The sequence below is a fragment of the Gossypium hirsutum genome, chromosome A07, assembly GCF_007990345.1.
Source record: "Gossypium hirsutum isolate 1008001.06 chromosome A07, Gossypium_hirsutum_v2.1, whole genome shotgun sequence".
Lineage (NCBI taxonomy): Eukaryota > Viridiplantae > Streptophyta > Magnoliopsida > Malvales > Malvaceae > Gossypium > Gossypium hirsutum.
The window spans coordinates 7,992,377-8,053,324 of record NC_053430.1 but is presented as its reverse complement, the minus strand read 5'-3'; the positions used below and the strand labels follow the sequence as shown (position 1 = coordinate 8,053,324).

At 33.1% G+C, this 60,948-nt stretch overlaps 1 protein-coding gene and 1 non-coding gene across 2 annotated transcripts; one reads left to right on the top strand and one right to left on the bottom strand.

Annotated features, from left to right (window-relative positions):
* Positions 1–250: 250 nt before the first annotated feature.
* LOC107926661 (uncharacterized) lies at positions 251–1,007 on the top strand. Its single transcript, XM_016857553.2, has 2 exons — positions 251–469; positions 555–1,007. The coding sequence occupies exons 1-2, from the start codon at positions 319–321 to the stop codon at positions 773–775; spliced, it is 372 nt and encodes a 123-aa protein (XP_016713042.1). The 5' UTR covers positions 251–318; the 3' UTR covers positions 776–1,007.
* Positions 1,008–29,852: 28,845 nt separating this feature from the next.
* Positions 29,853–29,959, bottom strand: LOC121204423 (small nucleolar RNA R71). The gene has a single exon (XR_005899348.1). It is a non-coding gene; the product is annotated as a small nucleolar RNA R71 (small nucleolar RNA).
* Positions 29,960–60,948: the final 30,989 nt, after the last annotated feature.

Here is a 60,948-nt window from a genome sequence, read left to right as displayed (position 1 = left end):
TATGCTAGATTTGTTTTTGGCATTATTGTTAGAATTAGATCAATCGACCGTATCAATTAAGTTAAGAACCATTTGCTATGCTGATAAAAAAAAAAGTTAAATTGATTTTCAAGTGAACTGTTCTAAATCGATTGAGTCAGGAATAAATTATTGAAGCAAATTTTATAAATTTTTAATAAATTTTAAATTTTTATATAATATAAATAATTTTATTTAATTAAATCCAAACTGAACTGAAAACCGATAAATTGATAGGGTGTATAAGATAATACTACTTTATTTAATAAAACCCTAAATTGAAAGAAGCTCTGCTTGGAGATGTCCTTTTTTGGTTGCAGATTAAACTATCCTCTGCTAAACCTCATACTTTCCAAGCAGCCCTCGTCCTACCCACTCGCCGCTTTGACTCGCTCTCAAATCAGGTTCTACTCTACCAACGGCGACGACAACGACGACGTTAGTAACAAAGGTAAACCAATGTTCCAACTTAGTCTCTGGTTAATTCACGAGGTACTTTAGGAATAGTAACGTTTTGCAAAATTGGATTCTTGCAGAGCTGAAAAGGCGAATACAGAAGTTCCTTGATGGCGATGAAGATGCTATGCCTTCAATCTTTGAAGGGATTCTGAAGAGGAAGTTGTCAGGGAAACATGAGGAAAGTGATGATGAATTGATGAAAGAGATTCGCGGTGAATGGAAACAGCCTCTAGATGATGCTGACGATCTAGAATTCGATTCTGATTTGACCGACTCTTCTGGTACTGATGGAGACTAATTGTAGGTCAGAAAGGTGCATTATCTGGATGATCATATCTTATGAAACAATATATGAAGATATTAATCGTTTATACTTGAAATGATCAAGAGAGTAGGGCAATTTTATTCTATTTTCCTAGAATTCTGCTGTTTATTTCTTTAGTGGTTGTTAGCAAAAGTAACGCAGAATGTTTGTTAGTAAATTTATTGTGATCAATTTTTAATTTAATTGATTCAATTGATTAATTTTATTAATAGTGCATTGAAGATGTATTCAATTGATTGGTTTGATTAATGGTGTATTGAAGATGTTCAGTGATATATTCTTAATACTGTGGTGAAGATAGAAAAGCCCTTGGGAAAGCTGTCCCACTACTCTATCCTTGAGTTCAATAGGGTCGGGGATGTCTGAAAATATGCTGATTTTCCTAAAAATGCTTTCTTTAGATTATATTTTGTTTTTTTAAATGAATAAATTAATCTACGTATATTAAAGTAAAGAGTAAATTAATCTTTTTATTAAAAATTGTAATTATTTCTATTATTAAAAATTATTTCTCATATGTTAAAATGAGGTGCACATGTAACTACTTAATTATTTTGTCAACTGCACCAGTTTTTATTAATAGAATGAATAAAAATTTTAGTTTGGTCTCTAATCTAATGTAAAGAGATTAAGAGCTAATCTAGCATTGCTTTTAAAAAGTATTTTTGGGATAAAAAATACTTTTGAAGAGAAGTTAAAATTTTTTGTTTATGTTAAAAGCATTTTTGGGGTTTAAAAAGTATTTTTCTCTAAAAAAGTATATTATTTAGTAATATTTTAACTTCAAAAGTGTTTCTTAGAAAGAATTTTAATATAATCTTAATTTACTTATAAAAAAGACATGCATTTTGACATCTTGTACAGAATTTTTCATAATACTCTTTCGGTTGGTATTCTATTCATCAACTAAGACCTTTAAATTGTTCCATGATTCAAGGATGAAGCCAGCCAATCCATGTAAAAGTTGAAACTCTTACATTATGAGGTTGTTTCTCGGGTGGCGTGGATTTTGGTATTCCCCTAAAAACAAAGTGAGACTAGCATTGTGGGCTGACCTTCTCTTTCAACAAATCATTCCCCAATTGAAAAGGCCCAAGCAGGGTTTAGGAAATTGTAGTCCAAAATAGTGCTGTGTCTTGTCTGGAAGAGAAAGGAGCTCCTCCTGACAACTGTAACACGGCTATCCCTACATGTCTCTTTCCTTTCACATCCATTCCCATGCAAAAGAAAAGACGTGTCTCTGCTGTCAGAATCTGCGAGGCTGCTTTTGCAGCACCACCTCAATGGTCATGCTTCAAGGTTTTTTTATAAAAATAACTAAAAAAATTAATTAATTATTAAAATAATTTATTTTTTAATTAAATATTAAAATATCTGAAATTTAAGGTAAAAGTTGGTGGAGCTAAATTATATGGCGCTACTAACTTGTCACGTCAACAGAGAATATAAAAAAATTAATTTTTTAGTAGAGCCATGTAAAATGGCGTCACCTGTATAAATATAATAAAAATACTATAATTTTTAAAAAATAGAGAATTTCAAAATAATTTTCTATTTTTTGGTACAGTCAATTTAAATGGCGTCACCATACCTTACACCACGCCACCTTCTTTCTTTCTTTTTTTATTTTTTACTTTTTTTAACTTTTGTCTTTTTCTCTAATTTTTGTCTTATTTTATTTTATTTTGTTTATTTTGTTTATTTATTTTATTTTTTTGTTATTAATTTTAAAAAATTTGAAATATATATTTGAAATGTTTTATAATATATATTTTTAAAAATTTTAAATATTATTTTTAAATATTAATTTTAAAATTTTAAATATATATTTTTGAATTTATTTTTTAAAATTTTAAATATATATTTTTGAATTTATTTTTTAAAATTTTAAATATATATTTTTGAATTTATTTTTTAAAATTTTAAATATATATTTTTGAATTTATTTTTTAAATATTAAATATATATTTTAAATAGTATAAAATATTTAAATATTTTAAAGATATGACCTTTCAAATATATTATTAGTTTTTTAATATTTTAAATATTATTTAATTTGTTTTATAATATTTTAAATTATAATTTTTAAATTATTTTTAAAGATATTCGGCTTTTTAATAAAAATAACCTAAAAAATTTAATTAATTATCAAAATGACCGATTTTTTTTAATTTGATTCCACCAACTTTTATTGTAGATTTCAGGTCATTTTCGTGTTTAATTAAAAAAATAAATTATTTTGATAATGAATTAAATTTTTTGTGTTATTTTTATAAAAAAGCTAATACATTGTTAAAAAATAAAAAAAATATAAAACTTACAAAAAGAAAAAAAAATTAAAGAAAAAGACAAAAGTTAAAAAAAGTTTAAAAAGAAAGAAAGAAAGAAGGTGGCGTGGTGTCAGGTCTGGTGGCGCCATTTAAATTGGCTCCACCAAAAAATAAAAAATTATTTTGAAGTCTCCTATTTTTTTAAAAATTACAATATTTTCTTTGTATTTATACAGGCGGCGCCATTCTATATGGCTCCACCAAAAAATTAACTTTTTTATGCTCCCTGTTGACGTGGTAAGTTGGTGGCGCTATATAATTTGGCTCCACCAACTTTTACTGTAGATTTAGGGTTATTTTCATGTTTAATTAAAAAAGTGGGTCATTTTGATACTTAATTAAATTATTTAGGTTATTTTGATAAAAAAAGACAATGCTTCAACGTTCAATGTTCAATATTCACCCCTCTCGCTTTTCTATTATTTGCTTTATTTTTTATTTGAGCAAATTCGATTTAAAAAATCGAAAAAAATTAAATTTTAAATTAATTAAAATGATTTATTTGAATAAACTCTATTTTAAATTTTAAATTTAAATTGAGATAAATTTTACAATTTAAATAACTCAAATAATTTAAATAATAAATTGATATAAATGCTCGATTGATCTCTATTATTTTAAAAAAGAATAAATTAGTCTCTCAATAAAAATTACAAAATAATTTTAAATAAATTTTAAATTTTAAATTTTAAAATATTTATAAAAAATTTATAAAATTTATATTTTAATTAATAATTTAAGTTTATCAAAATAAAATTTTTTTATTTTACTTTAACTTTTTAAAATATATATAATTTTAAATTTTATATGCGTTAACATTATATCATAATAAAAATTTAATTTAATATATCACTTAATTTCACTAAATTCGATGATAATTTCAAGACAAATTAGAATTATAAAATAAAATTAGTAAACTTATTTAACTCAGAAAGTTTTTCGTAAAACTCACCCTAACCCAATTACCCCCACCTGATACGATCAAAGAAAATAGACAACTAAGAACCACACACAAGAAAAACACCAACCCGATCATCACTTGTCTACATCATATTACAAATACACCAACCCGATCATTCCCACTTAATCTAGATGGTATTTTCTATATTCATTTTTACTTGTTATGTTTTATGTTTGAGTTGGTAGTTGTTTTTGTCAATGTTTAAATTAATATTCTTTTTTTAGTGGTTTACGAGATAATTTTTCCCGTGTTGTTAAAAGCGCGCTAACGTGGACGTACTGACATTGAGTATTTTATCTCATGTCAGTAAAAGCGAATTGAAGTGGGCGTGTTTTACCCTGTATTTTGCTCCTAGCGGTCACCTCCAACGGCCATTTTAAAATTTGACCATCGAGCTCATCAGTCTAGAAAAAAATTATAAAAACCATAATTATTTTTTTCACACAAAATTTTTTCCAAATTATAATTCTTCTAAATTTCTTTCTAAATTTTTCAAAAAAGCTTTTAAAGGTTAGTATATTAAAAAAACTGAAATTAATTCTTACCATTTTCATTTAGTCGACGAAGATATATTTATTTGGTCAACAGAGATATGTTTATCATCGAGACGAATAAAATGTCAGGCCATTGCTAACACAATCAAATTTCTTAGAAATTATAAAAAAAACCTAATTTAGACAAAATTAAATTTAGAGAGCTATATTAGTTTTCGGGTATTGTAACCTAGGCCTGTGACTTATGGGTCACATTCGTGGCAGGCTATCAAGTTGGTACCACCAGGTTGTCAGGCAACACCGACCTAACAGTCTGGCGTGAATGTGACCCGTCGATCACGGCCCTTGTTTCCAATACCCAAAAATTAATATATTATTTTATTCATGTAATATCCCGAATTAAGGCCTAATCGGAATAGTGGTTTTGTGACCACAAGTCCGAGATAGAAATAATTATTTTATAATTATTTTGAGGTTTATGATATGATTGCATAATTTTGTGAAAATTTCGTGAAGAAATTTTTTGCATAACGAGTTTAATTTAAAGTTAGGGACTAAATCGAATAAGTTGCAAAACTTGCATTCTAGAAGTTTTTAGTTTGAAATTGCTTTGAAATATTAATTAGGAGGTCTTAAATGGTACTTTGACCAATTTTAAGTTTATGGACAAAATTAGGACATGGAAGGAATTTTTTTGAAAGTTTAGTAAGGAGGGGCATTTTGGTCATTTGGATATTAAATGAAATAAAGAGGGAAAAATAACACAAAATTGGTTATCATCTTCCTTAGTTGCTGCTGAATGCTCCCTCTCTCCATAGCTAGGGTTTCTTCAACTTTCAAGCTTCATAGTAAGTGATTCCAAGCCCCGTTTTTAATGATTTTTACGTTTTTGAAATCCCGGTAACTCGATATAGCTTATGATAGTAATATTTTGAGTTAGAGTTCATATTTGGAAAAATACCCATAGGTGAAATTTGTGAATTTTGATGTTTTATGATAGAATATGAGGTTTTAAATTATGTTAGACAACTTGTGCTACTCTGTTTTGAGTGAAAACGAGTAAAAGAGCTTAATCGGCAAAAATACCTAATAGTCATAAGTACATGTTAGAGTGTGAATTTGATGTTACCATAGAAGGGAAAAATGATGAATTGATTCAAAAGATTTTGCATGAAGCACATAATGGTTGTTTGGTGGTATCAGAGTAGGTTTAGTCGGTTCTCGGACTAATGTGTTGTATGTATGGGTTTTGCTATACATGCCATATATATATATTGTGATAGTGTGACGACTTCTGACTTGTTAAATGATTTTTTTATAGTAAATGGATCCCGATCCAGTTGTGGCAGATGAAGTAGAGAGTAATGCGCCAGCTCCGGCTGAAGGGGTAGCGCCGACTGAAAATCCACCTCCTACTGTTGGTCAAGGAGGAGGAGAAGGGGCTCAGAAAGCCTTTCTCCAGATGATGAGTGCCTGGTATGCTGAGTTCGTTCGTACGAACCCGAATGCACAACCTCCCCCATCTCCCCCGATTCCTCAACCTGTACCCCCGATGCCTCAAGGTGTAGATCTGATGAAATTTCACAGAACTCCAGTTGACAGAATCTGTAAACAAGGGGCCGAAGAATTCAGGGCAAATATTGATGATGACGCCGAGAAAGCAGAGTTTTGGCTCGAGAATTCTATTCGAGTATTTGATGAATTGTCTTGTACACCTGAGGAATGCTTGAAATGTGCCATATCATTGTTGAGGGATTCGGCTTATCATTGGTGGAAAACATTGATTTCAGTAGTACCGAAAGAGAAAGTAACTTAGGAGTTCTTTCAAGAAGAATTTCGGAATAAATATATCAGTGAAAGATTTATTGATCAGAAACGTAAAGAGTTTCTTAAATTAAAGTAGGGGAACATGACAGTTACTGAATACGAAAGAGAATTTGTTCGATTGAGTAAGTATGCCAGAGAATATGTTCCTACAGAGGCCAAGATGTGCCAACGATTTGAAGATGGGCTCAACGAAGATATCAAGGTATTTGTTGGGATCCTTGAACTAAAAGAAATGGTGGTACTTGTCAATCGAGCTTGCAAGGCTGAAGAACTACTTAAGGAAAAGAAAAAGGTAGAATCTGAGACACGAAATTTGAAGAAAAGACCAATGAGTAATGCACCCTCACAGCAACCCGGAAAGTCAAGAAATATGAATCCTCATCCCCGAGTTTAAGCTGGGCAATCATATGGGAATTTTAAGAAGCAAAATGTGGGTCCTAAGTCCCAGGCTACTTCGGCGGCCAGTGTAGGGAACTCGAGATTTGTTAAACCTGAGTGCCAGCGGTGCGGTAGAAATCATTTTGGTCCGTGCAGAGCAAATGAATGTTGTCGATGTGGTTCTCCAGATCATTTTATTAGAGATTGCCTAGAGAGAGCTGAGAAAGAAATATTTCAGTATACAAAAGCAAGTGGTGCGGATTCGAGGGGAAGATATCCAAGAAAAGCTGGGAGTGAAGCAAGCAGTAAGAATGTAGCCAGAGATGCAGCAGTTAGACCTGAAGGAAGGGCTCTGGCTAGAACTTATGCTATTAAAGCGCGTGAAGATGCTTCCTCACCCGTTGTGATTACCAGTATATTTTCTCTTTATGATGTTAATGTTATTGCTTTGATTGATCCCGATTCTACTCATTCATATGTATGCATGAAACTGGTGTCCAACATGAATATACTTGTTGAGAACACAGAATTTATGATTAGAGTGTCGAATCCGTTAGGCAAATGTGTGATAGTTGATAAAGTATGCAAGAAATGTCCTTTAATGATACGGGGTCATTACTTTCCGGCCGACTTGATGTTGTTGCTGTTTGATGAGTTTGATGTTATTTTAGGTATGGATTGGTTGACGTTGCATGATGCTATAATAAATTGTAAAGAAAAAGTTATAGAATTAAAGTGTGAAAATGGTGAAACTCTGTGGGTTGAATCAGATAAATCAGAGGCATTGTCTAGTGTGATTTCTTCAATGTCGGCTCAAAGATATTTGAGAAAGGGTTATGAAGCTTATTTGGCGTATGTAATTAATACAAAAGAAGTTGAAAAGAAAGTTGAATTAGTGCCGGTTGTGTGTGAATTTGTAGATGTATTTCCAGAAGAATTGCCGGGTTTGCCTCCAGTCAGGGAAGTAGAATTTGGTATTGATTTGATACCGGGAACAACTCCGATCTCGATTGCTCTATATAGAATGGCACCAACAGAGTTAAAAGAGTTAAAGTCACAGTTGCAAGAGTTGACTGATAAAGGCTTTGTGAGGCCGAGTTTTTCACCTTGGGTTGCTCCTGTGTTATTTGTGAAAAAGAAGGATGGTTCTATGAGGTTGTGTGTTGATTATTGGCAGTTAAACAAGGTGACAATCAAAAACAAGTATCCGTTGCCAAGAATTGATGATTTGTTTGATCAACTAAAAGGAGCGACATGGTTTTCAAAGATTGACTTGAGATCTGGGTATTATCAGCTGCGAGTAAAAGAGTCGGATGTGCCTAAAACTGCTTTTAGAACAAGGTACGGTCATTATGAATTTTTAGTTATGCCATTCGGGTTGACAAATGCTCCTGCTGTGTTTATGGATTTAATGAATCGCATATTTCGGCCATACTTGGACAAATTTGTTGTGGTGTTTATAGATGATATTTTAATTTATTCAAAAGATGAGACAGAGCATGCTGAGCATTTGAGGATAGTTTTGCAAACTTTGAGAAATAAGCAGCTATATGCTAAATTTAGTAAAAGTGAATTTTGGCTCCGGGAAGTTGGATTTTTGGGTCATATTGTTTCAGGTGATGGTATACGGGTTGATCCTAGTAAAATTTCAGCCATTGTTGATTGGAAACCACCAAAAAATGTAACCGAATTAGAAGTTTCTTGGGGCTAGCTGGGTATTATCGGCGGTTTGTAAATGGATTTTCTATAATTGCTGCTCCTATGACTAGACTACTCCGAAAGAATGTTAAATTTGAATGGATGGAAGAATGTGAACAGAGTTTTGAAGAATTGAAAAAGTTATTAACTGAAGCACCAGTGTTGGTACAACCCGAATCAGGTAAAGAATTTGTGGTGTATAGTGATGCTTCTCGAAATGGCTTAGGATGTGTACTTATGCAAGAAGGAAAAGTGGTGGTTTATGCTTCGAGGCAGTTGAAATCTCACAAAAGAAATTATCCGACTCATGATTTGGAATTGACTGCTATAGTGTTTGCTTTGAAGATTTGGCGACATTATTTGTATGGTGAAAAGTGTCAAGTATATACCGACCACAAAAGTCTTAAGTACTTGATGTCACAAAAAGACTTGATTTTGAGACAGCGAAGATGGTTGGAGTTATTGAAAGATTACGAGCTTGTTATTGATTACCATCCGAGAAAAGCGAATGTGGTTGCTGATGCTTTAAGCAAAAAATTGCTATTTGCTTTGAGAACTATGAACACTCGGTTAAAGATATCAAATGATGGTTCGATTCTAGCAGAGTTAAAAGCAAGACCGATGTTTTTACAAGAGATTTCTGAAGCTCAGAAAAATGATCAAGATTTGCAAGCCAAGAGAAAGCAATGTGAAGCTGATACGGGATCAGATTTCAGAATCGGTTCTGATGGTTACTTGATGTTTAAAAATTGGATTTGTGTACCTAAAAATGATGAGTAAGTTATGAAATTGAAGCCCAATATGTCTATTTTCACATAAAACAAACGAAACAGGTATATGAATTATATTTTATGAGATATTTGAATTTTTGTGAAACAGGGCCAGAGTGATTTCTAGATCCCCTGTTCTGACTTTAAAAATTAATCATAAATTGTACAAAAATAATTAGAAGTCATTCTTTATATGTACAGATTCCTTATTGAGTCTAGTTTTAAGAGAAACTAACTTCATAGTCATTGAAATTCTGTACAGAGAGATATCTGATTCGTAATATACAGAGGTCAGAGCAGTCGAACCCTGAAACAGGAGAGACTTTAACTAATAAACTGTACTAAAAAATTCTAGAAAAAAATTAGTAAATAGATATATGAGTCTAGTTTCAGGAAAAATTTACAGAATTGGATTTCTAGTTTCAGAACTCGAGATATGAATTTTTAAGCGACTGTGACGCAGATTGCTAGCTTGACTAGAAATTTTAAAAATAAATTTTTTGAGTTGTTTAAGTAATGAATTAAGTCTTTTAACACCTCGTGTTCGACTCCGGCAACGGTCTCGGGTACAGGGCGTTACAATTCATCTTAAAAATATATATATTATTAAAAGTAATAGGGTGTCGCCTAACACATCGACTGCTCCAATAAAAAATTAATTCTTTTTCGTTTTTATGCGTATATTGTTAAAAAACTCGTATTTTGGGTTTTAAATGTGAGTGTTGTCGATTGGTCAGGCTGCACTCAAAAAAAATATTTTTTAAAGAGAAAAGTGGTGCCGCCGATTGGTCAGGCAGCACCAGGTATTTACTGTAGTCTTTGCTTAGTTTTGTGAGTATTAACCCTCTTATCCTATTCTAGTATTTATTTATTTATTTTATATTATCAAAGTAAAAAAACTCTCTTTTTTAGAATACAAAGTGTTTTTGCACTCAACACTCGTGGGTAGTTGGTATAGGTTATTTACTATTTAGGGTTGCGACTTTTTTTAGGTTAAAATAAGCCATAAGTCATTGACTTTTTTGTATAATTGGAATTTAGTTTTTATATTCTTATTTTAGGAATTTAGGTAATCTATTTTTTAAATTTTAAAATTCAAGTCCAATTGTTACATTACAACACCATTTTTTTAATTACATTGCTACTAAGTAAGTTCTTTTATTTTAAAATGTCACAAGAATAAATTTAGCAAAAGCAATTTAACATTGTTAACAATTTGAGCTGGATTTTGAAATATGAAAAATATGACTAAACTAATGAAAATAAAATTATAGAAACTAGATTCTAAACTTATGAAAAGTATAAGGACCTAAGGTAAATTTTACCTTTTTTAATAAGAAAATGATAGTATTCGTTGGAAATGGTTGAATTAAAGTTGCAAGGTGAGTTTGATTTTCAATAATTATAGCAATTTCCAATTTATTGGTAATTTAGCTCCAAGGTTTGCATTTACGTGCGGTTTGCATCATCTGTATTCTTTATCCATATGTTATATACGTTTGAAGCTCATTAAAAAATATTTATAATTTATTAAAAGTTATGATAATAAAATAAATTTACAATCTTTTGTTAAAAATATTGTAATAATTTTAAAATAAAGTTATAATTTGAATAGGAAAAAAATTGTGAAATATAATTTAAATTATAATTATTAGTTAAAAAAAGTCTGAAGTAAAAAATAAATTGTGCTAATTTTATTGATGTAAAAATAAAATTATTACTTAATTATAACTTAATTAATTTTAGAATTCATTATGTTAACTAGTTTTTTTTTTAATAAGGTTACCTTACATAAATTAAACCTATATTGTATGTTGTATAAGTTAAAAATGCTTTAATTATGATTTAAATTTTTTTATTATAATATTTGAATTAATAATTTAATATATTTTAATTATATTCAATAATTCTGATAAAAAATATTATTTTATGTTAATTACTACAATTCAAAATATAATAATTAAAAAAGTTAATTAAATATTGAACATATAAAATCATGTGCACCACATGTGACTTTAGAAGTTAACAACATATAAAAAAATGAGTTTAGAAAAACTTTTGAACCGACAAGAATATCATTATTTTTCATCATATTAGTAAAAATAATTATAGAATTTAATTTAGAATTATTAGTTTAAAAGTTGAGCGTAAAATAGAATTTGTAGTAATTATACATTTATAATTACACATTTAAAAATAATTATAATTTAATTTACAATTATTAGTTAAAAAGAGTTTGATGTAAGCAAAAGTGATAATTATAATTATAATTTAATTTAAAATTGTTAGTTAAAATAATTATAATTTAATTTTGACATTATTATAAAAATAATTTTTTTTAAAACGTTGTGTTTATTTTATTTATGTAAAATATAGTTATTAGTTGAATAAAACTCTAAGCATCTTAGCTATCACTTAATTAATATTAGAGTTATATACCAATTAAAATTTAACTTTAGTTAAAAATGGAGACTGTAACAATAATAAGTTAGAATTATAAAATAAAATAAAAAACAATTGAGATTAAAGCAATGGTTTGTCGAAGAAGTAATATCAAATCATATTCGAACAACAACAGTATCAAAGAGAGAATATTATTTTAATTGATGATGAAGTAATATTATATTATGATGCTATTTTTTAAATTTTTTTGTAAGTTGTTTATACTATGTAAAACAAGTAATCTTAAATCCGTTTTTATTTATTTATCCATTATTTGTTTGGTGTAGATGGAAAATAGTTTGGCTTGTTTTGGGAAGAAGGTCAAATTTCAGTTATTATTTTAAATCATTATTATTAAATGTGATCATTAATTTAGTATAAATATCTTTCATATTTACTTTCTTATATAATTTCAAATTTGCATATTATTTTAATAGTTTTATGTATTAATTCATTTTTTTCATTATTTTTACAACATTATTTTATTCTCTCAATTTTTTTTAAAACCAATTGACTTTTAGTATAAATTAAACTAATCCTTATTTAATTAGTAGATATATATTGTTGGTGCAAAGTCCAACAACCAAGGAGATAGTGATGGCTTTCCAGAGGGTAGTTTGTCTAAAGAGGTGAGGAGTTGGACAAGAACAAGTGGACAAGCTAACTAAGAGCGAGAGTAGAGAGATTTGCTCAATGTAACTTTAGGGTTTCAAAAGGACGATACTTTTTTCATCATTCGCATGGTATTTATATGAGAGACCCTCTTGTCCACTTATATGAGGTGACGGGATAAATATTTAGTCCCACCAAATGCGTAAATGATATTCATGGATGTGAAGGATGTATACCACGAGGCCCATTCTGTTGTGTACTCGGTATGAGGTAGTTATACTTAAATAGACTACTTATTGTATTGAGAACGTGTTCACACTTGATGAATGTTTACATCTAAAAACGGATGGTCTTGGTAACAAAAGGGTGTCGCTCCCTAAGTATGAGCGGGTGGCTAGCCTAGATACTTGGCGTCGAAAGGGAACACCTTCTGTCTTGCTGACATATGTCCAAGTAGTGGAGGGGTATAACATATATATATATTTGAAAATATAAAAATATATTATTTAATAAATTAAAAATATGTAAATTCATGTGCAATGCACGTGACATTAGAAACTAGTTTATGTTGGAAAATTGGTTTAGAAAACAATGTTTTTAAGCATAGAGGAAGTTTAAAATTTTTCTTAAAGTCGAGCCATGTGATGTTTATACTAATAAACCCTTAATCGAATTATTACATGTGCTCTGTGCGAGGCGGTTTAAGTCGTTTTCTGGCTTTCTATCAAATAATCTTATCCGTTATCATCAATAGATTTGTGCAAAAAAATTCTAAAATAAAAAAAAATCAAAGTGAACCGAACTGAAAAACCTTTTTTTTTTCAGTTTATTCATTTTTTATGTTCAGTTTAATTGGTTTATTCGCTCGGTTTTCAATTTTGACATTTTGAAACTGAATAAGCCATAACCCACAAGGCCAAAAGCCCATAATCCATTTTCATACCTAAACTTAAATTTGAACCTTAAACCCAAATACTCATTAAAACTTAATACTCTTAGTAGCCTAAACCCATTAAAATTAAAACCCAAATTGAAAATTTAAAAATTTTATGATATTCATTTATATGTTTGCCATGTAAGAAAATAAATATTTTTTGAGTTCATTAAAATTGTTTGATTTAATTTTTAATATTTTTATAATAAATTTGAAAAAAAATAAAAATAAAAGTATTAGGGTATACTAAATTGAAGAAAGAAGATAATTATATGAGAAAATGAAAGAAAATAAAATTATAAGTACCTCAATTAGAAATCTTTTTTTTTTCAACTAAAAAAAAATCTAAAAATCGAATCGAACCGAACCGAAAAATTTTAGTTCGATTTATTTAGTTTTTGTCCCTAGGTTGGTTCGATTTATTCGGTTTATATGGATAATTCGATTTATTCAACTTTTGGTATAAAAAATCAAACCAACTGAATGCACACCCTAATCCTTGAACCGCAAATTACTTTGAATGTAGAATCAAACAAAATGAACCAAACACACAAAATGGAAGCTTTTATTAACTTTTAGTAGGTAAGTTAATTCTCTCCATGGAAATCGAAAAACTTTAAACTTTTCAAAAAAAATAGAATTTATTTTTGTAAATAAATTGCCACTATTTATTGAAAGAATAACGACGCTCTATCAATGTTGTTATTAGGTCATCCTGCATAGCCTATTAATATGAAAACAATATAAGAGTTCTACTTAAACAATGGGTAATTAAATAATAAAATTTTAATTAAAAGTAAAATATTCTAACATAAGAGGAATACCAATGTGGTGACAACCCTAAGGAACACTAGGGCTTGCCGCACCTCATTATATGAGATGGGCACTCAGGCTCATGTCTTGTATTGAGTATAACTAGATGTGTTATCTGGAATTTTATCCAACACTTATAATTTATCTAACTCAATAACTATTTTTCTATTTCTAGAATATTAATTAATTAATCCAATTAAATTATTTTTTCAATTCAATTCTAATTCCCTTAAAATCATGACAACTTTATCGTATTAAAATCTATGAGAAAATATATTTAATTTCTTTGTTCAATAAAACTGCGACGACTAAAATTTAATTCTCACTTTAAACTTTAATTATTTAATTACAATTGATTAAATAATAATTGATTAAATAATAATTTGAAGAAATTAATTTAATTTCTAAGTCATATTTTGTACTTAGCGAGAAAATTTATTTACTGTGAATAGTGATACATGTGATCTATTTCCCTTGACTGTCGTTTTCATTTATTCCATAGTATCGGTTCTACACACAATTTAATTTAGGTTATTATAAGCTAGTGAAAGGACCCATTGGACATATATAATTAGGGCTCTAATAATATGTAATTAAATTTTATCTATTAGCCTATTAATTACAACATTATTTAATCATGGAGTCATTACACTAAAGCACGATGATTGAACTCTCCCTTATTATATATATCATTATGAAAGCAACTTGATGAGTCATTGTCCAATGATATTGTCGTAAGTGTGTTATTCTTATTGGATATATTTAATCTTTTTGAGTCAATTCTGCTCACCCAAAATGATCTTATTTTATCCAATGGTAATCATTACATATTTCTTTACGAAAAAGTCAATTATTAATAAATAATATCTGTAACACCCCAAAACCGGCTCAGACGTTGTGGCCGAATCTGGCAATGTCACATGAGAGTGTTTTTTGAAAACTGTTTTGATACATAAAATCTGTTAATTTAGGTCGAGAAAAACGTGAAATAATTGAACTGTTTGGAGGAAGCTTTCGAAACCAATATAAATATATATTTAAAACCCCTTTTTATTTACGAAACCTCTTAGTTTATTTTAGGAAAACCATATTTTAGCATTGCAGATTATGTTCCAAATCACAGTTCAAAAACCCAAATTAAATCCAAGAGTCTAAGTTCCAAATTATATTAAAACTCCCAAAAATAATGAGTAAAGCAAAAACATTAAGTTCATAAACCAAAATGTATGTAATCGTGGTCACTGTCGAGTCCTCCGCTACACCGATATGCCTAATGCTGGGGATTACTTGAGCAGATAGAACAGAAGGGTTGAGTTTTCGCAAACTCAGTGTGTACATCCCACAGCTCAGCATGCATACAAACAAATCACAGAATACAGCCATAATTCTGGCTTGAGCCCTTAACAGTGCGGTATGAGCTTTGGCCCATTCAAAACAGATTCATATATATCATGCATACAGATCAGAATAACAGAAACATGCCCACCAACCCTACACACCAACTCCATCCAACCCAACATACCATGTAGGGATAAAATTGACCCATCCATCCCTACACACCAAATATGGGGATAAAATCGACCCATCTAACCCTACACACCATAAAGTACCATAATGCGGCACATGTCATAATTATGCAGATTAGCAGCCAAATAACAAGCTTAAGAAGCCTTTCAGATACTTCCTTCACTTCATCAAACCCACCCAATGCAATGCATCATACAACATGGCATGCTATAATACAGGTTAACAGTCACACATTTATATCTAGAACAGAACAGATAAACATGCTAAGTATAACACACTAGTGCATACATCACAAAATCAGATCACAATAATAAGGGTCTAAGATATCCTTACCGACCCTATGATAGGCCACAGTCGACTTGAGCGACCCGTGCAACCTTAAAGTATATTACAGAAAAATGGGCCCACACGCCTATGTAGCCTGCTCGTGTGGGCCCACACGGCCCAAATTAGCCTGGGCCGTATGGATCACATGACCTGGCCCAAAATTCCACACGCCCATGTGTGCCCACACACCCGTGTGTCCCACACGGCCTATTTAGCTGTGCCCGTGTCGCGTACTTATTACCTGGCTCGTCGACCACACGCCCTCGTATTGCCACACGGCCTACCACACGGGCGACCACACGCCAATGTAACATCGACAGAGAGCTTTTCGACTTTCATGGAAACCCCTTTTCTGTGCAATTGGAGCACACACCAGGTTTGAATTTGTCACGAAATCCCTCCCAAGCACTCCAGAACCTAAATTGACCAATATTTCACTTGGCAAATCGTTTAACAGTTGAACAAGAATGATTTCGAAACCAACTCAATTGTCAAACGATTAGATCTTACCCCCAATGCCTCAAAAGATTAGACTAAGACTCCATGAAAGACGAGTCCCTCTGTTCAGAATTCACCGCTGCCAAGGAAACAATATAATCCCTATTAGAACCTTAAAACACATCTTACAATACTCAAAATCTCACTTATCGATACCGCACAAAGAATCACCATAGTAGACGGGGAGAATGTATTATTTCAGTAAAAGTAGAAGCAGAATTGGAAAGAAAGGAGATGGGGAAATTTTGGCAGGGAGAGGGGAGGTAAAATTTAGTAGGAGCAAGAAAAGAAAACTGAAAAGATATCAGCCAAAAATCTGATAACCCCCAACCTATTCCCTTTAATTCTCTCTACCAACTCCCCACAACTTAGACTTCCGATAAAACACAAACTCTTAGTCGAAATTTGCAGGAAAAATAATGTCTCCGATCAAACTCGAACCCCAAGACCTCCTTCACACCAACACTCTACTTATCCATCAGACCCGTAGACCTATTATTGCATATTTTAGTAAGCAAATACTTATAAACCTAATAACCAAAGGCAAGGCCTTATTCAAATAAAAACCAAAATTTTTCCCAAGCTAAGACTTGAACTTGGGACCACTCAGACACTTCCCAGAACACATAACCACTAAAGTAGGTACACAATTGTGTCATTGATCAACCGTAATTTATACATATTTTTATCTCATGCTTAACACATTTATGGATGGTTTCTCCTTAGAATTGGTGAATTCGATGCTCCTAATCCTTTAATTTCATGTTTTATACTTAGATGAGCATAGGAGAGTAAAAAAAGCGAAAAACGGGCCGAAAACGGAAAAAATAGACCTACGTGAGAAATCAACAGGGCCTGGACTTCCTCATATGGGCGTGTCACATAGCCGTATCTGTAATACCCCCTACTCGTATTCATTGCCAGAATAGGGTTCGAGGTATTACCGGAGTTTACGATTTTTTTTATATTCAATATAACCCCTTTATAAATATCTAACCTTCCCTACAATATTAAATCGAGACCAATCCACTTCAACCAAACCAATTCAACATATTTTTAAGATAAATTCATGCATATTTATAAGATAACATCATCACATACCCAAAACCAGGTTTGTTAACCATACTAATGGCTAACTTTATATTCATTTCACGTTAACATTTACTTTATTAGCTTATACATGCCATTGATTTCCAAAATAAAGTTTCTTTATATACCGAAATCCTGAGGTTGATAGTGTGATGTGTCTCCGACCAAATCCGACCTCCGAGCTCTTAACACTACAAAATAGGGAAAAAGGAAACGGGGTAAGCATTTCGTGCTTAGTAAGCTCATGTAACAAGAATTATACTTACCTAATATTTTCAATACAATACAATAAACATTCATATATCCATTCAATGCATTATTACCCTAATATGCACAAACTCAACATTCAAGTTAGTTCAATAATTTCCATGTACCAATAATATATACCATGATTGATGAGCTCATCAATATCATAATTTACATTCCCTTGTTATTTTTCCATATTTATCCCGTTGAATTTATCGAAATTTTTCAGAGGTACACTTTTAATGTACAATTCTGGGTCCGTCAATTCATATTCATGTGCGCACATTTCCATTTCAGAGAGCACACTCCCGCGAACCTCAACCTTGCAGCGGGATTACCAGTCCAGGCTAAATCCCCTGCAACGACAATTACTCTAATGAGCTTGGATCTGAATTATCAGTCCAGGCTAAATTCAGACCCTAATTCGGATTACCCGTCCGTGCTAAATCCATTTTACACATTCTTCGGGAGGGCTATATTAAGATAGGATCACCCGTCTGGGCTAGATCCTTTTTACCGTCAATTCATTTTCAAAGATCCATCGAATTTTCCTTTCATTCAACCGGGATTTCTTCCCATTTTATCAAATATATCAATGTTTCATTAATTTTCATACAATAAACATTCAAATCATATTCACATCAATAACATACAATCTCAAGCATTTAAGAATATAATTCAAGTTACACGAACTTACCTTAATACTTGTTTGTAAACAAAAAAAATCTACTAATCCTGAACTTTTTCCTTTCCTCGATCTAGCTTCGTATTTCTGGATCTAAATAAATAAATTTAATTATCAATTTAATACATTTCATGTTCATATGCAACATTCTCTATAATTCAACTATTATTATTTATAGTTTATTCAAAGCTGTCTATTTGAGTTATAGTCACTAAATTATTTATAACTTGAGCTACGGAACTCCAAATTAAGATACGTTAATTTCCCTGAAACTAGACTCATATATCTTCTTATCATAAAATTTTAAGAATTTTTGGTTTATCCAATAAGTACATTTTATTCTTTAAAGTCACCCCTATTTTGCTGTCTGACAGTTCTGACCCTTCTTCACTAAAAAATAATTATCTCTTCATACAGGATTAAAATGATGTTCTTATTTGTTTCTCTTAAAAATGGACTTATTCAGGATTTTATACATATAAATTTAAGCCCCTAATTATTTTTATTCAATTTTTTATGATTTTTCAAAGTCTGAAAAGGGGAACCTGAATTCATTCTGACATTGTCTCACAAAATTCATTATATCTCAAAATTTACAAATCCATTGCTTACACTATTTCTTTTATGAGAAACTAGGCTCAATAAGATTTAATTCCATATTTTGTTAATCTTCTAATTAGATTTATAAAATTTATGGTGATTTTTCAAAGTTAGTCTATTGCTGTTTTTGTGCAAGCTGTTTATTACCATTTTTCCCTTAAGCTTTTAATAAATGATAATTTCGCCCCTACTCAATTAGCCTCTCAATTGAGCTGATTTTTCTCAATTAACATTTTATTCTATCACCTTAAACTAGTTTACAGCCTTTAGGAATCAGAATTTCAGCAATAGACTTTAATTCCAAGCATTTTCACAATTAGGTCCTAAAAATCAATTTCTATTGAAATTACCTAATAAAATCATCTCATAAACAAATTAAAGCTTTAATTTCATTATATTTCATCATAAACTTACATAACTCAACCATGGTGACTTTCAATTTTATCCATGAAGTCAAAAACTAATGAATTTAATAGTAGGACCTAGTTGTAAAAGTCTTAGAAACACAAAAATTACAAGAAAAAGGAAAGAATTAACTCACTTGGTGCAAAAATTATGGAATATCAGCTTAGAGAACCCTCCTATGGCATTTTTAGCTGTTGGAATTGAAGAGAAATGAAGAGAAATCTAGATATTTCCTATTTAGTCCTAGTTTTATTTAGTTAATTTTGCAATATTCTAATTTTTCCCTTAATTTATCAATTTTCCTGCTGATTTCATGCCCTTTCCGTCCAGCCCAAATAAATTTTGGGTCTAATTTCCTTTTAAATCCTTTCTCATTAGACTCTTAAGCTATTTAATTTTCTAGCAACTTTTACACCTATTACAATTTAGTCCTTTTCATTTAATTGACTACACAAACATTAAAATTTCCTAATGAAATTTTAATACCACATTAATAACATTTCATAAATATTTATAAAATTATTTTTGACTCGATTTTAAGAGATAGAGGTCCTGATACATTGTTTTTACCCAATTTCTTCAATAGTTTCTTTTTCTAACTAACCACTAAATCAGTAAAAAAAATTTCTATCAATATTTTCATACGATTTTCCTATCATATAAATTTTCATGCAAAAATATTGAAATAAATTTCTCTTTAAATTGGATTTGTGGTTACGAAACCACTATTCCGTAACCTTGAATTTAGGTCATTACAACTCTCCCCCCTTTAGGATTTTCATCATCGAAAATCTTACCAGTAAGGAGGTTTGGGTATTGTTTCCTCATTGCCTCCTCCGGTTCCCATGCCGCTTCCTCAATCCCGTACTTTTGCCACAATACTTTTACCAAATTTATCTTTTTATTTCTAAGCTCTTTTCTCTCCCGTGCCAATATCTTGACCGGTTCTTCACTGTAAGTCATATCCGGTTGAATCTTTACTTCTGTTGGAGAAATAACATGTGAAGGATTTGATTGATATCATCGTAACATAGATACATGAAAAACATTATGGATTCTATCAAGTTCCGGTGGTAATGCCAATCGATAAGCGACCGGTCTAATTTTTTCTATGATTTCATATGGCCCGATAAATCTTGGACTCAGTTTACCCTTTCGACCGAATCAAAGAACTTTCTTCCAAGGAGACACTTTTAGGAATACCTTGTCATCGACTTGAAATTCAATCTCTTTTCGTTTAAGGTCGGCATATGATTTTTGACGATCGGAAGCTGCTTTTAGACTATCCCGAATAACCTTTACTTTTTCTTCTGTTTCCCGGATCAAATCAACCCCATGTATCTTCCTTTCACTGAGTTCTGTCCAATATAACGGTGTTCTACATTTTCTACCATACAAAGCTTTATACGGAGTCATTTTAATACTGGACTGATAACTATTATTGTAAGAAAATTCACTCAAAGGTAGATACCTCTCCCAATTACCTTCAAACTCTAGTATACAACATCGTAGCATATCTTCCAATACTTGAATTACACGCTCAGATTGACCATCTGTCTGAGGATGAAATGCAGTGCTGAAATATAACTGAGTACATAAGGCTTCTTGCAATTTGTCCCAAAAATGAGACGTAAATCGGGAATCTCTATCTGATATAATAGAGACAGGCACTCCATGTAGCCTGACAATCTCAGATATGTATAGTTCAGCTAATTTATCTAAAGAATAATCCATATGTATCGGAATAAAGTGCGTTGACTTTGTCAATCGGTCAACAATCACCCAAATAGCATCTTTTTTCCTCGGAGACAAAGGTAACCCCGATACAAAATCCATAGTGATTCTTTCCCATTTCCATTCTGGTATAGTAATTGGCTGAAGTAACTCCGAAGGTACCTGATGTTCAACTTTAACTTGCTGACATATTAAACACCTTGATACAAATTCAGAGATATCACGTTTCATTCCCGACCACCAGTACATCTTTTTCTGATCATTATACATTTTATTACTCCCCGAATGTACAGACATAGTACCACTGTGAGCCTCGCGTAGAATCTTCTGTATGAGCTCTGAATTCTGAGGTATACATACCCTACCTCTGAATAATAAACAACCATCAAAACCAATCTGAAATTCAGAATCATTACCTGACTCACACTGTGCCCGTTTAACTTGTAACTTCTCATCATTCTTCTGAACTTCATCTATTTGCTGTAAAAATGTCGGTTTAGCTCTTAATTCTGCTAGGATTGAACCATCATCAGTCAATGATAACCGGGTATTCATAGCTCGTAAAGCAAACAGAGATTTCCGGCTCAAAGCATCAGCTACAACATTAGCCTTACCTGGATGGTAATAAAAAATCAAATCATAGTCCTTTATCAGTTCAAGCCACCTGCGCTATCTCAAATTCAAATCTTTCTGTGTCATCAAATATTTCAAGCTTTTATGATCAGTATAAATATGACATTTCTCACCGTACAAGTAATGCCGCCATATCTTCAGCGCAAATACAATAGCAGCTAATTCAAGATCATGTACTGGGTAATTTCTTTCATGTGGTTTAAGTTGTCTTGAAGCATAGGCTATTACTTTACCTTCTTCCATTAAGACACAACCTAAATCATTTAATGAGGCATCACTATAAATAACAAATTCCTTACCCGGTTCAGGCTGGACTAATACAGATGCTTTCGTTAGTAGATCTTTCCATCGGTTGAAACTTTGCTGACATTCACCAGTCCACTCGAACTTTACATCTTTCTGCAATAATCGAGTAATCGAAGAAGCTATCGTAGAGAATCCCTGTACAAATCTCCGATAATAACCAGCTAAACCCAATAAACTTCTAACTTCAGATACATTCTTTGGTGGATTCCAATTGACAATAGCTGAGATTTTACTTGGATCTACCCTGATGCCTTCGGCAGATACAATGTATCCAAGAAAACCCACTTCTCAGAGCCAAAATTCACATTTACTGAATTTAGCATATAACTGCTTCTCTCGCAGAATTTGCAACACAATTCTCAAATGTTGTGCATGTTCTTCTTCATCCCGAGAATAAACCAAAATATCATCAATGAATACTACTACAAATCTGTCTAAGTACGGTCTGAATTTTCGGTTCATCAAATCCATGAATACTGCAGGTGCATTAGTTAGCCCAAACGGCATATCCAGAAACTCATAATGTCCGTACCTGGTTCTGAAGGCTGTTTTTGGCACATTTGACTCCTTTACCCGTAACTGATAATAACCTGATCGAAGATCAATCTTTGAAAACACAGTAGCACCTTTCAGCTAATCAAATAAATTATCAATCCGGGGTAACGGGTACTTATTCTTTATGGTTACTTTATTAAGCTGCCGGTAGTCGATACACAGTCTTAAAGACCCGTCCTTCTTTTTCACAAACAGAACCGGAGTACCCCAATGTGAATGACTCAGTCGGACAAAACCCCTGTCAACAAGCTCTTGCAACTGTGTCTTTAACTCCTTTAATTCAGTAGGAGCCATTCGGTACAGAGCTATGAAAATCGAAGTAGTTCCCGGAATCAAATCTATGGAAAATTCCACTTCTCTTTCTGGTGGCAACCCTGGTAATTCCTCTAGAAACACATCAGAAAATTCACATACTATTGGAACTGCCTGTATCCTTGACTCAGATACCTTGGTGTCGAGTACATAAGCCAAGTAAGCATCATACCCTTTTTTGACATAACTCTGTGCTGCCATTACTGAAATCACATCAGATAACCCTTCTGTCTGATCAGATTTAACCTGGAGCAACTCACCATTCTGACATTTTAGCACAATATATTTTTGTCTACAATTTACTACCGCATCATGCTGGGTTAACCAATCCATGCCCAATAATACGTTAAATTCATCAAATGGCAATAACATCAAATCAGTCGGGAAACAATAACCTTTTAACATCAGTGGACAATTTTTACAAATTTTATCCACCGACACAGACTGGCCCAGCGGGTTCGAGACTTTAACCACAAATTCAATAGGTTCAACAGAAAAATTTTTAACAATTGCAAGTTTAACACATATATATGAATGCATAGATCCAGGATCAATCAATGCAGTAATATCAGTATCAAGTAAAGAAAATGTACCAGTAATAATATCAGGTGCTGAGGCATCTTCTCTGGCATGGATGGCATATGTCCTAGCAGGTGCTCGTGCTTCAGACCTACCTGCAATATCTTTCATAGCTCCTCGGCTACCACTTACATTACCAGATGGTCGAGGTGGTCTACCTCTGGAAACTGGATTACTCGGTTTCGAAATCTGTTCAGCTTCTTTTTCACCCCTTTTTGGACAATCTCTGAGGAAATGGTTAAAAGAACCACATCGGTAACAAGCCCCGCTCTTTAATCGACATTCACCAAAATGAACTTTATTACAGTACTGGCATCTCGGCTTAGGAGTGCCAACACTGCCAACACTGGTCATTGATGGAGTGGAAGGTCTTGGATTAGTGCGTTGAGAACCTCGCTCTCTACTCGAATACCCAGTGGCTGAGGTAGAACGATCCTGGTACTTCTTCAATTTCTTTGAAGCAGAAAGCTGGGATTTTCCCATCAGTCTTTTACTAAAAATTCGAGCTTCCCTCTCAGCCTGTTTCTTTTCTTTGCTCAATTCTTCTGCTTTATAAGCTCTCTCTGCCAATGTAGCAAACTCTCGAATTTCAAGAATTTCGATTAGTAGCTTAATGTCTTCATTCAACCCTTCTTCAAATCGTTTTCACATTTCAGCTTCTGACTGTACCCATTCTCGAACATATTTACTCAATCGAACAAATTCTCTTTCATACTCAGATACTGATCTGTTACCCTGTTTCAGCTCAAGAAATTCTTTTCTCTTTTGATCGAGAAACCTCTGACTGATATATTTCTTTCTGAACTCGGTCTGAAAGAATTCCCATGTAATTTCTTCTTTCAAAACAACTGAAGCTTTAGTATTCCACCAATGGTAAGCTGTGTCTTTTAGCAGTGAGACGACACATTTCAGACATTCTTCTGGTGTACAAGATAATTCCTCCAAAACCCGAGTAGTGTTTTCTAACCAGAATTCAGCTCGTTCGGAATCATTATCAACAGCTGCTCGAAATTCTTCGGCCCCATATTTTCGAATTTTATCTATTGGAGCTTTCCCTTTTCTGAAAGATTCAGTACCTGTACCCTGTGGGATTTCGGGAACCGGTGGAGGAGTAGGAGGGGGAGCTTGAACTTGCTGCACTATAGGGTTAGTTCTTGAGTATTGACTAAACCATTCATTCATCATTTGAAAGAAGGCTATTTTTACCTCCTCCCCTCGACCCTCTGTCTCGGGCCTTCTACTGCTAGTTTCTTCTCTTTGTACTGAAGCCGGAGCATGACTCTCAGCTTCCCCAGATTGAGCTCGGTCGGTAGATATTTACTATAAGAAAAACACATTTTAAATGGTCAGGAGATATCACACTATCAATAATAATTTAAATGGCATGTATAGTTAATCCCGTATTTGCTACATCGATCCTAGAACCAGCTAAGCCGTAGCTCTGATACCAACAAATGTAATACCCCTTACCCGTATTCATTGCCGGAATAAGGTACGAGGTATTACCGGAGTTTACGATTTTTATTTTTTTTATATTCAATATAGCCCCTTTATAAATATCTAACCTTTCCTGCAATATTAAATCGAGACCAATCCACTTCAACCAAACCAATTCAACATATTTTCAAGATAAATTCATGCATATTTATAAGATAACGTCATCACATACTCAAAACCAGGTTTGTTAACCATACTAATGGCTAACTTTATATTCATTTCACGTTAACATTTACTTTATTAGCTTATACATGCCATTGATTTCCAAAATAAAGTTTCTTTATATACGGAAATCCTGAGGTTGATAGTGTGATGTGTCTCTGACCAAATTCGACCTCCGAGCTCTTAACACTACACAACAGGGAAAAAGGAAACGGGGAAAGCACTTCGTGCTTAGTAAGCTCATGTAACAAGAATTATACTTACCTAATATTTTCAATACAATACAATAAACATTCATATATCCATTCAATGCATTATTACCCTAATATGCACAAACTCAACATTCAAGTTAGTACAATAATTTCCATGTACCAATAATATATACCATGATTGATGAGCTCATCAATATCATAATTTCCATTTCATTGTTATTTTTCCATATTTATCCCGTTGAATTTATCGAAATTTCGATGGATTTGCAGAGGTACACTTTTAGTGTACAATTCCGGGTCCGTCAATTCATATTCACGTGCGCACATTTCCATTTTAGAGAGCACACTCCCGCGAACCTCAACCTTGCAGCGGGATTACCAGTCCAGGCTAAATCCTCTGTAATATAAACTCATAGAGTATTGTCGGATTACCAGTCCAGGCTAAATCCCCTGCAACGACAATTACTCTAATGAGCTTGGATCTGAATTACCAGTCCAGGCTAAATTCAGACCCTAATTCGAATTACCCGTCCGGGCTAAATCCATTTTACACATATTCTTCGGGAGGGCTATATCAAGATAGGATCACCTGTCCGGGCTAGATCCTTTTTACCATCAATTCCTTTTCAGAGATCCATCAAATTTTCCTTTCATTCAACCGGGATTTCTTCCCATTTTATCAAATATATCAATGTTTTATTAATTTTCATACAATGAACATTCAAATCATATTCACATCAATAACATACAATCTCAAGCATTTAAGAATATAATTCAAGTTACACGAACTTACCTTGATACTTGTTTGTAAACGAAAAAAAATCTACTAATCCTGAACTTTTTCCTTTCCTCGATCTAGCTTCGTATTTCTGGATCTAAATAAATAAATTTAATTATCAATTTAATACATTTCATGTTCATATGCAACATTCTCTATAATTCAACTATTATTATTTATAGTTTATTTAAAGCTGTCTATTTGAGTCATAGTCACTAAATTATTTATAACTTGAGATACGGAAATCAAAATTAATATCCGTTAATTTTTACTGAAACTAGACTCATATATATTTTTACCATAAAATTTTCAGAATTTTTGGTTTAGCGAATAAGTACAGTTTATTCTTTAAAGTCACCCCTGTTCTGCTGTCTGATAGTTCTGACCCTTCTTCACTAAAAATTAATTATCTCTTCATACAGGATTCAAATGATGTTCTTGTTTCTTTCTATTAAAAATAGACTCATTCATGATTTTATACATATAAATTTGAGCCCATAATTATTTTTATCCAATTTTTTATGATTTTTCAAAATCAGAACAGGGGAACCCGAATTCATTCTGACCTTGTCTCACAAAATTAATTATATCTCAAAATTTACAAATCCATTGCTTACACTATTTTTTCTATGAGAAACTAGACTTAATAAGCTTTAATTACATATTTTTTTCATCTTCTAATTCGATTTATAAAATTTATGGTGATTTTTCAAAGTTAGTCTACTGCTGCTGTCCAAACTATTTTTGTGCAAGTTGTTTATTACCATTTTTTTCCCTAAGCTTTTAATAAATGATAATTTCGTCCCTACTCAATTAGCCTCTCAATTGAGCTTATTTTTCAAAATTAACATTTTATTCTATCACCTTAAACTAGTTTACAACCTTTAGGAATCAGAATTTCAGCAATAGACTTTAATTTCAAGCATTTTCACAATTAGGTCCTAAAAATCAATTTCTATTGAAATTACCTAATAAAATCATCTCATAAACAAATTTAAGCTTTAAATTCATTCTATTTCATCATAAACTTACAGAAATCAACCATGGTGACTTTCAATTTTATCCATGAAATAGAAAACTAATGAATTTAATAGTAGGACCTAGTTATAAAAGTCTTAGAAACACAAAAATTACAAGAAAAAGGCAAGGATGAACTCACTTGGTGCAAAAAGTATGGAATACCAGCTTAGAGAACCCTCCTGTGGCATTTGTAGCTGCTGGAATTGAAGAGAAATGAAGAGAAATCTAGATATTTCCTATTTAGTCCTAGTTTTATTTAGTTAATTTTGTAATATTCCAATTTTGCCTTTAATTTATCAATTTTCCTGCTGATTTCATGCCCTTTCCGTACAGCTCAAATAAATTTTGGGTCTAATTGCGTTTTAAATCATTTCTCATTAGACTCTTAAGCTATTTAATCATTCTAGCAACTTTTACACCTATTACAATTTAGTCATTTTCATTTAATTGACTACCCAAATATTAAAATTTCCTAACGAAATTTTAATACCACATTACTAACATTTCATAAATATTTATAAAATTATTTTTGACTCTGTTTTACGAGGTTTTAGGAGATAGAGGTCCCGATACCTTGTTTTTACTCAATTTCTTCAATAATTTCTTTTTCTAACTAACCACTAAATCGATAAAAAAAATTTTTATCAATATTTTTATATGATTTTCCTATCATATCAATTTTCATGCAAAAATATTGAAATAAATTTCTCTTTAAATCAGATTTGTGGTTACGAAACCACTATTCCGATAACCTTGAATTTAGGCCATTACAGTGTCTCTTTGGCAGGATTGAAGCACGACTTACACGGGTATACTACACGTCAGTGCCTGTTCAACAGCCTTGACCATGGGCTGGAGTAATCGTACACGGGCGTGTCACACTGGCATGTCCCTGCCGAGCCCAAGTATAACCCTATTCAGAAAAGGCCAATTTTGGAGGCTCTTAGGCATTCTAAAGCCTATTTAAACACCTGAGGAGGCACTTAGAAGGGGGACGCTGAGTAGGAAGCAAGGAATTACTCGAGGAAAGCCGATTGATCCATCTCAGAAGCCGGATTCATCATCAAGATTGAAGATCTCCCTTCAAGTTCCTTCAGGAGTTTTGGGTTTTCTTATGTTTTGTTATCTTTATGCTTTTGAGATATTTTTTTTCACAAGTATGAACTAAACCCCCTAAATACCTAAGGGGAATGAAACTTAAGATGGATCTTGTTATGATTATCTGAATTGTATGATAAATATTTGACTTGTTCTTAATTATGTGTTCTTAATTCTTGTTTTGATATTCCAGGACATTGATTCAAGTTAAGCTCTTATTCAAAGGAGGAATAGACCCTGTCTAAGAGTAAATTTGTCATAATTAAGCGGAGTTGATTGCACGCCTAGAGATAGGGTGATAAGATTTTTTCGGATTAGGGTGAAACCTAATAAGGGAATCCATAGATCGAGTTAATGCAATTCTAGGGTGTTAATTAGAAAGAGATTTCAATTATTCAACCTAAGGTTAAACGTTATTAGTCTCGAGAGAGATAATAATATAACTTAGGGATTTCTACGGATCAAGTCAAATAAATAAATTGTCTGATTCAGAGTCAAATAACAAGTGAAGTCTAGGTGGATTTTTCCTTAGGTATTGTCTTAATCAATTGAATTTTTCCAAAAGTATTTTCCCAAATTTTCTTTCTGTGCATTCTTAGTTAGTAATTAGTTTAAATAACCAAACCTCTTAATATTTAGGCTAGATAATAAAAAGAAAGTAAATACTAGTACTCGTAGTTCCTTTGGGTTCGACAATCCGGTCTTGCTGAACTATACTACTGTTCGATAGGTACACTTGCCTTAAATCGTGATAATAAGTTAGTCTCAAGAACGATTCATTTATAAAATTTTAAAACCTGTTACGAATATTACGCATAAAGTTTTTGGCGCCGTTTTCGGGGAACTAAGATATTAGGAACACTCGATTTTTATTACTTTAGCCATTTTACTTTTATTCCAATTTAAATTTTTATTTCTAATTCTTCATTTATTTTCTTCTGACAGGTTTTTCTAGTTTATGACCAGAAGAAACTTGTCAGAACCATTACTGTTTGATAATGAGATCGATCACACAGTTTGCAGAAACCGAAGAGAAATAAGGCGAAGCTTATGATACACAGAAGAACAAGAGGACGATACTTCAACCACAACCGAGGAGATGGCTGAAAACCAAGAAAATCTACTACCTCTTGCGATTGCTATTAATCAGAATCCTGCTCCGCGTACAATGTATGATTATGTTAAACCTTCTTTAACAGGAACTGAATCGAGCATAGTTAGACCTGCTGTAGTTGCAAATACTTTTGATCTGAAATCTAACACAATTCAAATGGTACAACAATTTGTTCAGTTTGATGGTTTGCAGGATGAAGATCCCAACGCTCACTTGGTAAACTTTTTAGAACTATGTGATACATTTAAAATTAATGGCGTTTCTGATGACGTCATTCGCCTTCGGTTATTCCCTTTTTTATTGAGAAACAAAGCTAAATAGTGGTTGAATTCGTTACCACGGGGGTCAATCACTACTTGGGAGCAAATGACCAAAAAGTTTTTATTAAAATATTTTTCGCCAGTTAAAATGGCTAAATTACGTAATGATATCTCTTCTTTTGTGCAGATGAATTTAGAAACACTCTACGATGCATGGGAGATATACAAGGACCTTTTGTGAGGATGCCCTCACTATAGGTTACCACTTTGGCTGTAGGTTCAAACCTTTCATAATGGCTTGAATCCTTCGACTCGAAAAATGGTTGACGCAGCTGCTGGCGGAACCATCAATAATAAGACACCTGAAGATGCCTATGAATTTATAGAAGAGATGTCATTGAATAATTATCGATGGCAAGTCATGAGGACAAAGCCAACGAAAACAGCCGGCGTTTATAACGTCGATTCGGTCACCATGCTTTCTAATCAGGTAGAAGTCTTGAATAAGAAAATTGATGGTTTTCTTAATTTTTCACAAGTTCACCCAGTAAAGCAGTGCGAAGCAAGTGGAGGTGGATCAAGCATTTCAGAATACCCACCTTATGGCCACAACATGGAGAACGAGCAGTTAAATTACATGGGTAATAATCCTCGATCTCAAAACAATCCTTATAGCAATACTTACAATACAGATTGGAGGAACCACCCAAATTTTTCATGGGGAGGCCAAGAAAATTAGAAACCACCACCCCCTCCAGACTTTCAGCAACCACTGTATTAGTAGGAGAAAAAGCCAAACCTTGAGGAGATGCTAACCAAATTCATCTTGGTTTCAGAAACTCATTTTCAGAATACTGAGACGACACTCAAAAATCAACAAGCATCAATCTAGGGGCTCGAAACTCAGATTAGACAGCTCACCAAGTTAATTTCCGAACGACCATAAGGTAGCCTGCCAAGCAACACTGAATTTAACCCAAGGGAGCAACTCAACGCGATTGCCATTCAAGATGAAGAAGGGTTAGTTGCAAAACTTAGGCCAGAAACGGTGGTAAGTAAAGGAAAGAATGAGGTAGGCCAAAATGACCCAATGTAATACCCCGAAAATTTTTATTGTAAAATATTATCCGTGATATAGTAAAATAAGGAAATAAAGTGACAAAAAGGGAAAGTTTGAGTTATGTCAATATTGGGAAGTATATTATGACATATTGATTCAAGAAAGGATTAAATTGTAAAAGTGAGAAAAGTTTTGTGGCCCAAGAGTAAATACAAAAAATTTGAAGGATTAAAGTGTAAATATGAAAAGTTGAAGGACTAATAGTGCAAATATTTTAAGGGTGGAATGATCTAGAAACCAAGGAAAATTGATGAATTAGGAGCAAATTGAATAGGTGAAGAATTATGAGGGACTAAATTATAATTTTACCAAATTAAGTGATGACTCAAGATTGGAATTTTAAAAGATCACAAAGGGCAAAATGGTCAATTGGAAGAGAGAGAAATTACAGACAATGATGATGTTGGAGATATTTTAGATAAAATAAATAAATAAATATTAGTTTATTAATACTTTAAATTGATTTTTAAATGATATTTTATTATTTTATTATTATTTTATTTAATATATATATATGTAAGGAAAGAAAGGGGAGGATGATCACCATTCTCATGCAACTAACGAGAGAAGAAGAAGAAGAAAGAAAGTTTTCATTTTCTTACAATTTAGTCCTTCCTCCAAAAATTCATTATTTTCACCTAAAAATTGAAAAAAATTTCCATAACCATCAAGAGAGAAAGATAGCAAGGAGATGATGGGGAGCAAGAATATCAAGTTGGATTCAAGAAATAGAAGCTGGAGGAGAGAGAAAAATCAAGTTAAAGATTGAAGTCAATAAGAAAAGGTAAGTACATCAAGATTTCAATATGTTTTTAAGTTTGTTATTATTAACAAAGCATGGAAATAATGTTATAGTAGAGTTTTCTTACATAAGGTCCTATGTTCTTGATATGTTAGTGAAGAGAAAATAACAGAAAGTGATGAGAAATGGTGTAGAAAAAGAAAATAAGGGTGTTATAACATGGTAATTAATATCTTGCACTAAAACAGTTATGGACAGCAGCAGTAGTCTAATTTTGAAAAATCACCAAAAATTGTAAAAATATAATTATAGGATGAATAAAATATGAGATTAAAGATTATTTAGTCTAGTTTCTTATAGAAGAAACGGTGTAAGTAATGGATTTTTAAATCATGAAATATAATGAATTTTGTGAGACAAGGTCAGAATCAATTCGGGTTCCCCTATTCTGACTTTGGAAAATCATCAAAAATTGGATAGAAATAATTAGGGGCTTAAATTTATATTTTTAGAATATTTAATGAGTCTATTTTCAATATAAATAAACGTGAATACCATTCAAATTATGTACGAGGAGATAATTAATTTTTAGTAAAGAAGGATCAGAACTGTCAGACAACAGAACATGGGTAACTTTAAAGAATAAACTGTACTTATTGGCTGAATTAAAAATTCTGAAAATGTTATGGAAAGAATATATATAAGTCTAGTTTCAGGTAAAATTTTTGGATCTTAATTTTGAGCTCTATATCTTCAGATATAAATAATTTAGTGACTATGACACAGATGGACAGCTTGAACATTCATAAAAGTAAATAAAAAAAATATATAGATAATGTTACTTACAAGTGTGTTATATACATTAAGGATGTGGAATGGAGAGGAGGAGGAGGAAAACATATATGAATATTCATTTAGCATGGCTAATTTGCATATTTTAGGCTCAGGGACTAAATTGAATAAAATTAAAACTTTATGGGCAATTTTGTAAAAATGTCAGAAATGAGCAAATTGCATGAAATGTATTATTTTATTATTTAAATTACAAAATTGAATAAAATTATTAATTTAGTTCAAGATAGGGGGAAAACATGTTTTAGGGATTAAATTAAAAATGTTGAAATTATGGAAAATTCTGATATTTTATAGAATTCATGGACTGTTATCAATATGTATGAGAATAATAGCTGAAAATAAGGATTAAATTGCAAGAATTTTATTTTCCTGACCCTAAGGATGAAATCGTCATTAATTAAAAGTTTAGGGGCAAAATGGTAATTTTGCCTAGAGCATTAATTAAATGCATTAGAATATGAAATGAATGAAAATGATGATCAAATTTATTTATAAAGATCCGGACAACTCAAATATGAGACTTGATCGTGGAAAAGAAAAGATATCGGATTAATGAAATTATAAACACAAACAAGCAATGAGGTAAGTTGGTGTAACTTGAATTGTATTTTAAATACTTGAAATATGTGGTTATGTGATGAAAATATGATTTGAATGTTCAATTCATGATATTTGATGAAATATTGATAATACTCGATATAAATTGAAAATAAATCCCGGTTGAATGAAAGGAAAATTCGATGGATCTCTGAAAAGGAATTGACGGTAAAAAGGATCTAGCCCGGATGGGTGATCCTATTCTGATATAGCCCTCCCGAAGAATACGTGTAAAATGGATTTAGCCCGGACGAGTAATCCAAATTAGGGTTTGAATTTAGCCTGGACTGGTAATTCAGATCCAAGCTCATTAGAGTAATTGTCGTTGCAGGGGATTTAGCCTGGACTGGTAATCCCGACAATACTCTGAGTTTATATTACAGGGGATTTAGCCTGGACTGGTAAGCCCACTGTAAGGATGAGGTTTGCGGGAGTGTGCTCTCTGAAATGAAATGTGTAAGACCATGGTTGAAAGATACCATGGCAGCCTGATATGAAATGTGTAAGACCGTGGTTGAAAGATACCATGGCAACCTGATATGAAATGTGTAAGACCATGGTTGAAAGACACCATGGCAACCTGATATGAAATGTGTAAGACCATGGTCGAAAGATACCATGGCAACCTGATATGAAATGTGTAAGACCATGGTTGAAAGATACCATGGCAACATGACAGAAAATGAGTAAGACCATAGTTGAAAGACGCTATGACATCATGTCAAAGATAAATAAGACCGTGGATGGGAGACGCTATGATACCTGTTGAACAATTGATATTCAGGTAATATGTATCAGATGACGAATGGTTATATGAAATAATTATGAAGATAGATAAACGAAATAAGTATAAGTACATGGAATATAATTTATGTTAAGTTTGATATAAGCTATTACCGGAATAAATATACATAAAATATATGGAAATGATGGAGCATGAAATATTGATATAATGAAATGAATGATATATGCTTATGAAGAAACGGTAAGAGAATGATATGTTTCATGACATGTACATATATGATTATCTTTGATATGTTGATACAAGGAAATTATGTAAGTAAAGACAATTATTAAACTCAAGTGTGACATGTCGAGAAAATAAGTATATCAATGTTGAATTTATATGAAATATATGCAAGTATACTAACAATGATGTGGCTTGACGCTTAGACAAAGGTCAAGCTATTGATTGAATGGTAACATGTTTAATTATAAGAAGCATTGAAATGGTAAGTACTTAGATGAAAATAAAATTTAAGATTTTTGCGAAATTTTTTATGATCCCGATTTAATTCCGGTTGGTTTTTAATGTATGTTTGGGGCTTCGAGGGCCCAATAAAGAGACGTTATGATTATTTTCAAAATATGAATAATAAATGACTCAGAATTATCTAAAAATGTTTAGTAAACTCCGGTAATGCCTCGTACCTATTCCGGCAATGGATACGGGTAGGGGTGTTACATTTAGTGGTATCAGAGCTACGGTTTAGTCGGTTTTCGAACCAAACGTAGTATATGTGAAGTCTAAAAATACGTGTCATTATAATATGTGATAAGTATGATATCTCCCGACTCTGATGAGATTTGTTTTACTTATAAAATGAGATACTTTCTAACCCAAGATAATTCTGATAATACCAAAAACGATACTTAAGAATATGAGTAAAAAGTTGATTAGAATGAATCGAAATTCAGAAAGGTATGAATAAATACATGTTGATGATGAATGTTATGTGTATTATTAAAAGTAAATTTATGTGTATTATTAAAAGTAAATTATATTGCTACATGAAATATTGCGCTGATGACTAAATTACAAATATATAAAAGTGGTATATGAAGTACATGATAAGGATTATTAGTAAATTATGGATGAATAGTGAATTTTGAAAAATATTACATGTATTAAAGGTAAAGAAGACATAAATAAACGGATTATTGGCACAAGGATTAAATTATAAAGCAGTAAAAGTATTATGCGAAAGGTGTAAAAGTGATATGCGTGCATGAAATAATTTGCCCAAGTAGACAAAATTAGAACTATTAGGATATTAAGGGACCTCAGCATGCTCTCTGATTACTAGCACGTTAGTGTTCTCTGATTATTAGCACATTCAGCACATTCGTACTCTCTGTATAGCACTTCAGTGTTCTCTGTTTAATAATGCATAATAATGCACCTCTGTATAAGTCCCGTATATCCGAAGTGTTCTATCTAGTCTACTGGGCATCTGCTAAGTAAAAAGTAAACAATTTTCGTTACGAGGTAAATGATTATCTCTGAGTAAAAATGTTAGTTATGATGAAGCAGAACTCGTAAAAGTACGAATAAATGTTTTATAGTACTTGAGAATGATAAATGTTATATGAGTAAATATATGACAATTAAATTATGAGACTTTACGATCTATACCCCTTTACTAGTACAGTTATATGCAATGAAATTCATGAGATTTATATTGATTAAGTTCAGAAGTGGAAAGTGAAAAGTTCAATGGTTGAACAATTGATAATATAGTCGGAATTGAGAATGAGTTAATAGGTAAAGATGGGTTCTGAATAGATACATCAAATTTTTTTCTGAAAACTAGCTGGGATATACAGTACCATTGTTAAATAAAGAAATTATTTATAGGAAAATCGATTTGTTCAAATATGATATTTACAGAATGGTTAACTGAAAATTCCTTCCCAATTAGTTTCTTCAGTGAACTGAATGATGTGAAACTATTGATGACTTTACTAGTCAATGGATTGGTAAATAAATTAAATATTTGAATATAGCTGTTATAAATAAGTATAATACAGTAAAAATTTTTGGGGATTTTATACGGATATTTTATATGTACTGATATTTTCAGAGGTATATACAACTGTTCATGTTTGGATGCTATAATCAATATATGGAAAGGTTGGATAAATATGCTAATAGACATAAGTTATCACAAGTCTGATTGATTCACAAGTGGTACTGCTCTATCTTTCTTTGGATTTCGAAGCCAATATATGTAATAAAACACTTGATAATAAGATACATTTGATATTATCTTCTATTTCTCTTGGTAAAAGCTCTGAGAGGCAAATGTGAAATATTGAATTGAAAATAAAATTTGAGATGAAAGGATAGAGAATGGATATAAAAGATAAACTAGGTAAATATGTGCAAAAAGAAACTATAAAATTATAGAAATAATGAAACTCATGATCAAAAGAAAATAAGGAAATTTCGAGGACGAAATTTACTTTAAGGGGGAGAGAAATGTAATACCCCAAAAATTTTTATAGTAAAATATTATCCGTGATATAGTAAAATAAGGAAATAAAGTGACAAAAAGGGAAATTTTGAGTTATGTCAATATTGGGAAGTATATTATGACATATTGATTCAAGAAAGGATTAAATTGTAAAAGTGAGAAAAGTTTTGTGGCCCAAGAGTAAATACAAAAAATTTGAAGGATTAAAGTGTAAATATGAAAAGTTGAAGGACTAATAGTGCAAATATTTTAAGGGTGGAATGATCTAGAAACCAAGGAAAATTGATGAATTAGGAGCAAATTGAATAGGTGAAGAATTATGAGGGACTAAATTATAATTTTACCAAATTAAGTGATGACTCAAGATTGGAATTTTAAAAGATCACAAAGGGCAAAATGGTCAATTGGAAGAGAGAGAAATTACAGACAATGATGATGTTGGAGATATTTTAGATAAAATAAATAAATAAATATTAGTTTATTAATACTTTAAATTGATTTTTAAATGATATTTTATTATTTTATTATTATTTTATTTAATATATATATATGTAAGGAAAGAAAGGGGAGGATGATCACCATTCTCATGCAACTAACGAGAGAAAAAGAAGAAGAAAGAAAGTTTTCATTTTCTTACAATTTAGTCCTTCCTCCAAAAATTCATTATTTTCACCTAAAAATTGAAAAAAATTTCCATAACCATCAAGAGAGAAAGATAGCAAGGAGATGATGGGGAGCAAGAATATCAAGTTGGATTCAAGAAATAGAAGCTGGAGGAGAGAGAAAAATCAAGTTAAAGATTGAAGTCAATAAGAAAAGGTAAGTACATCAAGATTTCAATATGTTTTTAAGTTTGTTATTATTAACAAAGCATGGAAATAATGTTATAGTAGAGTTTTCTTACATAAGGTCCTATGTTCTTGATATGTTAGTGAAGAGAAAATAATAGAAAGTGATGAGAAATGGTGTAGAAAAAGAAAATAAGGGTGTTATAACATGGTAATTAATATCTTGCACTAAAACAGTTATGGACAGCAGTAGTAGTCTAATTTTGAAAAATCACCAAAAATTGTAAAAATATAATTATAGGATGAATAAAATATGAGATTAAATATTATTGAGTCTAGTTTCTTATAGAAGAAACGGTGTAAGTAATGGATTTTTAAATCATGAAATATAATGAATTTTGTGAGACAAGGTCAGAATCAATTCGGGTTCCCCTATTCTGACTTTGGAAAATCATCAAAAATTGGATAGAAATAATTAGGGGCTTAAATTTATATTTTTAGAATATTTAATGAGTATATTTTCAATATAAATAAACGTGAATACCATTCAAATTATGTACGAGGAGATAATTAATTTTTAGTAAAGAAGGGTCAGAACTGTCAGACAACAGAACATGGGTAACTTTAAAGAATAAACTGTACTTATTGGCTGAATTAAAAATTCTGAAAATTTTATGGAAGAATATATATGAGTCTAGTTTTAGGTAAAAGTTTTGGATCTTAATTTTGAGTTCTATATCTTCAGATATAAATAATTTAGTGACTATGATACAGATGGACAGCTTGAACATTCATAAAAGTAAATAAAAAAATATATAGATAATGTTACTTACAAGTGTGTTATATACATTAAGGATGTGGAATGGAGAGGAGGAGGAGGAAAACATATATGAATATTCATTTAGCATGGCTAATTTGCATATTTTAGGCTCAGGGACTAAATTGAATAAAATTAAAACTTTATGGGCAATTTTGTAAAAATGTCAGAAATGAGCAAATTGCATGAAATGTATTATTTTATTATTTAAATTACAAAATTGAATAAAATTATTAATTTAGTTCAAGATAGGGGAAAACATGTTTTAGGGATTAAATTGAAAAGTGTTGAAATTATGGAAAATTCTGATATTTTATAGAATTCATGGACTGTTATCAATATGTATGAGAATAATAGCTGAAAATAAGGATTAAATTGCAAGAATTTTATTTTCCTGACCCTAAGGATGAAATCGTCATTAATTAAAAGTTTAGGGGCAAAATGGTAATTTTGCCTAAAGCATTAATTAAATGCATTAGAATATGAAATGAATGAAAATGATGATCAAATTTATTTATAAAGATCCGGACGACTCAAATATGAGACTTGATCGTGGAAAAGAAAAGATATCGGATTAATGAAATTATAAACACAAACAAGCAATGAGGTAAGTTGGTGTAACTTGAATTGTATTTTAAATACTTGAAATATGTGGTTATGTGATGAAAATATGATTTGAATGTTCAATTCATGATAATTGATGAAATATTGATAATACTCGATATAAATTGAAAATAAATCCCGGTTGAATGAAAGGAAAATTCGATGGATCTCTGAAAAGGAATTGACGGTAAAAAGGATCTAGCCCGGATGGGTGATCCTATTCTGATATAGCCCTCCCGAAGAATACGTGTAAAATGGATTTAGCCCGGACGAGTAATCCAAATTAGGGTTTGAATTTAGCCTGGACTGGTAATTCAGATCCAAGCTCATTAGAGTAATTGTCGTTGCAGGGGATTTAGCCTGGACTGGTAATCCCGACAATACTCTATGAGTTTATATTACAGGGGATTTAGCCTGGACTGGTAAGCCCACTGTAAGGATGAGGTTCACGGGAGTGTGCTCTCTGAAATGAAATGTGTAAGACCATGGTTGAAAGATACCATGACAGCCTGATATGAAATGTGTAAGACCGTGGTTGAAAGATACCATGACAACCTGATATGAAATGTGTAAGACCATGGTTGAAGACACTATGGCAACCTGATATGAAATGTGTAAGACCATGGTCGAAAGATACCATGGCAACCTGATATGAAATGTGTAAGACCATGGTTGAAAGATACCATGGCAACATGACAGAAAATGAGTAAGACCATAGTTGAAAGACGCTATGACATCATGTCAAAGATAAATAAGACCGTGGATGGGAGACGCTATGATACCTGTTGAACAATTGATATTCAGGTAATATGTATCAGATGACGAATGGTTATATGAAATAATTATGAAGATAGATAAACGAAATAAGTATAAGTACATGAAATATAATTTATGTTAAGTTTGATATAAGCTATTACCGGAATAAATATATATAAAATATATGGAAATGATGGAGCATGAAATATTGATATAATGAAATGAATGAAATATGCTTATGAAGAAACGGTAAGAGAATGATATGTTTCATGACATGTACATATATGATTATCTTTGATATGTTGATACAAGGAAATTATGTAAGTAAAGACAATTATTAAACTCAAGTGTGACATGTCGAGAAAATAAGTATATCAATGTTGAATTTATATGAAATATGTGCAAGTATACTAACAATGATGTGGCTTGACACTTAGAAAAAGGTCAAGCTATTGATTGAATGGTAACATGTTTAATTATAAGAAGCATTGAAATGGTAAGTGCTTAGATGAAAATAAAATTTAAGATTTTGCGAAATTTTTTATGATCCCGATTTAATTCCGGTTGGTTTTTAATGTATGTTTGGGGCTTCGAGGGCCCAATAAAGAGACGTTATGATTATTTTCAAAATATGAATAATAAATGACTCAAAATTATCTAAAAATGTTTAGTAAACTCCGGTAATGCCTCGTACCTATTCCGGCAATGGATACGGGTAGGGGTGTTACACCCAAAGCCGGTGAGTACAGAATATAAACCTCGTGTGCCATACCCCAATGCGACAAGGAAAGACCGATCAGACGAACAATTTGGTAAATTCCTTAAACTTTTAATGAAACTACATATTAACTTACCGTTTATTGAAGCTCTTTCGCAGATGCCAAATGCAGTCAAGTTTTTAAAAGAGCTTTTAACAAATAAATGAAAATTGGATGAGGCGTCGCATGTGGAGTTGAATACAGTTTGCTCAGCCATATTACAGAATAAGCTGCCCAACAAATTAAAGGATCTAGGGAGTTTTACGATTCCTTGTTTAATTGGTAGTTTAGATGTCCATAATGCATTGGCTGACTTAGGGGCAAGCATTAATGTTATGCCTTATAAAATGTTTAAACAACTAGGTCTTGGGAAACCCAAACAAACTAGGATGAGCATTCAATTGGCTGATAAAACTGTAAGAGGCCTAATTAACCAAAACAATAAATAGTCCATTTCATTACAAGACCCAAGCAAAATACAGGCCCAAACTAAAAACCCAGCCTAGAAAAATAGCCCCAAAATAAAACAACACAGAAACCCTAATATGCCTAAGGCGCCGCGCCTCCATGTGTGCCCTCGGCACGCACGACGCCCGAGATTCGGTCTCGTTGCACCAAAATGGCCATCTACAGCCTCATTGACCTTACCTGCAAGAAAAAAAGAAGCAGAAATAGAACGAAAAAGGCAACAAAGGACAAGAAGCAAAAACGAAATAAAACAGTATCAAGATTAGACTATGGCATTTGTATTCGGCTATATAGCCACAAGCGCCAAAATGTAATAGATGGAGACGATTAAGGAATCAAAAAGCAAAAACAAAAGGTTGATTTTAAATCTCATTTTCTGGTTCTTTTTTCTTTCGGTTTCCTCTTTATTTATTTATTTTTCTACTTTTTTAAATCTCTTTTTTTTTACAAAAATATAAAAAAAAGGAGAAAAAAAGAAAACTTACCCAAACCCTGGGGTTGCGTCACCGGAGTTTTCTTTCCCGTCGTCGGAATCGACACAAAGAGAAAGTTGGGGGTTCTTTCTCCTTTGTTTTCTTCGGTCTAGGGAGGTCTCACCATTGAATCGCCCTTCAAAAGGGTCAAAAACCCGATTCCATGAGGCTTTGGATCACCGTTTACGGTGGAAGCCACGGCGGGTTCACGATGGTTTGGCGACGGCTCAAAGAGGGAGGGTATAAAACCCTAGCAGAGAAGAAATGCAAATGGGGGGTGTTCTCTGAAAATTTTTAGAAAAAGAGGAAGCAAATAAAAAAAATAAAAACTGGCTTAAATAATAACACAAAAACAGTGCCGTTTTGCACCCAATGATCTAGCGCCGAAACGGCGTCGTTTAAAGCAAATCCGTCCGCGACCCGACCCGCTCCAGGGGGATCCGCGCGTTCTTCTCTTTTGGGGATAATTATCCCTTTGGTCCTCCGATTTGTGCAGTTGTTGTAATTTTGTCATGTTTCCTTTTCTTTTATATTCTTAAATTCACCCTACTAAACTTGAAAATTTTTATTTTGGTCCTTTTTCAAACGCTACGCATTTTGGTCCTTTTCTTTTATATGCTTACTTTCTAAATATTTGTTGTTCTTTCATTTTCAATATTCACCATTTCATCATCTGTTTATTTAGCTATCTATTACTTCTTTATACATTTTAAAATTTAAATAACTTACATTTCATCTTTTACTAGTATATTTATTATTATTATTATTATTATTATCGTTATTATTATTATTATTATGTTTCCACACATTTTCCTATTCATCACTGTTACTATTTATCTAATTTTATTTGTCTATTTATATTTCTATTATTTTTATATTTCTATATATTGTATTTCTATTTATGTTTATTATTATTATTCTTATTACTATTTTTTGAGCATATCATGTATTTTAGATTATTATCAATTTTGAATATTTTACATATATTATTTCTTTTAAACTATTATATGTATTATTTATTTTGAAATTTGTATATACATCTTTGTATTTTAAATTATTATGTATATATATACAAATATATCATTCATTTTAAATTTCTTATATGTTATTTAGTTACATCGTTTTATATGAAAACTGTGTTAAATTCTTCTTATTATTTATTATAAACCTTTCTACTACTATTATTTTTAAAATTTCACATGTTATTTATATTAAACTTTTGTACATATCTTCTATATGTTAATTAACTTAAATTATTATTTTTTACGATATTATTTATTCTAAACTTTTATACGCAATTTTAAATTATTTTTTAATTATTATTTTAATTTATTCTATTTATATATATTTTTATCTTGTACATTAATGATTTTAAATTGTTTAATATCATTTACTCTGAATCATTTTTCATAGTGTCTATTTCAAGCTTGTTTTTTCCTTCATATTTATTAATATTTAAATAATGTATGTTGAGTAATTATTGTCATTGTGTGTACTATAATTCGTTCACTTATTTTCATACTATTGTCACTCATTTGTATAGTATTTTATCCATATATATTGTTTCATGTTTGTAATTTTGCCTTTCATTCGTAATTGTCGCATTGTAATTTTCAATTTATTGATCCGAAATTCATGATTCTATTTCATTCCAAGTCAAATTAATGTATTTTGGGTCGACTTTATAAAACAAAGGCAGAGTTTGGTGTTTAGCAATTCGATAGATCGTGCCTTAATGTGTTGGGTTTCGATCTTTCGTTTGTTTAAATAATCAAATTTCCCTTTAAAATTTCGTCCGCATTGTCTAAACCTTAAAACAAAAGCGATGTTTGATGCTTAGAAATTCGAGGTATCGTGCCCTATCGTGCTGGGTTGCAATTTCTCGTTTGTTCAAATTAATCGAATATTCCTTTGGAATTTCACTCATGTTTTAAAAATTCTTTAAAACGAAGGCAACGTTCGAAGTTTGGAAATTCGGGGAATCGTGCCCTATCGTGCTGGGTTGCAATTTCTCGCTTGTTCAAAATAATCGAATATTCCTTTAGAATTTCACTCATGTTTTCTAAATTCTAAAACAAGGCAATGCTCAACGTTTGGGAATCCGAGAAAACGTGCCCTACATGCTGGGTTTCGATTTACCATTTGACTAAACAACCGAATATCCTTTTAAAAAATTTCAATGCATGAGTTTTTAAAATCATGAGATGATTTTGGGTATTCGAAGGTTTGAAATGTCGTGTCCTACGTGTTGGATGTGATATTTTACTTCTTCGAAATAAGAGAATCTTAATATCCACTTCAAGTTAGCTAAACATTCATAAAAATGGATCGTATTTCAAAATTTATTTTAAATCTTTTCAAATTTCAACATTAGGACATTAATTAATCAATTAGGTCCCAATTTTAGGTGTTATGAGGGTGTTAATCCTTCCTTGCACGTAACCGACTCCCAAACCCGTTTTCTCAAATTTCGTAGACCAAAATCGTTGTTTTAGTAAACCTAAAATGTTTTATTAAAATAACCAAACTTCTTGGTGATCCGATCACACCTAAACAAAAAAGATTGGTGGCGACTCCAAATTTTCGTTTATCGTTTTCAAAATTAAAGTCGACCTCTGTTTTTTTAAAAAAATGGTTTCGACAAAAACCATGAGATTTCCTAGGGGTATCATTGAAGATGTTCTTGTTAAGATTGATATGATATTTTACTTCTTCGAAATAAGAGAATCTTAATATCCACTTCAAGTTAGCTAAACATTCATAAAAAGGGATCGTATTTCAAAATTTATTTTAAATCTTTTCAATTTTCGACATTAGGACAGTAATTAATGAATTAGGTACCAATTTTGGGTGTTATGAGGGTGTTAATCCTTCCTTGCACGTAACTGACTCCCAAACCCGTTTTCTCAAATTTCTTAGACCAAAATCGTTGTTTTAGTAAACCCAAAATGTTTTATTAAAATGACCAAACTTCTTGGTGATCCGATCACACCTAAACAAAAAAGATTGGTGGCGACTCCAAATTTTCGTTTATCATTTTCAAAATTAAAGTCGACCTCTGTTTTTTTTTAAAAATGGTTTCTACAAAAACCATTAGATTTTCTAGGGGCATCATTGAAGATGTTCTTGTTAAGATTGATAAATTTATATACCCAGTAGACTTTGTTGTTCTAGACATGGAATAGGATAGTAACGCACCTTTAATTTTACGTCGACCCTTTTTAGCGACTGCTAGAACCATTGTTGATGTTGGTACAAGTGAACTCACACTTCGTGTGGGAGATGAAACAATCACCTTTCAAGCTCGTAATTCGAGTAACACATCAAAAATTGAAAGTGGTTGTATAAATCATTCTACTAGTATTGATCATGTGGTGAAACCCTCTATGCAGGAAATAGTTTCGAAAAACACATATGAGCTGTGTTCAAACAATAACAAAGGACCTATCTATGAAGAACGAAGGCTACAAATCGAGGAGCTAGATGAATGGCGGACACAGAAATCGAGAACACCCGATAAACTGAAACCGAGCCAGGACAATCTCAATACCTCACCAACTTAATTTAAGGTTGTAGACAAAGTACTACTAGATGTAGTAGATCCTCGCATTGCCACTCCTGAACCTAATGGATAAATTCCTCTTACGGTACTCAGTACTTTCCCATATGGTACAGTCGAGGTAATTCATCCCAAATTCAGTACATTTAAGGTAAACAATACCCGTCTTAAACCTTATGTTGATAAAGTTGATAGTAGAGATGAGGAGTGTAAACTCCTCGCACCACCTTTACCATGCAGAAGAGAGGTAAGTCGAGCTTAGACTATAAATAAACGCTTCTCGGAGGCAACCCAAGCACTAACAGTGTTAATTTCTTTAAATTTTAATTTTTAACATCTACCATACTAACCAAATCATGGAACGCAGGCTTGCTAAAGCCCACACGGCCAGGCACACGGGCGTGCATTAGGCCGTGTAAAAATAGGGCACGATTTTTTATTCCCCAACACGGGATACGATAAGTTGCCACGGCTGTACGATATGGCCGTGGGCGAAACTGTAGAAACAACACGGGCGTGAAACACTCTCGTGCCTCGAAACTATGGTTAAAACTGAGAATGTAACACGGGCGTGCGACATGCCCGTGCCATCCATCCGTGGTCGACACTGTCAAAACCAACACGGGCGTGGACCTATGTACACGGGTGTGGGAGAAGTGAACGAAGCAAGACACGGTAGTGCAACAAGGCCGTGTGAACCTACACTCCCAAAAAACACAGGTGTCGGCCGAATGTCAGACGTGCCCAAATTCAAAATTCGCAAAATGCACGGGCAAAAATTAGGCCACACGGGCATGTCCCACGGCCGTGTGCCCCAAAATCTATATAAACCCTCACTATTCATCATCTTTCTCCCCAAAAATCCCTAACCCTAGCCGCTGCAACTTTACACGCCCTACTTTCACACCCGTGCGCCGCCTGTAACACCGATTCTGACGCCCCAAGCTCATTCCTTTTGTGTTTGTTTACTCTTTTCTCTCTATTTTCTTTAAATATGTTGGTTATTTCATGATTTCTCTACTCTATTGAACTATTTTGAATGAATATTCACAGTTAGAATATTAAAATACTCATGCTTGTTTAATAAATTTTTTTGTCATTTTAGTTATGATAAACCGTAATTTATACATATTTCTATCTCATGCTTAGCATATTTTATGGATGATTTTTCCTTAAAATTGGTGTATTTGATACTCCTAATGCCTTAATTTCATATTTTATAGTTAGGTGAGCATAGGAGAGTGAAAGGAACGAGAAATGGGCCCAAAACGGAGAAAATAGGCCAACGTACGAAATCAACACGGCTTGGACCTCCTCACACGGGCAGACCACACTTCCTTGTCAATTTCGACAGAATCGAAGCACGACTCACATAGGTGAAAACATGCCCGTGCCTCTTTAACAGGCTTAACCACGGCCTGAAGTAATCGCACACGGGCGTGTCACATAAGCGTGTCCCTGCCGAGCCCAAGTTTAGTCTAATTCGGAAAGGGCCAATTTTGAGAATTCTTAGGCATTCCAAAGCCTATAAATACACCCTAGAGGAGGAGGAAAGGGGACACACAGGGAAGGAGGCAGGGAACTGCTCAAGAAAAGCCGATTGATCTATCTCAGAAGCCGGATTCATCACCAAGACTGAAGATCTCCCCTCAATTTCCCTTCAGGAGTTTTGGGTTTTTCTTTATGTTTTGTATTCATTATTCTTCTAAGATGTTCCCTTAATTTCCCTTCAGGAGTTTTGGGTTTTTCTTTATGTTTTGTATTCATTATTCTTCTAAGATGTTTACCTTTCTAGTTATGAACTAAAACCCTTAAATACCTAAGGGGAATGAAACCTAAGATAGATCTTGTTATTATTATCTGAATTATATAATAAATATTTGACTTGTTCTTAATTTTGTGTTCTTAATTCTTGTTTTGATATTCCAGGATATTGAGTCAAGATAAGCTCTTATTCATAGGAGGAATAGACCCTGTCTAAGAGTACATTTTTCATGATTAAGTGGAGTTGGTTGCGCGTCTAGAGATAGGGTGACAAGATTTTACCGGATTAGGGTGAAACCTAATAAGGGGATCCATAGATCGAGTTAATGCAACTTTAGGGCGTTAATTAGAAAGAGATTTCAATTATTCAACTTAGGGTTAGACGTTGTTAGTCTCGAGAGAGATAATAATATAACTTAGGAATTTCTACAGATCAAGTCAAATGAATAAATCGTCCGATTCAGAGTCAAATAACAAGTGAAGTCTAGGTGAATTTTTCCTTAGGTATTGTCTTAATTCAATCGTTTTTCTAAAAGTAATTCCCTAATTCTATTTTCTGTGATTTCTTAGTTTAGTTAATTAGTTAGATAAACAAAACCCCTTTTATTTTTTAGGCTAGGTAATAAAAAGAAAGTTAATACTAGTACTGTTAGTTCCTTTGGGTTCGATAATTCGGTCTTGCTAAAGTTATACTACTGTTTGATAGGTACACTTGCCTTCATCGTGATAATAGTTAGTTTCAAGAACGATTTGTTATAAATATTTAAAACCTGTCACGAATATCACGTATCAAGTTACTACATTATGCTATACTCTTTCATTTTTCCTTGTTTCCATGAAATTTAAGCTTACCCACATGCATTCATTCATTATTCCCACAATCCTATAACTTGATATATTTAGTCGTTTTAGTTTGTACATCTAGTAGTAAATCTCATGAAATATTCATATTTGATCTTAATTTTCTATACTATTCTTGGGGTATATTGGTTGAACTTTAATTTTTCAATGCAGGTACAATGTCGTCCTCACGTGGTAAGAAGATCGCAGTTCCCGCCTCAAAGAAGAGGAAATGAGCAGCGTCATCCTCGGGTCCTACCATGGAGATTAGGCATCCGTTCCTCCAGGTTCTCTTAGGATCCTAAAAGGAATTATATCAGATATTACGGGCCCGACCCCAGGGTGTGGGCCACTGCATTGACTGGGCCGCACTCGAACAGATTCAATTGGCTGACGCAGTCCAAGCCCTCCTAACGACTGACCCGTGAGGGCTCTTCTTTGAGATTGTCTAGTCGATGTATCTCGAGTTCACATTGGAACTCTGCTCGACGTTCTATCTTCAGACCGTTATGACAAACTTCGATGATCCTGGAACGGTCCAGTTCTGCCTTGGTGGTCTAGTACGCCAGTTGAGCGTACCCGAGTTCGGGATTGCACTAGGGCTATACACGGAGGAATTCATGGACGATAATGAACTTAACACCCTCCACCGCCACATCCACTACTCCCCCTTAAAATGATGGAGGGACATCGTCCCTGCCTCAGCCACCTACGATCCTAGCCGCTCCAAGGCATCGGCTCACCCTCCATCCTTAAGGTATTTACATGGCATCTTGGCTCACACTCTGACAGGGAGACGAGAGAGCACCGACGTCGTCACTACCCACGATGCCTATTTCTTATGAAGTATGGCGAACAGACACGTCAACGACCTCGCCTACTTTATTGCCCTCGCCATTCTCCACCAGACGGAGCGGCACAGAAGAGGGGTGATCTCTATTGGGCCCTATGTGACTCGACTAGCTCGACACTTCGGGCTCCTCAACACAGCAGCCCAATCATCCTCTTTCACTCTCATCGGCCAGATGTCCACACAGAGCATCTCGAGCATGCTAAGTATGAGGATGATCGAGAAACGACGTGGCACCTACCCTCCTCAGTACCGTATTGTCCAGTCCACCGAGGAGGAGGATCCAGAGGACATTACTGATGATGTCCCTCCACGTCATGAGGAGTTCATGCGGCGGTTTCATATGCTGACATCTCTGAGCACCTTACTTGATTCGAGCAACAGTGTTTTCAGTGCTTCAATAACATTGATGCTACTCTACAGCAGATTTGTTAGCACTTCCATATCTCATCGCCACCCCCACCTTGCGAACCATATAGCGATGAAGATGTTTAAAAAAATTTATTTATTATTTTATGTTATTATTTTTATTCTATTTTAAGACTACTTTTTATTTTTCTTTAAGCTTATTTTTAATAGGTTTTATAATTATTATTTTATAATTTTTAATTTCGGCTATTTCTTTACGAGTAATTATTCTTCTTTATATATTTCCTAAAAAAGTTCCTGATTCTATCACAGTTATAAAGAGCTCCACAGCTCACTATTACTTAGGAACTTGAAACTTCACTGAGAAAGGTTCTCCACGACTGCCATGCCCTAGTCGACCACAACCATAGCCAACATGAGATATAATATTCTTTTGGCGCAGCATTTGTGGAGCCCAACCTCTACCACCACCGGAGTATCCTCCTCCACCCTCATAATTTCTTTGGTCGTTTATTCTCTATGACTCCAATTCAAGGAGTTCATTCATCATTCAGGAAGTTTCACTTCTCTCCATATCTTATGAATATAAATCTATCTTTGTCAATATATGTTTCTTTATACGTTGAGGGCAATGTACATCTTAAGTGTGTGGGGGTCTTTTATATAATTAGAAATCCCTGAATTTTGTCTTATTCTCATATGAATCACTCATATCACTATTAGAATGAATTTTGATTAATTTATGATTTTTATTGATATGTCTTGAATTAAAACATAGGTATTTATGCATTGATTGTTTAAACTTTAAGACATTAGGGAATCAAGCATAATAAGTTGATTTTTTAAAAATTAAAAACTTTTAGGTTGTTTCCCTAAGTTTAGGTATTATCTTGAGTTGAAATTTACAAGTTTGAACATCAAAAAGCCATAATTTTTGTGAGATCTTGAGCCTTTAGAGCATATTTTATTCATTTCATACTCACTTTCATTATAAGTACGTCAGTTTTGATTTGTTATTCTAGAACTTGCTTGATTATGCATGACAAGACCACACCATTTGATTTGATATGTCAAGATGATAAAGGCACTTAAGTTTAACTCACTCACTCCACAAAAGCCTACCTCCATAATTAACCATTAGTGAACCCCTTTTGAGCCTCACAAGCCATTAATTGATTTACCCTCAACATTAACCCATAACCCATTATTGTTGAAGTCCCCTAATTTGATCCCTATTATTGTCGAGATTTGATTTGAATAAATTACTTAGTTATGTTTTGTGCTTCTAAATATTTGACTTGTTCTTAATTTAAAAAAAACAATACTTACATACATATTAGTAGTAATTCGTCATTTTTGAGCTTGAGTGTTAATTCCATATTCTGAGAAGAAGCTCACTTGTATTCAACTGATGACTAGTTATTTTTTAGCTAGGTAATTTTTTAATTCAATCTCGATTCTAACATATTCTTTTAGCTTGTGACCACACCCCTTAACCAAAGCCACGTTTCAACCCTCTAAAAAGACCTTTTTGATTGATGTATCAGCTTAATATATAGTGGTGGAGATTTGATTTTCAAGCAAGCCTATGGTAATAACTTTTCATATTGACTAATGAGTGCTTTTATTGATGTCCTTAAACACCTTAAGTGATTTGAGTGAATCTTTAGTGAGGATGTTAAACTCTGTGATATTTTGATCAAAGGTAATCACTTAGATAAGGGGAGACACCTATGTTTTCGTGATAAAATGCTCAACTTGGAATGTTTTGAAACTTTGATGTACTTTTAGTTGAATCTTCAATGTATGAGTACTTATGGATTATTTTGAGATATTATTGATAGGGATTATAAATTGATAGGAATTTATTTTGATTATGAGTTGAGGATTTTTGCTTGAGGGCAAGCAAATGCTTAACTGTGGGGGTATTTGATAAACCGTAATTTATACATATTTTTATCCCATGTTTAGCACATTTACGGATGGTTTCTCTTTAGAATTGGTGAATTCGATGCTCCTAATCATTTAATTTCATGTTTTATACTTAGGTGAGCATAGGAAAGTAAAAAGAGCGAGAAACGGGCCGAAAAAGAAGAAAATGGACCTACGTGGAAAATCAACATGGCCTAGACTTCCTCACACGGGCGTGTCACATGGTCGTGTCCCTTTGGCAGGATTGAAGCATAACTACACGGGTATACTACACACCCGTGCCTGTTCAATAGCCTTGACCACGGGCTAGAGTAATCGCACACGGGCATGTCCCTACCAAGCCCAAGTATAACCCTATTTCGAAAAGGCCAATTTTGGGGGCTCTTAGGCATTCTAAAGCCTTCTGATATGCGACTGGCCCTACTTGCTTCAGAATCCGGTATGACCCAATAAACTGAGGGCTCAGCTTGCCCTTGCAGCCGATCCTCAAAACCTTCTTTCACGATGAGACTTTAAGAAAAACTATGTCCCCCATAGAATACTTGATGTCCTTCTTCTTCAAATCAACATAGGACTTATGCTATCAGAAGTCGCTTTCAGTCAATCTCGAATCAATCGGACTTTATCATTAGTTTCTGATACCAACTTTGGACCCAGAACTCGTCGCTCACCCAACTCAGTCCAGCATAAGGGAGTACGACACATACGACCGTACAGTGCCTCATAAGGTGCCATCTGTAAACTAGACTTATAGCTGTTGTTGTAAGCGAACTTTGCAAATGGCAAGTACTCCTCCTAACTGCCTCGGAAATGTATTACACAACTTCTCAACATGTCCTCCAATATCTAAATCACCCTCTTTGACTGACTATCTATCTGAGGATGAAAAGCAGTACTAAAGTCTAACCTCGACCCCAAAGCCTCATGAAGTTTCTGCAAGAATCGGAATGTAAAACAAGGATCCCTATCAGAAATGATCGAGACAGGTACCCCATGTAGCCTCACAATTTCTGAAATGTAAAGTTTGGCCAACTTCTGTAGGGAGAAGTCTGTCCTCACAGGGATGAAATATGCAGTCTTGGTCAATCGGTCCATGATTACCCAAACAGAATCCTTCTTAGTGGGTGTTAGGGACAACCCACTAACGAAGTTCATCGTTTCTCGCTTACATTTCCACATTGGTATCTTTATCGACTGTAGCAAACCCGAGGGTAACCGATGCTTAGCTTTAACCTGCTGACAAGTCAAACAGCGAGCAACGGAGTCAGTAACCTCACGTTTCAACCCTGGCCACCAGTACAACTCTCGAAGATCTCGGAACATCTTGTTCTCACTGAGATGCACAGCACAAATACTACTACACGCCTCCCTCAAAATCGACTATCTCAAATCATCATCATTCGGTATACAGATTCGTCCTCAGAAACACAATACGCTGTCATCATTAATCCCAAAATCTGTAGTAACTCCATTCTCAATCTGACGAAACCTCAACTTAAGAGTCTTATCTTCTATCTGTTTTAGCCCTGATCTGCTCATTCTATGTAACATCCCGAAATAGGGCCTAAACGGAACAGTGGTTGTGAAACCACAAATTCGAGGTAAAAAAATTTATTTTATTATTATTTTGAGGTTCATGGTATGATTGCATGATTGTGTGAAAATTTCGTGATGAAATTCTATGCATAAAGAGCTTAAGTTGAGGTTAAAAGGAATAAATCGAATAATTTGCAAAACTTGCATTCTAGAAGTTTTTAGTATGAAATTGCTTTGGAATATTAATTAGGAGGGTTTAAATAAAAATTTGACCAATTTTAAGTTCATGGCCCAAAATTAAGACATGAAAGGAATTTTTGAAAGTTTAGTAAGGAGGGGCAATTTGGTCATTTGGATATTAAATGAATTAAAAAGGGAAAAATAACACAAAATGGTCATCTTCTCAATTAGTTTCTGCTGATTTTTGCTCTCCTCCATAGCTGGGGTTTCTTCAATTTTCAAGCTTCATAGTAAGTGATTCCAAGCCCCGTTTTTAATGATCTTTACGTTTTTGGAGTCCCGGTAACTTGATTAAGCTTATTCTAGCAATAATTCAACCTAGGGTTCATATTTGGAAAAATACCCATAGCTGAAATTTGTGTATTTTGGTGTTTTATGTTAGAATATGAGGTTTTAAATTATGTTAAACAACTTATGCTACTCGATTTTAAGTGAAAACGAGTAAAAGGGCTTAAATCGGAAAAAAAATACCAATAGTCATAAGTATATGTTAGAGTGTGATTTTGATATTGCATCAGAAGGGAAAAATGATCAGCATGTCATAAAATATCAGAAAATAGGATGAAGTTTAATTTACGAGCCTTGGGGCAAAAGTGCAAATATGTGAAAGTTTAAGGGTAAAAATATAATTTTTCCAAAGTTTGGGTCAAGGACTGTTTTAATAAATGTGAATATTAAATAAGTTAAATTTACTATTATAGATCAAGAAGAACGAAATTCGGGAGTAGATCGGGGAAAAGAAAAAGTAAAGGACTAAATTGTAAACTTTAGTCACATTTTGTATCAAGGTAAGTTACAGTGAATAAATGCAATATTATTTTATTTTACATTATTATTTTCAATTTCCAGCATTTATATATTATGTTATGAAAATATTTAAAGTCGAATTTAAGGTGAAGTGACAGAGGAAAAGTGTTAGAAAGCCCCGGTTGAACCCTAGAAATGTTAGGATATTAGGGTTGACAGGACAGAACAGAAATGAGCCATGTAAGTCCATATTAGAAATATGGCTTTGGAGACAGGATTGAGCCATGTAAGTCCATATTATATATGGCATTGGAGACAGGAATAATTCATGTAAGTCCATGTCAAAGACATGGCATTGGCAGGATATTGAAAGCCAGGAACGACCCTAGTATCCTTAGTATTCCGAGTGGTTCAACGGGTCAGGGTACGAGTTAAATTACAGTGAATTAACAGCAAAGGAAAAGTAGATTATATTTATGAAAAAGGAAAGGTCAGGTAAGAAAGAAGGTAAAGGAATAAAGAAGAAGATAGAAATTGAGAAGTAAAGAAATTTATGATGTTAGATGATATTATGCATAATTATCCATTATGTTGAATGTTGTAATCTATTTGCTTGTAAGCTTACTAAGCCTAGTGCTTAATCTCTTTATTTTCTTCTTCTTAAAGTACTTATCTAGCCACTCAGGGATCGAAGGAAACGTCGGAGGCCGATCACACTATCAAAGAAATAACTCGGTATAATTAGACGTTTTGTTTTGGGTATGGCATGTATAGAAACTTAGCTACTTTTGGTATAATATGAACAATGAATGATGTGTAAATACTTGCTAGTGATTAGCTAATAAAATGGTCGATGATATACATGTTTATTAACATGTATGATTGAATGGTGATTATCCCATGAAAATTATGAAAAATGTGAAAGTAACCTAAAAACATATTCAAGTAACATAAATGATGCAACTTTGAAAAATCACTAAAAATTGTAGAAACATAGTTTGGAGATGAATAATATATGAAATTAAATATTATTATGTCTATTTTCTTATGGAATAAGAAAAACAGGTAAAGGTTTTGTATTTTATAAGATATCTGAGTTTTAGTGAAATAGGGGTAGAGCGATTTCTAGATCCCCTGTTCCAAATTTAGAAATTCACCATAAATTTTAAAAAAATAATTAGGTGGTGTACTTTATATGGATAGAATCCTTATCGAATGTAGTTTTAATAGAAATAAACAATATAGTCATATGAATTTTGTACAGAGAGAAAAGTGGTTTGAAGTAAGTAGAGGCCAGTGCAATCTAATTCTAAAACAGGAGTAACTTTAACTAATAAATTGTACTAATTGGCTAAGTCAAAAATTATAGAAAAAAATTAGCAGATAGATATATGAGTCTAGTTGCAGGAAAAATTTACGGATCTTAATTTTGAGCTTTGAAACTTGAGAAATGAATTTTTAAGCAACCATGATGCAGAAAAATAGTTTATTCTGAAAATTAAAATAAGTGGTTTAGAGTTGTTTAAAAGGTAATATAAGTTTAGCAACACCTCAAGCTTGACTCCGGTGACGGTTTCGGGCATGGGGGTGTTACATTCTATGTCGGCCTTACTTGCAGCTAAGCCAAAATACCTCAATCGTCGAATAAACTTAGTCGAGCGAACATCATTCTCAAATCGGTCATAGACCTACGGTTTAACGCATCAGCCACCGCATTGGCCTTACCAGGATGGTACTCAATACTGCAATCATAATCCTTAAGTAGTTCAACCCATCGAAACTGTCTAAGGTTTAACTTTTTCTGAATGAGGAGATATTTGAGGTTCTTGTGATCAGTGTAGATGGTACACTTTTCACCGTACAGATAGTGCCTCCAAATCTTAAGAGTAAATACCATTATTTCCAATTCTAGATCGTGCATCAGATAATTTGCCTCGTGAGTCTTGAGCTGACGAGATGCATAAGCAACAACTTTACCGTCTTGCATCAGGATACAACCTAGAGCCACATGCGATGCATCACTGTAAACCACGAAGTCCTTACCGGGTTCAGGCTGAATCAGAATAGGTGATTGAGTTAACATGGTCTTGAACTTCTCAAAGCTCTCTTGCTGTGCACCAGTCCACACGAAAAGAACTCTCTTACTCAGCAATTTAGTCATCGGAGCAGCAATCAAAGAGAACCCTTCTACAAAATGTCAATAATATCCTTCCAGCCCTAAAAAACAGTTGCTTTCAGACACACTCTTCGGCTATTTCCAATCCAACACAGCCTCAACCTTATGAGGATCCACTCGAATTCCCTCTGTAGAAACTATATGTCCTAGAAATGTCACTTCCCGAAGCTAGAACTCACACTTGCTGAACTTCGCATACAACTGTTTCTCACGAAGAATCTGCAGAACAACTCTTAGATGCTCATTGTGTTGGTCCTCTGTCTTAGAATACACCAAGATGTCATCGATGAATACCACCACGAACTGATCTAAATAGGGCTGAAACACACGGTTCATTAAGTCCATGAATGCGGCTGGTCATTAGTCAACCCAAAGGGCATAACTAGGAACTCATAGTGTCCATAACGAGTCTTAAATGCTGTCTTATGCACATCGGCCTTCTTTACTCTCAACTGATGATAACTTGATCACAAATTGATCTTAGAGAACACTGAAGTCCCTCTGAACTAATCGAATAAATCGTCTATCTTCTGTCTTGGTTTTCGCGCTCAGCACACTTTACTTCTTGCGCAATCTTGGCCTTCTTGACCAATACAGCAATCTCACACTCCCTTTGCGAAGCTATCAGCACCCTCAAGTTATTCCTAAGACCGTCTTCAAAACAGACACAACATTCGTACTCGGTCGCAACCATGCCTCTTGCATAACGGCTCAGCCTAAAAAAATTAGCCTAATACTCGGCCACTGAACGATCTCCCTGAGTAAGATTAAGGAACTTCTGCTTCCTAGCGTCAACATAACTGGCCCCCACATACTTACTCTGACAAGCCATATTAAACAGATCCCAAGTCAGTCTGTCGGGCTGAGTGCCATCCCTAATCGTCAGTCACCATTGATACGCTTTATCGCGAAGTAGTGAAACAACCTCCTTGAGCTTCTACTCAGTAGAAAACTCCAGATCATCTATAATACGCTTCGTGGCCTCCATCTAGTACTCGGCCACATTAGGAGCAACTCCAGTGAACCCCTAAATACCTCAGCCCTATTGGGCCGAAGTCATTCTGTAATCGACCCACGGCCTCCAGAATAAGTGTTGGGCCTAGCAACCCTCTTCAGAATCCGTAACATGGCTTGAGACAGTACGTCGTCCCCAACTACACGATCATGGGGCCTAGTCCCAGATCCAGTCTAAGTAACAAGGGACACCGGCGTCTCACTAGTGTCCAGATTTAGAATCGTATTAGACGCTAAGGACTTAGCTCGAGCCCCTCTACGGCCTCTACCTCGGCCTCTAGTACTCCGTCCACGAGTACCACGTATGCTTATCGCAATTTTGGATTAATTTGTATTAACAGTTTTGTGCAAATCAGTTTACAGTTTTGATATTTATTAACAAATATTTTATGCAGTAAAGTTTATTAGAGTATTCAGAGTCTGTTATCGCAAGTCACCGTTTACTACGGTTTTCAGTTTACACTACCTAGAGTGTTTCGGTAGAGCCTACTACCTAAAATAGCTTCATAGCATACAACAATATTTTCAAACAAATCCAAACAGAATCCCAGTATATTCTAAGCATGCTTTCAGACAATTTTAAATAGAGTTTCAGAAACTTACAAAATCGGAGCTGGAGACTCAGTGTACCACGGTTTATAAAAAATATTTCAGATCATTTTGCAAATCATTTCTTAAAAACCAAATTTAAAACCCAATCCACAGCCGAGTTTTGTAACCTGGCTCTTATACCACTAAATGTAACACCCCAAACCCGGCCCAAACGTTATGGCCGAATCTGGTAATGTCACATGAGAGTGTTTTTGGAAAACTATTTGATACATAAAATCTGTTAATTTAGGTCGAGAAAAATGTGAAATAATCAAACTGTTTGAATACATGTCTTTATCGCGAAAACTTTCGAAACCAATATAAATATATTTAAAACCCATTTTTATTTACAAAACCTCTTAGTTTATTTTAGGAAAACCATATTTTAGCGTTGCAGATTATGTTCCAAATCATAGTTTAAAAACCCAAATTAAATCCAAGAGTGCAAGTCCCTAATTACATTAAAACTCCCAAAAATAATGAGTAAAGTAAAAGCATTAAGTTCATAAACCAAAATGTATGTGTTCGTGGTCACCGTCGAGTCCTCCGCTGCACCGATCTGCCTACTACTGGGGATTACCTGAATAGATAAAACAGAAGGGGTGAGTTTTTGCAGACTCAGTGTGTACATCCCCACAGCTCAGTATGCATACAGACAAAATCACAAAATAAAGTTATAATTCGAGCCTAAACCCTTAACAGATGTGGTGTGGGCCTTGACCCACTCAGAACAGATTCAGATATATCATGCATACAGATCAGAGTAACAGAAACATGCCCACCAACCCTGCACACCAACTCTGTCCAACCCAACACACCCTGTGGGGATAAATCGAACCACCCATCCCTACACACCAAATATGAGGATAAAATCGACCCATCCAACCCTACACACCATAAAATACCGTAATGCGACACATGTCATAATTATGCAGCTTAGCTTCCAGATAACAGGCTTAAGAACCTTTCAGATACTTCCTTCACTTCATCAAACCCACCCTAATGTAATGCATTATACAAGAAGGCATGCTATAATGCAGGTTAACAGTCATACATTTATATTCAGAACAGAACAGATAAACATGCTAAGTATAACACACTAGTGCATACATCACAAAATCAGATCACAATAATAGGGGTCTAAGATATCTTTACGATCCTATGACAGGTCATAGTCAATTTGGGCGACTCGTGCAACCTTACAGTACATTACAGAAAAATGAGCCCACACGCCCATGTGGCTTGCCTGTGTGGGCTCACACGACCTATTTGACCGCACCTGTATCTCGCACATGGCCTTGCCAGCCATCACACGGCCGTGTTCGTCGCGCCCGTGTCATGTGCGCATAGCTTGGCTCATCGACCACACGCCCTTGTACTGCTACACGGCCTATCACACGAGCGACCACACGCCCGTGTAACATCGACAGAGAGCTTTTTGGCTTTCATCGAAACTTGTTTTCTGTGCAATCGGAGTACATACCTGGTTTGAATTTGCCATGAAATCCCTCTCAAGCAGTCCAGAACCTAAATTGACTAATATTTCACTCGGAAAATCATTTAACAGTCGAACAAGAATGAATCCAAAACCAACTCAATTGTTGAACGATTAGATCTTACCCCCAATGCCTCAAAAGATTCGACTAAGACTCCATGAAAGACGAGCCCCTCTATTCAGAATTCACCGCTGCCAAGGAATCAATATAATCCCTATTAGAACCTTAAAACATATATTACAATATACTCAAAATCTCAATTAATGATACCGTACAAAGAATTGCCACAGAAGACATGGAGAAGGTACGATTTCAGTAAAAATAGAAGCAGAATTTGAAAAAAAGGAGATGAGGAAATTTCGGCAGGGAGAGGGGAGGTAAAATTCAGTAGGAGCAAGAAAAGAAAACTGAAAAGATATCAGCCAAAAATCTAATAACCCCCAACCCATTCCCCTTAATTCTCTCTACCAACTCCCCACAACTCAGACTTCCGGTAAAACATAAACTGTTAGCCGAAATTTGCAGCAAAAATAATGTCTTCGATCAAACTCAAACCCCAAGACCTCCCTTACACCAACACTCTACTTATCCATTGGACCTGTAGATCCATTCTTGCATATTTTAGTAAGTAAATACTTATAAGCCTAATAACCAAAGACAAGTCCTTATTCAAATGAAAACCAAAATTTTTCCCAAGTTAAGGCTTGAACTTGAGACCTCTCAAACACTTCCCAGAACACATAACCACTAAAGCAGGTACACAGTTGTGTCATATTCTAATAGAATTAGAAATATAAATTTTGAGGCGTTACAATATCTAAATCATTTGTCCTAGAGAAATGAACCATGGCCATGTTACTTTTTCATCTATCATGTAATGCCAATAATAGGATATCATTTGCATATTATAACACAAAAGGTTTTACTATCAATAATGCTCTCACAAAATATAATTCATTACTTGAAGATATTTATGTTGGAAAAATCCGATTAAGGAAGCGGTTTACAGTTATAGTAGAAGTTTAAAATTTTTCAAAAACAAGCTAATTGTGATATTTATTGTAATAAACATTTTACTGAGAAATTCTAGTGCTTTGTGTGGGACAGATTTGAGTCAATCCTGTCTTTCAATAGAACAACCTTCTCTATTATCCTCATACTCCGAATTACGTCGAGTGTGAGATGAAAAAAATTAAAATAAATTCTCAAATATTTATATTTTTTGAATTTTGATAGGATGAAACCAAACTTGCATTTTTAGAAGCATTTTTATCTTATTCATTCTAAAAATGCATTTTTAATAATTTTTTTGAATATTTTTCAAAAAGATTGCGTTTAGAAGGCTCATTACAGCAAAATTTAAAAAAAAATTAAAATTGAGAATTTATTTTGACAATATTATTCTTTGAAATTGTAAATATATATAATTATTAAAAAATCATGTATAGAATGAATTTAAGTAAGTGGATATCTGAATTCAAATGAACTTGGACGTCTATTTGTTCCGATTCATTATGAATATATATTTTAAATATTTTTAGATAGATATATAATTTTTAAAAAATAAAGTGATGATGTGACGCTCTAATGATGTTGTGGCGTTCTCTTAGTAATATAGATAAAAAAAGAGACTAATATAGATAAAAATTGTTCAAAGGCTAAGTTAGAAAAATGATCAAGTTCAAATATCAAATGTCTATTTTTTTGAAAAATAGGTTTTTAAATGCGAAAATGTAATTATGTGTTTAATTCTGTGGTATTTTTTTCACTTTGGGTGAGTGAAAAAGTTGGGGTTTTAGCAATTGTTTGGATTAGATTTGTGTTTGAGTAGGATATTATATTATAATAGCTTTATTAGTAAATTGGCTTTTAAATTATACCAAAATTTTATATTGTGTTTTAGAATTTTTATTTTCAAAAGTGATATTTAAATTATTAATATTGTCTTAGTTTACTTTAAAAAATATCTATCACTAATAACGAGATATGTTTTAAATATTATCCTCCTATTTATGATTTAAGAGATGTTATGAATAATTTTAAGCATTGCCTCTAAAATTATTACTTTTTGACCCAAAAACTTTAAAAACTAATAGAAAATTTAAGAGCCAACAATCACTTTAGTCAAGCTTCTTGATGCTTGTGATTGTTGATTATGTTCTAGTTTTAACTAATCATTGTTTCACTAAGGAAATAAACTTTGATTTTGTGACTTTTTGAGGATTTAGCCTAGTTTTTAAAGCATCAATGGTGTTTTAATTATTGTATATTTAATGATGAATGATGTGAATAGAAAGATCATTGATTTTAACTAGGCAAATATAAATTTAGATATACGATAAGTTGCAACTTGATTAAGTGACTACTACAACTAAAATAGAGGTGGACATCAAAACTTTATTCATATAGATCATAAACTTCATACGTCTATAGGGCCTAGCTAGAGAGTCAATTAACTATTCTTCAATGAGTACAAGCAGTTATCTAAGTCTGACTCACTTACGAAGTAGAAACCTCACTCCAATACTCTAAATAGGATTACTACTCCTTTAAGATTTTACCCTTTAAATGCTTGGATGTAAACTAAGTGACTTACTTTAGTTTACCTACAATTTTGCACTCTATGAACAAATGAAGTGCTATCTAATCTCTTTAATTTACTTAAAATAAGTTGTGCATATATTGTAACACATCAAAAATTTCAGTGTCACCAAATAGTAGTATTTCGAAAAATAGATAGTAAATTTTCTCCAAAAGTAAGAGTTTATCAATTGAAAATTGATAATAAAGTCAAAATTTAACATTGGAAAAGAAAGTACGAATAATGAAATTTTAGTAAAGATCAAATTGAAAATTTGTGAAAGATAGACTAAACGTGTAAATTTACCATTTTAGAAAAGGG

Coding starts and splice junctions, on each gene's coding strand:
- LOC107926661 (XM_016857553.2), top strand. CDS start 319: ATGTCCTTTTTTGGTTGCAGATTAAACTATCCTCTGCTAAACCTCATA. Junction 470..554: donor CGACGACGTTAGTAACAAAG/GTAAACCAATGT, acceptor GGATTCTTGCAG/AGCTGAAAAGGCGAATACAG.